The sequence below is a fragment of the Xiphias gladius genome, chromosome 15 (genome assembly GCF_016859285.1).
Source record: "Xiphias gladius isolate SHS-SW01 ecotype Sanya breed wild chromosome 15, ASM1685928v1, whole genome shotgun sequence".
Lineage (NCBI taxonomy): Eukaryota > Metazoa > Chordata > Actinopteri > Istiophoriformes > Xiphiidae > Xiphias > Xiphias gladius.
In genome coordinates, this window is record NC_053414.1 from 31,559,626 (window position 1) to 31,631,714 (window position 72,089).

The window sequence follows — 72,089 nt, forward strand, 5'->3', positions numbered from 1 at the left end:
AACCACAAATGTACTCAATATAAGATGAAATGATGATACCTGCGGTTAATTTGCCTGCAGTGACAGCAGAAGAAGGTATTCCACAAGGTGAAATGTAGAGAATATGATCACTTAACAACAATAGAATAAGAATCTGCAAAACACAAGAAATAATTTCCAAATATTAAATTAAGACTAAGGATGCACTTTAAACATGGACAGGAACAGTAAGGGTCTTTAGTAAAGAGTGGATATTTTTTTTCTTTTTTGTCTGATGACAAAAAAAACATTATGAATATGTTATACACATAAACAAGTTAAAAGTAATGTCAGACTCTTTCTACAGTCTAAATCAGAGAGGAGGAGAAAAGTAGTTCATATCTGATTAGGTCAAATTGACTTACTGGACTTAATACAAGAAGTCATGTTAAATAATAACCAAGTTAATAAAGTTTTCTGATGCTGCTGAAGGTTTATTTCCATCAGTTATGTTATTAAAAAACAGTAAAGCTGATGAAAACTATAGTGAACTGATCATATTTCAAGTTATTATTTAAGAAACACTGTACATGCAAACCATTTATAATCGGATCATATCAGAATCCTCATTTATCGGACCATTATTTAATAACTTTTGAATTACTGTTACTGGACTACACACTATTAGGCAAAAATGTCTTTTCTAAATGTCAATCTGATAGTGCTGTAGCAAAATTTAAGGAACTGATTCCATCAGCACTTAATTCACTGACATATTACAATATAACAGAGGACTCCTAGGCTAACTTTAGTCCCTCCCAAATTGACCATCTTGTTGATAGTGATGCGAGCTCCATGGGAATGACACTCGACTCTATTGACCCTCTAAAAATGAATATAATAAAACAAAGGAGATTAGCTCCATGGTTTAACTCCCAAACCCATATATTAAAGCAAACTACGCAACAACTTGAATGGAAATGGCGTTCTACCCAAATGGAAGAATGCCGCTTAGCCTGGCATGATAGTCTTAAAACATATAGGAACACCCTCTGTAATGCCAAAGCAGCCTATTACTCATCTCTAATAGAGGAAAAAAACAACAACCCTAGATTTCTTTTCAGCACTGTAGCCAAGCTGACAGAGAGTCATAGCTCTATTGATCCATGTATTCCTATAGCTCTCAGTAGCGATGATTTCATGAGCTTCTTTAATGATAAGATTCTAACTATTAGAGACAAAATTCATCTCCTCCTGCCCTTAACCGGCACTGACTTATCTTCAAACACAGGCACCTTAGAAACAGCTGTGCAACCTGATGTATACCTAGACATTTTCTCTCCCATCGACCTTCACCATCTAACTTCAATAATGCCTTCATCTAAACCATCAACTTGTCTCTTAGATCCCATCCCAACTAGGCTGCTTAAGGAAGTTTTACCCTTAGTTAGCACCTCTTAATTAGATATAATCAATATCTCTTTATTAACAGGCTATGTACCACAGTCCTTTAAAACAGTTGTAATTAAACCTATCCTTAAAAATCCTACTCTTGATCCGTATGTCTTAGCCAACTATAGACCCTTCCCTTTCTCTCTAAGATCCTTGAGACAGCACTGGTGAAAGTTAAAAATGATCTTCTAACTGCATCGGATGAAGGACTTGTCTCTGTAATTGTCTTGTTAGACCTTAGTGCTGCATTTGATACCATTGACCATCATATCCTATTACAGAGACTGGAACATTTAATTGGCAAAATGAAAGGAACTGCTCTAAGATGGTTTAGGTCCTATTTATCAGATCGATTTCAGTTAGTGCATGTTAACGATAAATTCTCCATATACTCAAGAGTTAGTCACAGAGTTCCACAAGGTTCTGTGCTTGGACCAATTCTATTCACCTTATATATGCTTCCTTTAGGCAATATTATTAGGAAACACATCATAAACTTCCATTGCTATGCTGATGATACCCAATTGTATTTGTCAATGGGTGAAACCAATCAGTTAGCTAAACTTCAAGCTTACCTTGAGGACATAAAAACCTGGATGACCAGCAACTTTCTGCTGTTAAACTCAGGCAAAACTGAAGTTACTCTCCTTGGCCCCCAACACCTCAGAAGCACCTTATCTAATCATAAAGTTACTCTGGATGGCTTTGCCCTGGCCTCCAGCACTACCGTCAGGAATCTCTGAGTTCTCTTTGATCAGGATATGTCTTTTAATTCTCACATAAAACAAACTTCAAGCACTGCCTTTTTTCACCTACATAACATTGCAAAAATCAGGCACATCCATTCTCAAAAAGACACAGAAAAACTAGTACATACTTTTTTATCTCTAGGCTGGATTATTGTAATTCCTTATTATCAGGCTGTCCCAACAAATCTTTAAATACACTCCAGCTGATCCAGAATGCTGCAGCGCGAGTACTGACAGGAACTAGGAAAAGAGATCACATTTCTCCTGTGTTAGCTTCTCTGCATTGGCTCCCTGTACAATCCAGAATAGAAATTAAAATCCCCTTCCTCACCTATAAAGCCCTTAATAGTCAGGCACCATATCTGAAAGAGCTCATAGTATCCTATTACCCAAGTAGAACACTGCGCTCCCAGAATGCAGGCTTGCTTGTGGTTCCTAGAGTCTCCAAAAGTAGAATGGGAGGCAGAGCGTTCAGTTATTAGGCTCCTCTACAGTGGAACCATCTCCAGTTTGGGTCCGGAAGGCAGACACCCTCTCCACATTTGAGATTAGGTTTAAAACCTTCCTTTTTGATAAAGCTTACAGTTAGGGCTGGCTCAGGCTTGTCTTGAACCATCCCCTAGTTATGCTGCTATAGGCCTGACTGCTGGGTGACTTCCCATGATGCATCAAGCTCTTCTCTCCTCCTCTTCCTCTCCATCTGCACAGATTCATATGGCATCAATGCTCATTACTAACTTGACTTCTTCTCTCCCGTAGTTTTGTGCTTTCTCGTCTCTCTCATCTCTCTCGTCTCTCTTCCTGTTGCTTTCTGCAGGTATTTCTGCCCCTGGTGCTAGAGTCTGGATCTGTGACTGCAAACCACCTACTGCCCCCATGATCCTGCTCAACATGCACTGCTTCAAATATTATGATTATCATCTATTATTATTCACCCTATTATTATAATTACTAGTTTTAATTTTAGTCTCATTATTGTTACACATCTTTATGTTATACGTCTACTGTGCTAACTATAAAGTATGGTCTACACCTGCTCTACAGGAGCTGCAGCTGATCATACATAAATAATGCTGATAACAAAACAATGGTCAGGGGCCTATATTAACAGTTCATCTTAAGTTAATATGAGGTTTAGTAGTCCGAGTTTGTTACTTTTCAAGCTATCCACTTTGATATGTCAGTCTGTTTAATACAAAATCCCTCTTTTTTCTTCTGTCGACAGTCTTTTCCTGTTGAGCTTAAGTGAAGGATACAAAAAGAAAGAGGTAATTTTAGTAACTTTGGAAGATATCCACTTTGATGTGTTTAACTCAGACTGCTGAACCTTATATTAGCTTCAGATATTTTTGTGCATTTGTATGTGGTAGCAGAGAAAGCATTTTTCTTGTCATATTGAATGTGCTTGCGTGTGTGTGTGTATGTGTGTTTATGTGTGCGTAGGGTGTGAAAGCAGCTCCTGGGCTGGATGACTGAGATACTGTCTGCTCAGCTGTTACAGACACTCAGTGTGATGAAGTCTGAAATAACAGCAGTCACACTCTTCATTCACGAATCAGTTTTGTACATTTGTGGAATATTTATTTATGTATCTTTTGTCAGTGTAGCAAAATAGGCTGAGGAAATCTGCTGTTATTAATTATATAACAGCTATACATTTTGCACTTTTATTTGTGGTATAAATTTAGTTTTTTCAATTTTCATTACTGCTTAGGCAAATCAGATTAACACATAATGTACCTCTGTTACTTTGTCCATTGAAGAAAAATAACGTCCCCTCCTGCCATTTTTTTTTTTTTTTTGAAGAGCTGAAAACAAAACAGATTCCAACACAGGAGTCTAGATTTTAGAGAACTTTTTATATGTATGAGATCACAGCAAAGAAATGATGCCCACAGCACAGTCAGGTTCAATGCAAATCTTTTACATGTTTAATGATACCCATACATTTTTAAACACTGGAACAGGTCATAAAAGAATACTAAAAGACAAAATATTTGTTATAGCTGTGGAGGCTACAGCTAGTGCCAATGACATTCAAACACCAACACATACAAACACGACTCTCTGATATATATGATTTTACTTTACATCTTTTTACAGTCCTTTGTTCTTTGATATTTCATCGAGAGCAAAAAATGATTGACATTAAAAGATGGTTACACCTCAGGCTTCAACCTTTGAACACTTGAGAAACATTGCAGGTCTACTTCAAATGGGCTTTGTATCTAAAAAATTAAAAATTCTTGTATCACTGCCGAATTGGAGAAACAAACTTAAAGGTCAATCTTCTGGACAATAGCACATTACATCTTCCCCTCTATGTGAATACATACTGTATACTGATAGTTAGTGTGACACTCATAATCATGAACATAATCATACATGAGAAGGTGCAGGCCTGCATTACAAGATTTATTCAACAAAGTGCCAACATTTACCATTCAAGAGCAGGCTGCTCTGAGAAGGCCACTCATTCATGATACTTTGGCAATATGAGTAACAGAGTGGACTACATGTTATAAATACATCATGAGAAACAAACTGTTTGTCAGCACTCCCTCCAAATTTTGCCCATGGGTTTTCAGAAGAAGTCGGCTTGTTAGCTGGCTCCATTAAAAAACAACTCCCAACAGTGCCAAAGTTGTTAGCTAGCAAGCTGGCTTCAAATACATCTCAAGCTGGGATTCATTGAAAATAGGGGACTAGCAACCCTGTCCCACTGAAGCAGCTAACTTACAGCTAACAGAGCAAATACAACCTGGGCTTGATAAAAGAGGGTGAGTTGGTGCTGTATTTTTAGATTTCTGTAAAGCATTTGACATAGTCAGTCATGACGTTCTCATTTCCAAACCCTCTAAGTTTTCAACTAAAGCAACAGTGTGAATGTCATCATATTTATCTCATAATTTTTTAAGTTAAAGTTAATGATGCACTGTCCAGCAGCATGAAGTTCTCAATGGGTGTACCTCAAGGATCAGTTAGGTCCCCTCTTAACTGAAGAAGCCTTTTGGAGGCGAAACGTCTTCAAAAACTTCAAGCAAGTCCAGTTGCCTTCACATAGCACTTACAGAGTCCCCTCTTGTTTAGCCTATATGCTAATGATCTTTCACTACAGTGTCAGAAGTGAAAATGTATGCAGAAGACACAGTTGTATACATGTATTTAAAAACAGTAGAGTCTTACAGCCCCCTATAGTTAACATTCTCATCAAGGGTGAAAAGATTAATATGAACCTCAAAATATTGGTGTAATGATGGATCCAAATCTTCATTTTAAAAAAACATGTAAAAAAAAATGGTAAAAACCATTAAGTACAACTTAGCAAATTTAAACTAATTTGAAAATGTCTTTCTATGGATGCAGCCAAGACATTTCTACATGCCATGATCCCTTCTCGCATGTTCTGTTTTGTTACATTCTGGGGTCAGGCTGAACAAACATTAATCATTAAACCACTTGAGTCCTTGTACAAACAAAGCTTAAAAATTCTGGATAAAAACCCAATTCAGTATAATTTAGGGCTGCAACTAATCATTATTTACATTACTGATTATTCTGCTGATTTCTTGTTTATTTATCTTTTGGTTAACCAATTAATCATTAATTGTTTGGTCTATTAAATGTCAAAGAATTTTATTACTGTATATGATAAAGAAAAGCTGCAGCATCATCAGAAAAACATCATCTTCTGAGCTTTGAGAATTTCACGTCATATGCAAATGTATGTCTTGTGTATAAAAATTTAAATGGGATTGCCCCTTCTCCATCACGTGACATTGTTTACTTTCATTCAGTGAACTCTAAAATACTCAAGAATATCAGATTATGCTCTAAATGTTCATCGCACTTCATTTGTCAGTATTCTCTGTGACAGACACAACTGAGTGGAACATCCGAACAGATCACATGAGGAGTTTTAGCTCTATTAGATGCTTAAAAGCCCAACTGGAAAATCTACTAAAAGTCACTCCACTCTGACTCTTAATTTTATATGTTTTGTTTACCAAAGAAATATTTGTGCTTTTAATTTTCTCTAACATACCCTTGTTGCTGAAATGTGTGCATGTGTGTGTGCAATTTTGTATTATGTATTCTGTTTATGTTATTTTGTTCGTTATGTTAGTTTAGTACTGTTCTGTCACTGTGCATATGCAGATGTAAATGAGCATTAACCTAACTCTTGCACAACACATCAAATGTAATATTTATGTTTCATATTGTAAATGGTTTCTTACAAATAAAATAAACACATAAATAACAAAAGACAGAAGTTTAGCAACACTGTGTGCTGTCATGTCATTGCTCACTAACAGCTACCAGCTCCTAAAATCACAATTTCATTATTGCTACATATGTTGAAACATAAAATATAAGCAGCTTTGGAGTTGTCGGAATGTGTTATGTTTCAATTTTAACTGAGCCAGGCTAACTTAGCTAACAGGTTCCCCATGCAAAAAAAGAAAAAAAAAAACTTTGATCGCCACTGCGGACGTTTCCTTTAACATGGACACTTTGCAGTGTGAGTATGAAATCCTATGGTGCCAGCAGCTCTAACAAAAAAACAAAACAAAAAAACAACAGAGGCTGGAAGTGTCTGGAAATGTGAAACCAGAGTAGGATAAGGCAAAATTAGATTTTGGTCAATAATGGGTGCTTAAGGTCTAATGATTTTAAATTTATTGTAAGTCAATTTTAAGAGTCAATTCATTACTTAAATACTACAGAGCTGTTGGGTACTCAGAACAAGGTTGTGTCCATCCTGTTTGATCAGCTGGAGAGTGGACACTACACAATACCATCACCGTCAAAATGATCCAAGATAAAACATGACCCTCTGCTCCAGGATCAGCGCCTTTTTTAGCTATGTAAACCAGATAGTCTGTCACAAACAATACCATTCATTACAAATGGATTGATGAAGTTTTATCAACACTGTCTGAGGCACTCTTTTACAATCCACTCTGCAATCCTCTCAGTATGAAACAAAGGGTAAGAAATGGTTGAAAGGGCCTAATGGGGAAATCCACTTTAAAACAGAATTTACATCTAGGACAAATATCAACTCTACATGTAATGACATCACAGGGAAGCCATATAAAGGGTTTTCAATGATTCACCCTTCCGAGTCCAAATTGTATGGGGATCACTTCCAGATCAGCTCCTCCAGTGGTCAGTCTACAGGCCACACTGGGACTGCTGACGGTGTCTGCGAACGCTACACATCTGGCTGAAGGACTGTCCACAGCGCGAGCAGCTGTAGGGCTTCTCCTGCGTGTGGACTGTGCGGTGCCTCTTCAGGTGGCTGGACGAAATGAAACTCTTCCCACACAGTGTGCATCGATAACGCCTCTCCCCGGTGTGGATGAGTAAATGTACTCGCAGGTTGTTGGGCTGGGCGAAGCCTTTTCCACAGTGGGGGCAGGTGTAGGGTCTCTCCCCTGTGTGCACCCGCTGGTGCAGCTCCAGGGCAGCTGCGCTGGGGAAGACACGGCCACACACAGCACACACCACAGGATCTTTAGCAGCAGCAGCAGTGCCGCTCCTGTAAGGCCTCCTTTGGCTGGTCGTGATGGCAGAAGGAGCTGTAGGGGGAGGGGGTGGAGGAGGCGGTGGAGGTGGTGCAGCTACAACAGCAGCAGCAGCGGCTGCGGCAGCAGCCATGTCAAAGGATGCAGCGAAAGCAGCGATTTCATGAGCTCCACCTGTAAAGAGCATGGTTGGAGGGCCATCTAAACTGTCTCCTCCTCCCTGTGAGGGGAAGGAGGCAGAGGGGTGTCCAGTTTCTGTGTTCCCCAAACCCAGCTGTGCTACTGCATACGCTGCACCAAGATGGCTGACCCTCTCCTGCATCCAGGCCAGGTCCAGGCCCAGGCTGTTTAGGCGGTCGGGGCTGGGCTCATCTGATGCTACAGGGGCCGACAACTGAGAGGGATGAAGTTCTTCTTCTGTAGTATCATCTGTATGGATCTCTGGCTTCAGAGCACCACCTGTTACGCTCCCTCCAAGTTCCCTGCCAGCGGACTCAGGGGCCGGGACGCTCCCACTGCTGAGCGTCAAACTGTTGCCCAGAGGCTTGTTTGCTTTACGTTTCGCTCGAGGCCTGCAGGTCAGGTCCATTGTGGTGTCAGTGGGGGAGGAGGAGGGGTGGATGGTGGAGGATGTGATGTTGGTAACACTGGTGTCAAGAACATCACTGGGGGGGGCCTCTTCACTCGGCTCCAGGGCTGAGGAGGGGCAGACAGCCAAAGAGAAACAGAATGAGTGGAGTTAAAGAAAAAGAGAAAAGAAAAGAAACATTATTGCTGTACTTTTTTGCTCTCAACTCAGAGAACTGATGAGGTTTGACAATGAATTTAGGGAAGTCAAATACTATAAATAAATGAGACCCGGGGATGAATCTGGAATAGATCAGATCCACTTGTACATCAGTTTTCCCTGTGTTGTTACGAATAGATTTTAGTTTAAAAAAAAATCCTTTGATTCCTGGAAACTATTTGTATTTTTTGAGGAGGTCATTTTTGCTGTAGCTTCACTCTTTGATTAAACAAATTACCTGATGATCTCCTCTTCTGGAGCGTCTGAAACCTCCCTGATGTGTTGCCACTCTGTGTAACTTCAGAGTTGTCACACTGAGCAGTTTCTCTTTGTCATCGGGGTACCGGCAACACGAGGCCTCTGCTTCGGAAGCAACGTCGCAACAAAGGCAGCAGTGAAGTAGTGATTTTGTTAGCTATTTTTAGATTTAGTCTTAGTCTTAGTCCTGAGATAAAAAGTCCATATTAGTTTTAGTTATATTTAGTTTACCTCACCCTTTTTATTTTTAGTCAATTTTTAGTCGACTAAAACTCTGGACATTTTAGTCTTGGGTTTGTCAAGAAAAACAAACATTTTAGTCTAGTTTTAGTCGACGAAAACACTTGACATTTTAGTCTAGTTTTAGTCAAGATCAAGAATGAGCAATTTTGTCAAACTTCAGGAAAATGCTTTCAAATAAGATTTCATCAAAAAGACTAACAATTAAGTCTGGAAAGATGCAACAACATAAGCAAATCCAATGCAATCTAACTCAGAAATCCATCAGAATGTAACCAGAAGAAAGAAAACCTTCACAATCAAAAAGAACACTGTGTTGTACGTTAGGTTACCTCAGTTTCTGTGTGGTGCGCCTTAAGGTGTCTCTTCAGGTTTGTGGTTTTCTTCCCAGTGATTTTGTGGTCGCAGGGCTTCTCTCTTGACAATACCACACACTCACTTTTTCTCTTGGCTGCATTATATTTGAAGTGGGTCCAAATGTCAACCTGTTTTGTTGCTGTCATGTTCTTTTCACTTCACTGTATGTTATCCAATCTCCTATAGCCATAACTTTTAAGTAAATAGCTAGGTCCAGTTAGCGCTGGAGCGCTGCTGGTGTACAGAATTACCCGAAAGATGACTCGAGCGCACAGAAGGTGAAACATCCACAGCAGCCATTCAATGAAGGACATTTAGATTATGTCATTGTTTGAAAAACCACTCTATATAATTTTTGTCTCCTCTTTTTTTGTCAATGAAAATATTTTGGTAAAGTTTTAAATTTTTAAACTATATTTTAGCCTTGTCTCTTTTTATCAACGATATTGCATGTTGATATAGTCACAGTTTGTGTTTAATGACATTGTTGCCGTCTTGTCATCGTCTCGTCTTAGTCATGGAAAAAAAGGTCTTTGATGAACATATTTAGACAGTTTTTGTTAACGAAATTAACACTGCAGTGAAGAATAGCCAGCGTGCATTACCTAGACCGTGGTTAAGTGAGCCAGCAAGGGAAGCAGTGTAGCTAGCTAGCTAGAGTTAAACAACATAGAATTTGCTAGAGAGTCATGATGTAGCCAAAGTTAGCCAGATAGCATTAGCTAGCGACACAGCCTGAGCAGCCTAGCAGTTAGTGTTAGCAGAAATGCGCAGTATTCTGTCAGTGAGGCAGCGGGAGAGTCCTCTCAGACGTGCTGGTCATCTTCCTTGTCATACTGTTACCATGGCTAGTAGCCCCTGTTGCCTTCCTCCCCAGGAGGGAGCGAGCAGGCTTTAACAAGTAACAAGAAACTTCAACGGAACTTGCTTTCGGGGGTGTGTCACTGACTGGAGGGTTGACGAAAGTTTGCTGAGTGCTATATCTGTACTCCAGGTGGCTGAGGGAAAAAGGTGACGAACAGTGGGTGTGCTGGTGCTTCATAGTGGGTGGATGCCTCCTGATTGGGCAGTCTGTCTCAGGGTGCTGAGACGGAGCCTTGAGGGGATAAACCAATAGCGAAGCCTGTTGGAGGGCGTAGCACGTACGAAACAGGATGTAAAAAGAAAGCAGATCTGTCTGTTATATTTGTTAGTGTGGTTAAAGTGGCAATCTCGAAGATTCCAGTGATGGTTGATTTGGCAGCACCTGTAGTTACTAATAGTAACAGCAAATGCATTTTAATACCACAAGTCACAGAATTCTGGGGGTAACAAAACAAACTATTGTTATTTTAATAAAGAAGTCAGGTAGTAATTGGCCTTTTTCTATCATTCTGTGCGCAAACGTAATCTGAATTTATAAGCAGCATGAGTCTGCGAACAGCATGAGTCTGCGAACAGCAGGGCACAATGAAAGCAGTTGGTTACCTTGCTGAGAAGTGTGTAGCCTGTCCCCTGCAGCCTTTCATCTTGCAGTTCAGTAGGAAATGTTCGGTTTGCATTAGCAGTAGCTGAATACAGCATTTATTCCGGGAATGCCGCCAAGAACATCCAGTTCATAATATTACAAATATATAAATATTGCAAAACTTTCATTAGTGGGCTATAGGCTCAAAAAACATTGTGTTACCTCATTCGGCGATAGATAAGTGACCTAATAGGACATTTATTTCAATAAAAATCTTCAGGATTGCCACTTTAATATCTGAAGTGTATTGAAGTGTAGTTTTCTTAAACTCAGTGAACTTAACTCAGATTGTTTTAGATGTTTAAAACTCATTAGATGACTTTGATCTGATTATTAAACTTAAGTTCAATTAACTCACCTTTGTAACGCAGCAACTTACGTATTTAACCTGAACCGGCTTGAAATGATTTACAGTGCTGATTGAGAAAAACTGACAAACTGACTGATGTTCAGACATGGTGTAAGCTTTACATCAGCTCTAGTTTATCTTCATATCTTTCTTTCTCTGTGTTAAAACCAGAGTAAACATTGTAACCATATGAACAACCAATGCAACCCTGATTGAATCATGCACAGAGCCACACTCACCAGTAGACAGGCCACACTCTGCCATGATGTTGACCTCCACCTTGAGGTCCAGGTTGCAATCATCTCTCTCCACTTTCTCCTGCTTTACTAGAGGCAACACCTTGGTTTCCTCCTGCTGTGATACAGTGATAAGCAGCTGGAACATGACAGGACATATCTGCATTTATCAGCTTCATTTATCATTTTTCACACACACACACACACACACACACACACACACACACACACACACACACACACACACACACACACACACACACACACACACACACACACACACACACACACACACAACATGTACTTAAGTATATTTTTGAAAAAATTTTGCTTGGAGTACTATTACATAAACACTGGTACATACTTTCCACTTTTACTTGATACTTAGAGAAAAATCGTTACTGTTACTCTGTTACATTTGGATACATTTATGGCGCTACTTTCATTTATTTATTATTTTATTCATTTATAAACATTACGTTAAGAGGCTGGTTGTCTATTGATCTCAAGTCTGCTGGCTCTGAGCTATCCTACTGCAGTCCCACCCCTCATGACTCTGTTCATAGCTGAGTAATCACGGAAGCTACAACAGGAGAATCACATGAGACAAAACATCCTTGGCCTCACTGTTTTTCTTTTTCCACTGTTGGAGGCTTTAATAGTTACTATTCACAGACCACAGCACTTAGTGCAGCAAGCTCTGGTTGTGAACGCTGGTCTGAGGTCGGTACATCAGAGAGCTTTGCTTACACTTAACCGAGAGAGAGAGCAGTAAATGTGTCTGTTGTGTTTATGCTAATGAATTTAATACTACAGTATATACAGACAGCATATTATGCTTAAAAACTACTGCTACTCCTCGTGCTGCCTCTGTCCTAATGTGAATATGATAATCTACAGTAAATATTAGAGCTAACAATGTGCATCCTTGCTACTGTATTAACTAAGTAACTTCACGGTCATTCATGTAACCCAATGAAGACACACAGAAAAGAGAGAAATTAGGTGCACTAAAAAAAACAAGACTACTTTTATTTTCTGCTGACATGACTGATATTATGCTCTAATCACAGATGGTCTTTTTTGGGGTTTGAAGGGTCAGAAGTGAACACCTGTATTTAATAGGCAATTCCCATTGTTAACTCCTATGTAGCCTAAATCCATTATCTGATATAAGACATTTTCAGTGAGATTAGAGACTGCCTTGGCACCTTTTGTGATCTTATTGTCTTCATTTTACTAGAGAGACCTGGATGTCTTGGGGTCGCACCTGATCTGTGGCTGTCTGGAATGGGAACTGGGACTTGGGACATTATCAAAGTTTAAGACTGTAACATGTTGACACTTTTTTTATCTACTTTCTTACATAATAAACATGGTCCATGCATATCTGATTTGCCGATTAATTTGCCAAATCATAATATAATATAGGAGATGACAGGCATTTAAAATATTTAATAGAGTATGAATTCATATCGGACGTTTGCGATCACACTTGAGATATACAGACTGGTATATATGTAGCAGGTTATCATGTATGATCAATTCTTCACCTGAGAAGACCATCTGTGGTTGAACGTCAGTCATATCCACATCAAATAAAAGAAGACAGAAAAGACAGTAGTGTGCCAGCATTTTGTCTTTTTTCTTTTCCTTAAGTCACTCTTACTCAATTAGTCATTTGGATTACTACTTTTACTTGTACTTCAGTACAGTCTATAACTACTCTATCTATCTCTGATCAAACAGGTCAGGTCACCGGGGCCCTCATTTATCGATGTATGCTAATGTTGATATGTGTCGAATTTAACAATTTGCATTTGATGTATGATCTGGGACCATGTTCATACACGTGGGCTACCTGAAATGCATGATCTCACAGGAGACATAGGTCCTGTTCACACCTGGCAATAAAATGCATCTTGGGTGATCCAATCACAATAAATAGCTCTAGGAAAAGGTGTGAATGCACCCAAGATGCACTGAGGATGAATTGAGATCCACTTATTTATACGACATTCAAAGATGGTCTGCATATGGCCACATTCTTTTAGCAGTGTGTACGTGAATTTGTCCTGGGCAACACTGAAGGACTTGCTACTCAACAACAACCTGTGAATAAATAGATGTACGTACTCATTCGCAAAAAAAATCCAAGTTGTACAGATCGTGTAAGCTGGCTTTGCTCACATCTGAAAATTTCAAAAAGCCCATAGCGATAAGTGCGTCAGACATCTTGGGTGATTTGGTTTGCCTGGAACATGTCAAGGAATAGACCCAGTCTGTACTGTTTTGATTTCTTCTAGGTTTTTTTGCTTTTAATTTCCGGCATACTAGGCACGAAAAGTGCATTGGTGCTTCTCACCAGTTAAAAACAGTGTCAGATTTGGTCTTTGCTAACAGAAACGATGTACATACTTATTTGCATATAGAGAAGGGAGGTGATATTCTATCATAAGTGGTCACTCGAGACACATGTGGAGACGCATTCTAATGCCAGGTGTGAACTGAAATACTTGGAACTGTCTACTTGTGATCGGATCTCCCAAGACGCATGTTACTTCCAGGTATGAAACCCTCCATTACACATTGTCCTTTGCCAGATTGTGAAGGAGGCAGCAAGAAGCAATTCCAGAACTTTTTAACCGCCAAGTTAGAAAACACCCATCAGCCATCAGCATCTGCAGCTGCAGCTAAATCCCTGCTGGGTAAATCAGGATTGTATTTGATTTTTGTCACATCTCTGACTGATGTTACCTGTCATAATGTTGAGATCAAATCAAATGCTACTTCTTAAACATGGTGTCTTCAGTGTGTTGATGTGGTTTCAGTGGTTTGATCTACTTGAGTGAACACTCCACCTCAGAGGTTAAGTTTCCAGGTCACCTGTGAGTTTGAGTGTGTCATCTCTGCTGCATTCATTTCTATTTGCTCAGAGGGTAGAAGGGATGCCTTCCATACACTAGAACCTTGATGTAGCTGTGAAGTGCTCACAAGACTCAACAGGCTGTACTTAAGAAAAGGATTCTTCTGATTAATCTTTACCTTTGAAATCTGATGGAAGGATTTGTCTTCAGAGGTAACAGGAAGAGGTGGCATCAATGGCTGATGGCCATTAGGTCCTGGAAAATAACACAAGACCCTGAGCAAGTACTGTCCACATTTCCTGTCTTTTCAACTTGTGGTGTTTTAGCTAACAGTGTCATCATTTACCATGTACAATCAATCTCTTCAAAGTAATTTCTTCAATTCTGAGTGAGCTCCTAAGCTTCAGATTTACAGTGCTTCAGTCAAAACGCACTGTCTGATTTCTCATCTTGAATGATCTATTATGTGTAAAGGGAAAATGTAGTGATATAGTAGTATAATACATTCAAATAAATGTAGTCGAATTTTTTAAACCATGATAAACCCCCCTGACATGCATCATCTTGTTTTCAAGGTCTTAAAACAAAAACTCATAAGAACTATCAGGAAACAAAACAATACAAAATACAAGGCATATAAAAGACGACAATCTACCCGATGACAAAAACAAAGAGTTACAACTTTAATACAGACATTATCAAAATATGATCAAACTACAGAGTAACAGTCAGTGATAACATTACTGAAAACACATGCAGTTTGTTTTAAGATAAGAGAATAAAAGGGAACAAACATGTAGGTAAATTCATCCATCAGAATTAACTCAAAACTTAAAAGCTTTTTTTTTTTAAAAACAATTTCCTTAGAGACGAAGGGGACCATAAAGAGAAGCTCATCACAGCATCTTAGTCAGTAATTAGGGGTGTAAGGGACAAATAATTGTTTTAAGTAATAAGAATAGTTAAAATGAGTGCATTTGACATAGTTTGTTAAAAAAGAAATTGTCGTCTTGTATCATTTGAGTGCACTAAACATTTTATGATGGTGCATAAAAAACCGAACACCCCAATAGAAATCTGCTGAGCCTGTTAATATATGTTATATATATTATTATATATTATTGAGAGGAAGAAGATCGGTTTTAGAACATTTTGATAAACAATGTCAGCATAGTCCAGTATCAGTAAAATAAGGTGTGATGGCTATCTCTTTCTGACATTAGATGTAAAACAATGTCTGGAATGGTAAAGAATACTAAAAATGGTTCCTTTACAATGTGCTCAATGTGTGGTTTAAAAGTCTGCTAAGAGTCCATACACCTAAATATTATATTATTTTAATTATTATATATTATATTATATTATAAATATTATTTTATCAAGTTTTCTGAAAGAATGTAAATGGTAAATGGAATGCAGTTATATAGCGAGTTTTTACCTTAGCGCTTTACACAGCACGTTACAATTTTGCCTCTGATTTACCCACTTACACACACACACACACACACACATACACACTTCACACACCAATGGTGATGGAACTGCCATGAAAAGTGCTGGCCTGCACATCGGGAGCAACTTAGGGTTCAGTGTCTTATCTGAGGACACTTCAACATGTGGACATCAAACCGCCAACCACAGCCAACCCATGTACCCTCATTTCAAGGTGAAGGCAGAGAGCTGGCTTTGGAGTTGAGGCTCTATCTTGTACCCACTACCGCTGAATATAGTTCTACTGAGCTGTAATCTGTTAGCTGACATCCAATTGTTTAGAACATTAAAGTCAGATTTCAAAACCTCGAGAATTTGTGATGAAGAAGATTTTGATGAAGTATTCTCTGCAGATAATTGAACAAAACAATCGGATAATTTTAGATCATTAATAAAAATAGAAAACAGATATGGTCCTAAAGCAGACCCCTTGAGGCACAACTTTTTGCTGAGTTAGTCGATTATATCCAAGGTCTTTGGAAATGGAGCGAGTAATTGAATTATCTCACATGTAAACAAAGACAGATGAACAAATCGGCCAGCGGATATATTAGAATATTAGATGCTCATTTAATGAATTTGGTTTCAACCCCATCCAGTCCTGGAATGCTGCCCTCTCCAAATCACAGATGGTATTGCAGACCTCACTAGGAGATATTTTGTTAAAGTATAAAAAACATAACACTCTAGCACACACACAAAGAAAGAACCCATGGCTTGAAAAAGTGCCTGCAAATTGCACCCATCATCTTACTTCTATATTTGTTTTAACCCAGCATGCACTGAATGAAAATACAATCAATGAGAATTATGAAGTGCAGGCCTGAATCCTGGGCTCCCTCCTGACAGCAATTGTTTGTCTGAGTAAAACTGTGAGTTCCTTTGCTCTAACTATATTTATGTCCTTAATGATAGTTAATGAGATAGTTATCTTAAAGTTAGAATGATTATATGATGGTTATGCACTTTGTTAGTTCCTGTTAGAGTTACTTGTTAATGATAGGTGTTTAGTCCCTAAATATTCCATTAAATGTGTAGTTCTGTTTAGATAAAAACCATCACCAGTTGTTGTCAGCATCCACTGGCTAGACCAGCTATTGGCTGTCTAAACCATCCTATACCCTGCCAACCTCCTGCAACAAAGACTTTAAAATAAACTGCAAATGAGTTTAACTGGATTCTTCTGGTGTTTCATTGTGCCTGACTGCACACCCATAGTTTTCATCACATTACCTGGAAATCGGTATACACCTTTTACAGCCATTTAATATTCAAGTATTTCACGATGAGGGATTTACAGGATCAAAATAAGCTGGTTTGTATGTATTTGGACCGTAAAAAGAAAATCAAAACCAGGACCGTGTTGAAGTGGATGACAGTAAACCAACCAGCTGCCACCAAACCATATCTTAATATCTTTAAAAGTTACGGTTAGGTTTTCCATTGAAATTCCACAAAATAAAAGCAGTAGGGAGGAACACATCTGCGGTATGTCAGGTTCAGGCCTTTGGTGTGGGGAGGCAGCTGATATACTGTATAGTATCATGCTTCCTCACCACAGACCTGCCAGAGATTTCAGGAGGTTTTTAAGACCGTGACCTCACTGGATACTCTCTTTTCTGTGTTGCATATGAAGCTAACAAACCATACAAGAGTTTAATATTTTAAAAAGTATCACAGGGCAGGAAACTGCTGCTGCGCTGCTCTTTGTAGCTTAAAACGTGTGCTCAATCACCTGTCAGTGATGTTACAACAGGAGGTCTCCATCAGCATTTGTAAAATCTGTTTTTAGGTACTCTGGCCTTTTTTAGTGCAAGAGAACATGCAATTAGATTCCTCAGGTGGCAAAACATTTGTTGTGACATCATTGATTATGGTGTGTCCTTAGTACATGGGTGGATTAAGAGACAACGGACCCCTGGTCACAGACCTTTAAAGAGCCCCCTACCACTTTATAGGAGCACAGTCAGATTGAAAGAGTCAGTGTGTCTTTGTCGTCATTTTGCGTCAGTGTATTGTCGTTTTGCATCTGTGTGTCATTGTTCTGTCTGTGTTGTTGTTTTGTGTCTCTACATCGTCATTTTGCTTGTGTCATCGTTCTGTGGCTCTGTGTTGTCATTCTGCATCTGTGTGTTGTTGTTTTGAGTCTTTAAAGTAGTTTGTGTCTCTTAATGGTTGCCTTGTGTCTCTTTGTAATCTTCGCAAACAGTTTCTTATTTCCATATCCAGCAGCTCCAGAGCAACAAGATGATTAATTTGGAATTAATTTATTTGTGTCCACCTGATGGTAAATGGACTGCACTTATATAGCGCTTTTCTAGTCCATTCGAACACTCAAAGCACATTACACTACTGCCACATTCACCCATTCACACACACATTCATACAGTGCTCTTTTCTATACATACTGCGCTTTCTACACACACACACACACACACACACACACACACACACACACACACACACACACACACACACACACACACACACACACACACCAATGATGACTGATGAATTTAAGTCCAATATTTACTATCTTTTAGCTCTGTTTTTGGTCTCTACCAGCTCCTGTGGGAATTATCTGGCTATTTAGTTGCTAAATGCCCCACTATGTTCACCAGTTAGTCTCTACCTGTGTCTGTCCACTGTTTGCTGCTGAGCAGGTAGTGGACAGTGGCTTTATCAGAGCGTTATCTAATGATATAGTTACTTTAGATGGCTTTGCCCTGGCCTCCAGCACCACCATTAGGAACTGAATTTTATCTTTGACAAAGATATGTCCTTTAATTCCCACATGAAACAAACTTCAAGGACTGTCTTTTTTCACCTACATAACATTGCAAAAATCAGGCACATCCTATCTCAAAAAGATGCAGAAAAACTAGTACATGCGTTTGTCGCTTCTAGGCTGGATTATTCCATCTCCTTATTATTGGGCTGTCCCAACAAATCTTTAAATACTCTCTAGCTGATCCAGATTGCTGCAATGCAAGTACTGGCAGGAACTAGGAAAAGAGATCATATTTCTCCCGTGTTAGCTTCTCTGCATTGGCTCCCTGTAAAATCCAGAATAGAAATTAAATTCCTCCTCCTCACCTACAAAGCCCTTAATGGTCAGGCACCATCATATCTGAAAGAGCTCATAGTACCCTATTACCCCCAGTACAACACTGCGCTCCCAGAACGCAGGCTTTCTTGTGGTTCCTAAAGTCTCCAGAAGTAGAATGTTATCAGGCTCCTCTACAGTGGAACCATCTTCAAGTTTGTGTCTAGGAGGCATACACACTCTCCACATTTGAGAGTAGGCTTAAAACCTTCCTTTTGATAAAGCTTATAGTTAGGGCTGGCTCAGGCTTGGCTTGAAACACCCCCTAGTTATGCTGCTATAGGCCTAGACTGCCAGGGACTTCCCATGATGCACCAAGCTCCTTTCTCCTCCTCTTCCTCTCCATCTGTACGCATTCATATCGCATCAATGCTCATTACTAACTTGACTTCTTCCCCCTCCCATAGTTGTGTGCTTTCTCATCTCTCTCCTCCTGTCACTTTCTGCAGGTATTTCTGCCTCTGGTACTGCAGAGTCTGGATCTGTAACTGCAAACCTCTTACTGCCCCCATGATCCTGCTCAACACCCACTGCTTCACTAGTTATCATCATCATTACTCTTATTATATTTAGTTTTATTGGTATTATTATTCACCCTATTATTATTATTATTATTATTAATAGTTTTATTATTAGTTTCATTATTGTTATACATCTTTATATTGTACCTGTAGTGTGCTATGTTCTCTTTCCTCCCTCCCTCTTGAAATGAATTTTCTCTGAAAACAGCTGCTACTGCAGGAAACAAGGCTGAGAGTGGTGAGAGCAAACCAACAGTAAAGTTCTCTCTTTGTGCTTCCAGCACAGTGTCTCTTTGTTGAGCTGCGTTGGAGAGAACAGCACAAAGAAGGAATTTGGCGACTTGATATGTCTAACTCAGACTGCTGAAGCGTCACATTATCTTCAGATAAACTTTAGAATTCATACGTACACAGATGGATGACTGTGGATTTTGTCCTCCATCACTTACGCTGGAATTACTATCAGAATGGATCCCTTTTGGCCAGTATGGACAGGCGGAATGATTACAGCAACAGCTGATTTTGAGAGCCTGTCTTAAAAAAAAAGAGTCACCCTGTCATCTAGTTTTCTGACATTCATTTTTTCAGCTATGTGTATATACAGTATATGACATATTCCTAAATGAATATGTTGAGTATGTTAAATTACTACAAGGAAAACTGAGGCCAGGTACTATCCACACTCAACGGTGTGAGGAACAAGGATTGATATGAGCCCAGCAGGAATAGGTCATATGGATATCTACAAACTTGGGTAAAACTATCTTCATGGCTGGAGACCACTGGAGGTCAGTAAGAAAAGCTGACCTTTCAAATAAATCCGTTCTATTTCAACGCAAATGACAGTACCACTCTCTTATAAGCTTCCAGTCATAAAAGATTAATAAGCTCTAATTACCGGCTTTATGAATCGTTAATACATCCCTTACTAATGCTTCATAGATCAGTTGTCGGAAATCAATTAGAACAACTTCTGGGTTGCCAGGTTGTGGCAAATCCTCCTCCAGGAGACACTTTGTCTTTTTATCTCTATTATTCATTAGGGAGACCTCTCCAATTAACTGTTTCCCCCTGATCTTCTGGAAAAGAGCTGCAGGACATCTGGACCAAAATTCATCTAGAAACTGATCATTACAATTTAATTAACTTATCAGAAAGTGGGTGGTTATATGACAGTGTGTATGAGGACATGTATGTGCCCTGCCTCCCTCAGATTGATGTCTCCTAATCAAGGCTGCTGTCAGCAGCAGGCCGGCTGCAGCCTCCATCTCTTTACCTTCGAGTGGCCTAAACTGAACGGCGGTGATCTCCTCCCGCTGACTGCGTCTCCTCATCTTCCTCTCATAACTCCTCATCTTCACGTCCATGTCTCGCAGCTTCTGCCGCAGGACGTCGTTCTCCTTCTCGCTTTTCTCCCGCTCCTGCTCCATCTGGGAGCGCAGTGCCGCGTAGCCATCGTCCACCAGTTTGCAAATCTCCGCCACCGCGGAATTGGCCAGTATCTCTATAATCGAGGCGATCTGCGTTTGGAAGCCGACACAGTCCGCCATCATCACCAGGTCTGTCTGTCTGTTGCTGCACGGACAGATGTGTGCGGCGGTACTCGGGTGTCAACAGATCAACAGACTGGTATGTGACTGGAGACATACAAAAAGCTCAGAGTATGATTTACTCTGTCCTACCGTCCGTATATGTGCTGCACAACAATGTTGTGGCTCTATGAAGTGCGAGAGTCGCCTCCTGATGACGTCACTATGTTGTTCAGCACCACTTAAGTCAGCTGAGCCGAAATCTTTCCTTTCTCCTACAATGTCATTATTTACCAAGCAAGATAGCAATTACATTTTCACATTTCACCAACAAGCCCCTCTCGCATGGAAACTAGCATTAACACTAATGTTACCTTCGTTCATTGTGAATGGAACCAATTTCTTTTCAACTTTCAACTTTTTAAACCTTTAACACAACCTCTATTCCTATAACTCATTCCCAGTTAAAGGTACAGGCAATGAGAACTTACTGTGAGAAAACCTTGACATTTTCAGATAGTCTTAGTCCTTATTAATTAAAGTCAAGTCCATGCATTCCTTTAGCCGCAGAGACATTTTCTGTTACTTTGACCCACAGCATCAAACTCTTTCTCTCATTCCAGGCTAACTCACCCAGAATTCCCCATGGATTATCTTGAAAAAAATAATGTAAAAACTTCTTTTAAATCCATGGCCCCTTGCAAAATCCTATAACTCTACTCTAAATAATGTTTTAGTTATGAATTTTTGAAGTTTGGCACTTGAAGCTAAATTTAATAATTTCTGCGATTCTTTGTGATTCTCACCAATCACTTATTTTTAACTGGATTGGGTTGAAATTTGTATTGAACATTCAAGAAACCTTAATTTGCAACATGTATTCATGCATATAGTTTTTGATGAATGTTTTACAGCAATCAAATTAACTTTTTTACCCAAAGAATCTTTCATTTTCAAAAATACATAGCTCCACTAGTTTTCACTTTCTTTTCACTAGTGTACCATCGATCTTGCTAAATATAGCATTGGAGCTGAAAACCCAACTTTTTAAGAAATTTTGACCATATTATTTCAATTTCCTCGAAACCTTTTTATGGGAAAGTACTCATTGATGATACAGTCCTGGTTGAAGTTATTGGCACCCCTGATTTCTAAGTACAGAATTTTGAATATCTTCAGAAATACATGCAAATTAACCAATTTTGTATAATCAAAATATTTAGTAAGGTGTCCAAAGTTACTGAACAACAAAAAACATGCTTTCATATAGTGAAATAGAGAATAGACATAAAATATACGCTTGACACATTTATTGGCACCCTTTTTATGAATTTAAATTAGCTCCTCAAACAAAATAAAAAACAGATAAGACTCATCTGTGCTTAATTTTCAGTGCTCACATTACCTTAAATAACCAATTAATGATGGTTTTACTGGATAAAAAGGGGCTGACTGTTTCATTTCTTTTTCACAATGGCAAAGACAAGAGAACTGTATGAGAGCATTAGAAATGCTATTATCAAAAAACATAACAGTTCCAAAAGCTACAAGGCAACTGGCAAAGATCTTGCAATCACTGTTTCAATAGTTTGTAATATTATCAAGAAGTTTCACTCATAAAACTGTTAAGAATCTACCAGGACGTGGTGCCAAGAATAAACTCAACGGGATAAGTCTGTGAAGTTTGATGTGAATTTTGGAAAAAACAACAAGGAAGACATCTAAAGCACTTGAAGCTGACCTGGAGCCATCTCGACTGGTGGTTTCAGCCTGTTCCATACACCGCACAATAAACCAAGAAGGGCTCCATGGGCCATGGCCAAGGAGGACACCACTATTGAAAGAAAGGAACAAAAAGACAAGACTAATGTTTGCAAAAACTTTCACACATAAGCCACAGTCTTTCTAAGATAATGTTCTATGGACAGTTCTGTAAGTGCAATGCACTAGTTCTTGGAGATGTTTCACCTGGGGAGTGGGGAGTTCCAGGTATTTATCCTCTGGTGAGATCAGCAACACTTGTGAGTTGTTGAGGTCACATGAGCCATTGACCCTCCCGGTTGTCATGTGAGTTGTTATGACCAAAAGGGTCAACCTGTGGATGGGTACTAACACCTTTAGGGTTTTTAGGGTGAAAAGTAAGTCGTTGACCCAGCCTGCCATCATGTGAATCATTGAGGTCACATGAGTCCTGGTGTGGAGGGGTATTCCGCTTTCTGGGGAGTGAACTTAGAACTGCATTGTGGGTGGCTAACAGGAGGTGTCTCAGACCACCTCCTCTGTTTAGTGACCATTGTTCCAGATTGACAAAGATGTCCTCTTTCGCTCCTCTTTCAAACCATCTGTCTTCTCTGCCCAAAATGTGTACATCACTGTCCTGGAAAGAGTGTGCTTTGTCCTTAAGATGCAGGTAGACTGCTGAGTCCTGACTTAAGGAATTGGCTCACCTGTGTTGTGCCATGCGCTAATGTAGCGGTTGTTTAGTTTCCCAAATGTACAGGTCTGTGCATTCCTCGCTGCATTCGACTGCGTGAACTATGTTGTTCTGCTTGTACCTGGGTATTTTGTCCTTAGGGTGGACAAGTTTTTGCCTCAGAGTGTTACAGGGCTTGAAATGCACAGGGATGTTATGTTTGTAGAAGATCCTCCTGAGTTTTTCAGATAATCCAGCCATGTAGGGATAGATAATGTTATTTCATTTATTGCAGTTTTCTTCTCTGTCTGTTCTGCCTCTTTTTGTGGTTTTGATGAAGGCCCAGTTGGGATAACCACAAGTTCTAAGTGTTTATGTGTTGATGTGTTTATGTTCCTTCTCTTTCCCCTCTGACCTTGTGGGAACATTCTGAGTTCGATGGTGTAGGGTTTTGATGACCCCCAGTTTGTGCTCTGGTGGGTGGAGAGTGTCAAACAGTAGGTATTGTTAGATCTAGCTGTTTTTATTAATCATGTGAATATAAAGAGCATACCAAAGAAATATGCTGTTTGCACACAGAGTTTATTGTATGTACGTAGAAAGGCATTGGCTTATGAAAACAGGCCATTCTGTAGGTGATGTCTTAAGGAGGACAGTTGATGGACACCATGCCACAAACATAAAAGCGATATCTGATTACTCATGTAAGAACTCTTTCTGTTGTGCAAAGAGATAGAAACGGAAAGAACATCATATACAACAATATTTTGCACTACACCCATGGGTCATGTCAGATGGATAAGATTAAAAAAAACATTCAGAATGAGCTACACATGAGGGAGTGCAGGGTTTCTTCCTGTTTAGGGCACTGTCTCTCGTGACTGGTGGAAGCCTGTGGAAGAAAGGCGGGACCAATTTATCCGCCAGCCAAGGAGAGCGCTAAGCTTAAGCCTCGGCGCCTCCCCAACATTCTTGACCAATCAGATAGATGCACATTCCCTTTGAAAAACCTGTGTAGCGCTAAGTCAGACTACTCTTTTCTATGAAGTTGGCTACAGCGAACTGCTTGCAGACTGTGGTTTTCTGAATGGAAAAGATCCATGTACATGTTCAATTTGATTCTCTGGTTTGTAATAAATTGTTAAGCTGAGAAATAACTCATCTCCTGGACTCTCTTCCCAAATCAACAAATGCGCCAACAGTATTGATCTGTGTGTGTCGGTTTCCATTATACTTCAGTGTTAAGGCTTCTGTCGTTCTCAACGTGCATCGCACAATCCAAGGAGTCTAGGCTATTTCCACTGACATCCTCAAGAGATCGGAGTAGATAACCGTCTTTTGCACTTGTTTCATTGACTACTGCAGTGCCCGTTCAAAATGTCCCTGTCGGTAGGGGCTGATTGCTAGGAATCTTTTTCAGGCTGCAGTGTGTGTAGTCAATTGGTCTCATTTGTTATTGCTGCACTTGGCTGCTCCGCTCCACTCTGATAGTGTCTGGGTGACGGCATAGAAAGTGCTGTCACAGTTGAATTCCACCTTTCGTAAAGCCCTGGCATTTGCACGCTCTAAATTGTACGGCTGTTGCACTGCCCTTGTAGTGTAGTTCCGCCTTTTTCGTTTCGTCAAGTAACATGTAGAAAAGCAGTGTTTGGTATGCATTTATGTATTTACGTATGTATTTTTCTTGTACAATGATGCAGTGGATGTGGATTCAGAATGTTCTGTCACTGTTCATTGATGTATTCTGTCACACTGGCAGAATTTGAACACTCATTTGGAGACAGTTTTTTAATGTCTTATTGTAAAATGTATAAAAAACACCAGCACAGGATAATATTCAGTATGTTATAAATATTCTGACAGACATTATAAGTGGCCCTACTGAATTCATATAAACATTTCTAAACATTAAAAACAGTACAGTGTGTGGTTTCCTGTTTCAGGCCCTTCTGGCTGTGTGTGTATTCACTTGCTAGCGTGTACACTGGTGGCGGACTAGGTTTTCCAGCACAGAGAAGCTCCTGCCACACTTGGTACAGCTGTAGGGTCTCTCTCCAGTGCGGACGGCCTGGTGCACCTTGAGGTTGCAGGCTTGTGAGAAGCATTGCCCACACAGGCTACAGCTGTAGCGCTTCTCCCCCGTGTGGACCCCATGTGTCTCTTTATGTGGCTGGACTGAGAGAAGCACTTACCTCACTGAGCACAGCTAAGCGGTATCTCCTCTGTGTACAACTGTTGGTGAGTTTTCAGTTGGTGTGGGTGGACAAAGGGCTCCTTACAGAGGTAGCAATGGTAATTTCTCTCCCCGGCGTGGGAGTGCTGTTGTACCACCAAGTCTCTGGAGCTGGAGAACAGGCAGTCACACAGCTGGCAGCTGAACGCTCGCTCTGTGCTGCTGGGAAAGCTTGTGCTCCTAGAGTCGGAGGAGGTGTTACTGAAGGAGGAGTTGTTTAGACAGTCTGACACGGAAGAGTTCCCAAGGCTGCTCCCACTGCTCACGAAAGGAAAAGAAGAGGATGGCAGTGATTCCTCTGTCCTTGTGACTCCATCTGTGGAATTTTTGTGAGGAGATGTCAGAGACCGGGCCACCTATGGAGACAAGAACAGGTGAAGGAAGGAGGAGAAGGAGGAAAAGTCTCAGCTTTTGGTGTTTGGCTCTGCTGTATCACTCTGTGTGATGAATGGTTGTTAAACTGCTATTACTCACATACTCAATTCTAGTGACAGAAACCGAAGCATTATGAGTCCTGTGTTGTGCCATGCGCTAATGTAGCGGTTGTTTAGTTTCCCAAATGTACAGGTCTGTGCATTCCTCGCTGCATTCGACTGCGTGAACTATGTTGTTCTGCTTGTACCTGGGTATTTTGTCCTTAGGGTGGACAAGTTTTTGCCTCAGAGTGTTACAGGGCTTGAAATGCACAGGGATGTTATGTTTGTAGAAGATCCTCCTGAGTTTTTCAGATAATCCAGCCATGTAGGGATAGATAATGTTATTTCATTTATTGCAGTTTTCTTCTCTGTCTGTTCTGCCTCTTTTTGTGGTTTTGATGAAGGCCCAGTTGGGATAACCACAAGTTCTAAGTGTTTATGTGTTGATGTGTTTATGTTCCTTCTCTTTCCCCTCTGACCTTGTGGGAACATTCTGAGTTCGATGGTGTAGGGTTTTGATGACCCCCAGTTTGTGCTCTGGTGGGTGGAGAGTGTCAAACAGTAGGTATTGTTAGATCTAGCTGTTTTTATTAATCATGTGAATATAAAGAGCATACCAAAGAAATATGCTGTTTGCACACAGAGTTTATTGTATGGACGTAGAAAGGCACTGCCTTATGAAAACAGGCCATTCCGTAGGCGATGTCTTAAGGAGGACAGTTGATGGACACCATGCCACAAACATAAAAGCGATATCTGATTACTCATATAAGAACTCTTTCCGTTGTGCAAAGAGATAGAAACGGAAAGAACATCATATACAACAATATTTTGCACTACACCCATGGGTCATGTCAGATGGATAAGATTAAAAAACATTCAGAATGAGCTACACATGAGGGAGTGCAGGGTTTCTTCCTGTTTAGGGCACTGTCTCTCGTGACTGGTGGAAGCCTGTGGAAGAAAGGCGGGACCAATTTATCCGCCAGCCAAGGAGAGCGCTAAGCTTAAGCCTCGGCGCCTCCCCAACATTCTTGACCAATCAGATAGATGCACATTCCCTTTGAAAAACCTGTGTAGCGCTAAGTCAGACTACTCTTTTCTATGAAGTTGGCTACAGCGAACTGCTTGCAGACTGTGGTTTTCTGAATGGAAAAGATCCATGTACATGTTCAATTTGATTCTCTGGTTTGTAATAAATTGTTAAGCTGAGAAATAACTCATCTCCTGGACTCTCTTCCCAAATCAACAAATGCGCCAACAGTATTGATCTGTGTGTGTCGGTTTCCATTATACTTCAGTGTTAAGGCTTCTGTCGTTCTCAACGTGCATCGCACAATCCAAGGAGTCTAGGCTATTTCCACTGACATCCTCAAGAGATCGGAGTAGATAACCGTCTTTTGCACTTGTTTCATTGACTACTGCAGTGCCCGTTCAAAATGTCCCTGTCGGTAGGGGCTGATTGCTAGGAATCTTTTTCAGGCTGCAGTGTGTGTAGTCAATTGGTCTCATTTGTTATTGCTGCACTTGGCTGCTCCGCTCCACTCTGATAGTGTCTGGGTGACGGCATAGAAAGTGCTGTCACAGTTGAATTCCACCTTTCGTAAAGCCCTGGCATTTGCACGCTCTAAATTGTACGGCTGTTGCACTGCCCTTGTAGTGTAGTTCCGCCTTTTTCGTTTCGTCAAGTAACATGTAGAAAAGCAGTGTTTGGTATGCATTTATGTATTTACGTATGTATTTTTCTTGTACAATGATGCAGTGGATGTGGATTCAGAATGTTCTGTCACTGTTCATTGATGTATTCTGTCACACTGGCAGAATTTGAACACTCATTTGGAGACAGTTTTTTAATGTCTTATTGTAAAATGTATAAAAAACACCAGCACAGGATAATATTCAGTATGTTATAAATATTCTGACAGACATTATAAGTGGCCCTACTGAATTCATATAAACATTTCTAAACATTAAAAACAGTACAGTGTGTGGTTTCCTGTTTCAGGCCCTTCTGGCTGTGTGTGTATTCACTTGCTAGCGTGTACACTGGTGGCGGACTAGGTTTTCCAGCACAGAGAAGCTCCTGCCACACTTGGTACAGCTGTAGGGTCTCTCTCCAGTGCGGACGGCCTGGTGCACCTTGAGGTTGCAGGCTTGTGAGAAGCATTGCCCACACAGGCTACAGCTGTAGCGCTTCTCCCCCGTGTGGACCCCATGTGTCTCTTTATGTGGCTGGACTGAGAGAAGCACTTACCTCACTGAGCACAGCTAAGCGGTATCTCCTCTGTGTACAACTGTTGGTGAGTTTTCAGTTGGTGTGGGTGGACAAAGGGCTCCTTACAGAGGTAGCAATGGTAATTTCTCTCCCCGGCGTGGGAGTGCTGTTGTACCACCAAGTCTCTGGAGCTGGAGAACAGGCAGTCACACAGCTGGCAGCTGAACGCTCGCTCTGTGCTGCTGGGAAAGCTTGTGCTCCTAGAGTCAGAGGAGGTGTTACTGAAGGAGGAGTTGTTTAGACAGTCTGACACGGAAGAGTTCCCAAGGCTGCTCCCACTGCTCACGAAAGGAAAAGAAGAGGATGGCAGTGATTCCTCTGTCCTTGTGACTCCATCTGTGGAATTTTTGTGAGGAGATGTCAGAGACCGGGCCACCTATGGAGACAAGAACAGGTGAAGGAAGGAGGAGAAGGAGGAAAAGTCTCAGCTTTTGGTGTTTGGCTCTGCTGTATCACTCTGTGTGATGAATGGTTGTTAAACTGCTATTACTCACATACTCAATTCTAGTGACAGAAACCGAAGCATTATGAGTCCTAAAAGCGTCAGACAAAGAAGCTTCAGCCTCCAGTTTGACTGGTGTTGACACTGATTCTCCCCTCCAGTCTGCTGCAGCACCACACAAATCCTTCACTCCAGTGTTTGTTAATGACAGCTCTAAATCCAGCGTTTTTATCAGTGGAGTCTCTACATCAGGAACTGTACTTCTACTGGACTCAGCAGACACAGAGCCTCTGGGATCCACAACATGCTTGTCTTCTTCTCTAGTCAAGTCTCTGTTTGGGCCTCTTGGTGCAGCTCTGTTGCTCTGCTCTGCTGGATGAGAGTACTGACCCAGAGTACTGGTCTCCCTCGCTCCCTCTTTCTCTTCCTGCTGTTGAGCTTCAAGTCTGGCAAAGTCCTGTTTTTCAAACCGACCTGACACACTGTCTCTGGGGATTTCTGCTACAACACATAGAGTGCAATTGCTCTCAGCAGCAGGAGAGAAAGACTGAGGTCTAACTAAAGAGTGGACAGAGAGAAAAAGACAAAGATTTCATATATCTTCCATTCTTACTCTCAGACTAATAATAACTGCCTCATCACTGTCAGTTCACCATCGATACCTCCACACCTTCAGATCAAAACATGGATTTAAAACATGAGTTTACATTCGACAAATACACACAGATGTGCTTGGTGTGCTTTAATTTGATTTTTCTATTTTTATGAATCAATATATTTAAATTTTCTGTTTCTAGGAAAAATGTTTCTAAGAAAAATAAAATACACAAATTCATTAAAACAAAAAGGAATTTAATTTTGCTGAATTATATTCCTGACAATATGCAAAGGGCTTTGAATAAGCCTTCAGACCATCATTTGGGGAGATCAAAAATATAATTGTGCATTTAAAGATGAATAAAGAAAAAAATGTAAACAATTTGTTTTACTTGCTTTAAGGGGCTGCACTGATAGAATTCAGACTCATGGGCAGTTTTCAATAAGATAAAGGGGTCCTCTGTTCACCACCACAATGGATTTGGACAAAGCCATCAAGATTTAATTGAAGCGTAGACTTTCAATTTTAATTCAAGGGGTTTAACGAAAATATTGCATTAACCATTTAGGAATTAAAGCTATTTTTATATATAGTCCCTCATTTTTAGAGGCTCAAAAGTAATCGTACAACACATAAGACTGCCTCCACCATGTCTGACAGATAATGTGGCAAGCTTTGGATCATGAGCCGTTCCTTTCCTTCTCCATACTCTTCTCTTCCCATCATTCTGGTACAAATTAATCTTGGTTTCATCTGTCCAAAGAATCCTGTTCCAGAACTGAGAAGGCATTTTTAGATGTTTTCTGGCAAAGTCTAATCTGGTCTTTTTGTCCTTGCGTGTTACCAGGGGTTTGCACCTTTTGGTAAACCCTCTTTATTTACATTCATGAAAGTGTCTCTTGATTGTAGACTTTGACAACGATTAGCCTAGTTCCCCGAGAGGATTTTTGACTAGGCTAGATGTTATGAAGAGGTGTTCTTCAACAAGGAAAGAATTCTGCGATCATCCACTTTAGTTGTCTTCCGTGATCTTCCAGGCCTTTTGGCGTTACTGAGCTTGCCAGTGCATTCCATCTTTTTAAGAGTGTACCAAATTGATGTTTTGGCCTCTCCTAAAGTTTCTGCTATTTGTCTGATAGGTTTGCTTTGTTTTTCCAGCCTAATGATGGCCTCCTCCATTCACATCAACATTTCTTTGGAACGCATATTGAGAATGAACAGCTACCCAATGCAAATTCAACACCAGGAATCAACTCCAAACCTTTTATTTGCTTAATTTTTCATGAAATAATGAGGTAACAGGCAACACCTGGCTATGATTGATTATCAATTAATCATCCAATTATTTCTGAGCCTCTGAAAATGAGGGACTATGAATAAAAATGGCTGTAATTCCTAAACAGTTAATGCAATATTTTTGTTAAACCCCTTGAATTAAAGAAGAAAGTCTGCACTTCCATCACATCTTGATGGCTTTGTCCAAATCCACTGTGGTTATGTACAGAGGGCAATATTCCGAAAATTGTGTCACCATCCAAATACTTGTGGACCTAACTGTATATCTCTGACTGTCAAATAGTTTTGATATAATTTAGAAGTTTCATCTCTATGTACATTGAAAATATTTAAAAATGTGTGTGAATACAAGTGATTGCTACATGTAGAAATGCAAGGCTGGAGCGTATAATGTTCTGCATTATACCGGTGCTCAGCAATGTTTAATATTTAGCCATGACCACCATCCTTCCTTCACAGTAAGTGATTTTCGTTGCCAAACTTTAAGTGTACCTTAACCACACTTAAGTTGTTCCTTAGTGATACATCCAGGGGAATAATAATATTGACAGACAAACCTTTTCAATGTTAATACTAGACCTGCAGGAAGTATTAAGGGACTTCAAGCCCCCTGCACGATCCACACCCAGCGGCCCGTCAAGACAATACAAGTTGGACGTTCAGGCCCACAGGCACAAGGCAAGTCTCTGGTTGAAAGCAGCAGAGATTGGAAAACATTCCACCAAGGTTGGAATGTTTCTTAAGGAATTAAAGTGGGGTATTCCAGGAAGCTTGATTAACCTAGCGTGGCATAAACCCTCACCTTGGGGTTACCCCAAGTTCTGGGGTAAGTGATCTGACCATCATGATGTTCCTTAGATGCTACATGCAATAATTTATGCAGATTGGACTTCAACCTAAAATGAGTTTCAAAATAGATGTAAAACTAGGTGGTGTAAAAACACCGCCTAGTTGCCAAATATGCACCAAATTTTGCAAACAACCTCAGTGTGGCACCGCATTCAACTAGCCCAAGTTTCAAGTTAATCTGAGAGACCTATGTAAAGATAGGACATCAATTCCTTTGTATGAGTACAAGTTTTTCCTTCAAAACTTTTGCATTTTTTTGCATATAAAAATTATTTTAATAACTTGTTTTCATGAGAGTACATAGATGATACGAGCAAATTTTCATGCAGATCGCAGTTAAAACCTAAGATGAGTTTGGAAAAACACTGTTAGCATATTTCATTATTTTACATAAAAAGCACCACCTAGCAGCCGATTGGCGCCAAGTTTTGCACAGAGCCTCAGTGTCTTCATTTATCTGTTGAATAACAGTTTTTAGGCATTCAAATGTATGTTTTTGTTACGTAAATGTTTAATAACATCATTATGGCTACAGTTGCAACTCTTTGGTGATATTTATCACATTTACTCTCTGTATTATGAGAGGCACAGACTTGTAAAAGGCCTTCAACCCTCCTATATTGCACTAGCAAGACACCCACAGAGAAAGAGACACAAAATGATTTTTGTTTCTCTTAGTTTTGTGTCTCTGTTTTTGTTGTGAGCCTTTGTTGTAGTTTTGCATGTATTTTTTGTCGATTTGGCTTTTTGTTGTAGTTTTGCATCTCTTTGTTGTTGTTTTTTGTCTCTCTGTAGTAGTTTTGCATGTATATGTAGTCATTTTGAATCTCATTGTTGTCATTCGAGTCTCTGTAGTAGTTTTGCATCTGTTTGTTCTCTTTTTGAGTCTCTTTGGAGAAATTTAGTGGAGTTTTAACAAATTGCATTTGCATTGTATTTCATTTCGAATTCATTTGAACTTCATTTTTGGAAAAAGTGATAGCCCAACAACACAGAGATCTAAACTGCTACAACGAGACTCAACCTCCCCCACCCAAAATATCCTGACTGTGCCAAATAGCAGGCAGGAAGACAAGGTTGTACACTTGACATTGCTCCTCTCGTTTGTGGTGCCTCCAACTTTGTTAGTTACTTTGCCATCTACAGTGTAGAACCCAAAATACGTCCACACAAGAATATTATCTTTTGCCCACATGTTCGAACAAATTTTCAAATTTTGAATAAAAAGTGGCGCCCCTACAATGTTGTTGTGTTGAGTATCTTTGTGCTGTTTTTGCATTTCTTTGTTGTCATTTTGAGTCTCTTTGTAGTAGTTTAGGATCTCTTTGTTGTCATTTTGAATCTCTTTATAGTAGTTTTATATCTGTTTTATGTCATTGTGAGTCTCATACTAATTTTGCATCTGTCCACTGTTTTTTTGAATTGTCATTTTGCATTTCTTTGTTGTTGTTTTCGTAGTAGTTTTCCATGTTTGTTGTCATTTTGAGTCTCTTTGTAGCAGTTGAGAATCTTTTTTTTTAGGTCTCTTTGTATTAGTTTTACATCTCTTTGTTGTCATTTTGAGTCTGTTTGTAGTAGTATTGTGTCTATTTGTTGTTGTTTTGCTTATCTTTGTATCTCTTTTGTATCTCTTTGATATTGGTTTGAGCCTCTTTGCAGTCGTTTTAGCATCTTTTTGTTGCTGCTTTGAGTCTTTGTAGTCGTTTTACATCTCTTTTTGTAGTATTTTTGCATATTTGCTGTTTTGAGCTGCTTTGTTGTAGTTTTGCATCTCTTTGTAGTTGGTTTGTGTCTCGATGTATTTTTTATTGCATTTCTTGTTAGTCATTTTGAATCTCTTTGCAGTCATTTTGAGAGTCATTTTAGTAGTTTTGCATCTCTTTGTTGCTGAGTTTCATTATGAGTCTCTGTCATTTTGATTCTTTTTGTAGGTTTACATCTCTTTGTAGTTGGTTTGTATCTCTTTGTAGTCTGTTTACCTCTCTTTGTAGTCGGTTTATGTTTCTTTGTAGTCCTTGCTTGCTCCTAAATACAAAGCACATACAGCAGAAAGCACATCTTTTTCTCCGAAAAAATAACAGCATTTTTCCTTTTTTTTTTTTTTTACCTGTCCAGTAAAGGCATAATGAGGAAAAAAGATCTCTTTAATTGTTTTGTTTTTAAAATGTCAAGTAAAAAAATTGCCACAGGTCAAGGTGATGTATTCAAGCGTCTTATTCTGTCTGATCAATAGTCAATTTATTATCATATGTGACAAACAAAAACATCAGATCTCACATTTGAGAAACTGGAAACAGCCAAAATTTCATATATTTGCAATGAAAAAAATACAAAAATAATTGATTAATTTTCTGTGGATCAAATAATCAACTAATCTATTAATTGACTAATCTCAATATCTATTCAGCTCTAAAAGCTCTAGTCATTACAACAAAAAAATGCTCTCCAAACATCAAAAGATGTTTTTAGAAGGAGAAAGGGAGAACGAGAGGACAGCTCGTAATCTTGTGGAGGCGGCAGCACTAAGAACCTTTTAATTTCATGATGTTAAAATGTCTAACTTTTGAGTGGACCCTGGTGTGTAACATAGTCCATGATACTAAATTGTAATATCTTGGGAAAGAGCAGGCTAACCTCTGTCGCAAGTGGCCCCTCAGAGCCAGGTTTTTCCTCTGGCTCCGGGACATCTCCAGCCTCAGGGACGTCAACCAGGTGGCAGATCTCCGCCAGTGCCGCGTTAGCTCACACCTCCATGATTGAAGCCAGCTGAGAGTGCAGGGTCACACAAGTCTCCATCCCGTATAACTGCTTCACCTCGACAGCTCTTCTAGCCAAACTACTGACTAGATGTTGGTTCTACAATAATTGAGCCTCATACGCTCACGCGTTAGAGAGGATACGGTAACAGTAATGGTCAGTCTCCGTGATGTGTACGCCATAAGAGACGGTTCCTATCGAAGAAAATATTTTTTCTGTTTACATTCATGTGCGTACTACGTTTGTTCCTCCCGGAATCGCGACTTTTTCTTCTGTTAGGTTTTATCGGCGGCTGGCATAAAGCTTTCGGATGCATTACCGCCACCGACTGATCTGAGCTCTCTTTAAAATTTTTAGCAAAAAAAAAAAAAAAAGAATTTCCATCAAAGCAAAAAAAAAAAAAAGACAAAGCAATACATAAAAATGAACCAAATAAAATAATATTTTTTCCTCCAGACCCTGCACTCGCAACTAATAGTTTATTTTTAAAAACATATCTTCCTTTACTTTCTTTGTTCCATTCATTCTGCCATTTCTTTTGGATTAGTCCCATAATCACCACTTTAGCTTCTAATTTATTAATATTTAAAATGATGTGACTACTCCCAGTCTTCAAGGACCTTTTTGCGGCTTTATCCGTCTTCTCATTCCCAACAATTCCAATATGAGCAGGGACCCACACAAAACTAATAGACAACTGCATTTGTCTAATTCTGAATAATGATTGCAGTATTTCAAACAAATCCTCTCTACACCTCGAGTTGCAAAATTTTAAAACACTGTAAATACTGTACAAGTATCCGGTGCAATTATGACTCTCTATGGACCGACACCCTCTACCCACTGCAAGGCAATAACCATGGCCATCATCTCACATGCTCAAACAGATATGTCATCGGTAAATTTTCCCACACTCAACATTAAACTCAGGGATTACTACTGCTGCTGCTGTTCTACCTGTCTTTGGGTCTTTACAACCATCTGTATACATCTGTAAGTAACCGTAATTGTTCCTCCTGATGTGAATTAATAATCTTACAATTTGCTCCATGTTCATTTCTTACCCATTCAAGGAGGCTAAGATCCATCTATGGCTGTGGCAGTAACCAAGGAGGTATAGGTGGCATTACAACAGTTGGAGAGTAACTCCTATCCACTATACCCATTTCATTAGCCTTCTTTAACAACCCAACCAAAGCTATTTTGGCCTTTTTCATGTTCCCAGCATGGCTCATTAGCACTTATTGTAGGATATGTTATTATGTCCTTGTAAATTGACCTGATATGTCGTCATAAGTGGCTGTCTTCTTAACTCCATCAGCATTGCTCCCATTTCTACCTGCAATGCTGGCACAGATGTTGTTTTAAAAACCCTACTACATATTGTCAACAGTGTTTTAGACATCAATCCATATGCACACATCCATAATCCGGACCTTATTTTATTAAACCTATATACAGACGGTCGACAAATTAAAGGAAAAACCCACTTAAAGTGTCTTAGTAAGGTGCTCTGCCACCAATAGCCTCCAGATCAACTTCAGTGCACCTTTGTATAGATTCTACAAGTCTCCTGAACTCTACTGGAGGGGTGTAACTAGAACAGAAGATATTCCCTCATACACGTCAGTCCAAAATCTCCCATAGGTGTTCAATTGGGTTGAGATCTGGTGACTGTGAAGCCCATGGCATATGATTCACATAATTTTCATACTCATCAAACCTTTCAGCGACCCCTCTTGTCCTATAGAGAGTGGCATTTCTCCACTCATTTTCAGTTTTTTCCTTTAATTGGTCACCCATCAGCTCCCCACTCTGTTCCCACTAAGCATCTCATCACATTTAAAACTTTCTTACACTTATTTTCAATTTTATAAATACAGTTTGACCTCAGTCTTCTTTTTTTCTCAATAGAAAATTTAAGTCCCCATTGCAAAGACCACTGCGCCACTCTTTTCATCGATTCCTGCAACTGTTTCACAACATTTTCAACATTTCTCCCTCTTATCCATAGTGTACCATTATCTGCCAACAGAGATCTCCATATACCTTGCCCATTATTATCAAACAAATCATCAATCATTATTGAAAACCGCAAAGGACTTATAACACTTCCATGTGGCGTTCCATCATCCACAGAATAGCTAGCTAAGAAAAGTTCTTGGTGCTCTCCCCTCTAGAATGTCTTTACAAAAATTCCTTCACCCATCTAAGCATTTTACCTGATATTCCTTATCTTTTTAATTAAATTAATAACCCCTCTTTCCAAGATAAAAAATAAACTTTTTTCCACATTAAAAAATACTGCTACCACTACCTCCTTATTCACTTTTGCATTCCTCACCTCTGATTCTATGCATATAAACAGATCCATTATTCAGCTTCCTTTTTTAAATCCACTTTGATGTTTTGATCTAAGAATTCTTACTTCCAAATAATAAGTTAGTCTTACTGTGATCATATGTTCCATAATTTTACACATGTCGGATGTCAATGGTCAATTGGTCTATATTTAGATGGATTTTCCTTCCTGCCAAACCTTGTTATATAAATGTAATATGACCTCTAATACTACATCAGACACAAAAACCAGATGAAGGGCAAACTTCAAGAAACCTGGAGCAGGGTGATTAGGAGGAACAGCCTACCTGATCTGAACCCGAGTGGTGTTTTGTTTTTTGACTTCTATGCTAGCCATGGATTGGCCATAACAAACGCCATGTTCGAGCATAAGGTGGTTCATAAGTGTACTTAGTACCAGAAGACCTTAGGCCTAATATCAATGATCAACTTTGTGGTCATATCATCTGATCTACGGCTGTATGTCTTGGAAGATCAGGTAAAAGAGCAGCAGAGCTGTCAACTGATCACCACCTGGTGGTGAGTTGGATCAGATGACGGGGGAGGCAGCCAGACAGACCCAGCAAACCCAAACGTGCAGTGAGGGTGAACTGGGAATGTCTTGCACGAGGGAGGTTGAGAACATGGAATCTGAGTAGGCCATGTTCAAAGCCTCCATTGTGGACACAGCTGTCAGGGGTGGTGGACGGAAGGTCATCGGTCCCTGTCATGGTGGTAACCTGAGAACCCACTGTTGGACACCAGTGGTGAGGGTAGTCATCAAGCTGAAGAAGGAGGCCTTTCAAGCCTGGCTGGCCGAGGGGTCTTCTGAAGCAGCAGACAGGTACTGGCAGGCCAGAGGGGTTGGTTGTGGGAGAAGTTCGGGGAGCCCTCGAGAACGACTTTCAGTTGGCTTCAAGGAAGTTCTGGCAAACCATCCAGCCCCTTCAGAAAGGGAAAGCAGGGCTTTGCCAAGGATGTTTTCGCAGGGGAGAAGAACTTCTGACTTGGACTAGGGATCGTCGTGTTGGGGGGAACGCTTTGAGGAACTCCTGAACCCAACAAACATGTCCTCTGAGGAGGAGGCTGGAGTTTGGACCCTTGGGGGAAGCCTCACTTATATCTCTGGTAGAGGTTTCTAAGGTGGCTAAGAAGCTCCTCAGTGGCAAGGATCCAGGCATGGATAAGATTCACCCTGAGATGCTAAAGGCTCTGGACATTTTTGGACTGTCTTGGCTGACACGCCTCTTCACTGGCAGACCGGGGTGTTGGTTCACTTTTTTTCTGACCCTCACCAATGGTCATGAGCTTTGGGTAATGACCAAAAGAATGAGATTGCAGATACAAGTTGTTGAAATGAGTTTCCTCCGTAGGGGGGCTGGGCTCAGCCTTAAATATAGGGTAAGGAGCTGTGACATCCATAAGGAACTCAGAGTAGAGCCAATGTTCCTTCAAGTTGAAAGGAGACAGTTGAGATGGTTCTGGCTTCTGATTAGGATGCTTCCTGGGAGGTCTTCTGAGCATGTCCAGCTGGTAGGACACACCGGGGTAGACCCAGAACACACTAGAGAAATTATATATCTCATCTGGCCTGGGAACACCTCGGGGAGGAGCTGGAAAACGTTGCTGGGGAGAAGGACGTGGGATGCCTTGCATAACCTGCTGCCCACGCGACCTGACTTTGGTAAGTGGCAGAAAATGGATGGATGGATTGATGCTACACCAGATAGATGGCTCAACAAGGTAGAGCAGATCTGTAGATTCTTATCCTCTCTTTAGACGTATTTCCAAAACAATGAACTTCAACTAATGCCTTAACTAACATACTGTATCTGCTTTTGCTTCATCTTCACTAGCCAGCATGCCACCATTTAACATTTTACACTACTCCCGTCTTATTCCCTCATTTTCTATATCATTCTCCAAACTTGATTAATCAGAGTGTTTCTCCTTATGGCGTTACAAAATGCCGTCCAGTATTTCCTTATTGCTTCTTTAATAGTCTTTCCAACCACTGCTTGCATATTTTTATACTGTATGAAATGTGGGAAATTGAGTGTTTTTTAATACCTTAAAAGCCTTAATGTTTTTTTATTACCTTACTACATTCACCATTCCACCACAGAACCAACTTCTACCTTTTAATACCAGTTTTCCTTATAATTGTCTGATTGGTAGCTCCAGTCAGCCCCAATAGCAGCCCAATAGCATATCTGACCTTTCTCTTAAATATTTCTACACCCTGTTCTCTATCTATATTTTTAAAACTTGTTTAACTTATCTCTAAATTTTTTCCCGCTAAACCTTTCCAAATACCCACCATTCTGTTGTCTCTTCTAAGCCCACCCACCTACTTTACATATAATGGGGTAATGATCACTTCCAACAGTTGTATGATTCATTACTTCCCAATGGCTGTGATGCTAATGTCAAGTCTAAACTTGACTCATTGCCTGTACTACAATAAATCCTCATGAAATTCCCATCATTTAAACACACAAATCCCAAATCCATTGAATTCTACACTATCAAACCATTCCTATCAGTCCTATCCCCTCTCCAAAGAGTACTATGGAAATTAAAATCACCACACAAATAGACCCTTCTTCTATCGAACCCCTTTATTGCCTCCAGCTCTTCCAATTCCAACCTCTGACATGAATTATGGAAATTCACAATAACCAAACTTCCATCCCCTAACCAAACCTTAACAACTATGTACTCCAGATCTTTCCCTTTTTCTATTTCGCTACACAAAACATTCCTTGCCTAATAAAGATAGCACATCCTCCCTCATTATCCCTTTTCTATCCCTTCTTATGCAGACGTACCCATAAATCACAAAATCTAAATCCGGTTTAAGCCATGCCTCTTCTAGAAATATTATATCGGGTTTATATTCTAACCCCTTAAGAAACCCTATAAAATTCTTGGCCATTTGACAGCAGACTCCTTGCATTCCACTGAAGAATTAACGTGAGTAAAACTAATCCTGTAAACAGTATTCTTTGCTTAACTGTTCCTATTTTTTAAGCTCTTCCTGAACGTCCATCCCAAAAATTCCTTGAATAGTAAATATCTTGCTGCATGTTTTACAATTATTTCAATCTTCTCAGATCTCCCGCTTGCTTGGGACGTGCAGTTAAATACTTCAGCCATGAAATACACAAAATTATCCTCATTACCAGCAATTTATTTCTGATAGGAAATTTCTACACCAAACTCAGGAACACCATCTGAAATTCACAAGAGTAGGTTGTTTATTCTTGCGGCAAGGGTTACAGACAGAGCCTGCAGTGCAAATGTTCCAAAAATACAGCGTTCACATGAGACTTTTATAACGCCAGATGGGCAGAGGCTTGCATTCTCGCTGACATATATCACACACATGGTGAAGATAGTTATTTGCTTATCATACAGTAATAGATATGTGAGATGGCCTTGAGGAGAGGAACAAGAGTGCCCTGTTCCTCTCTGGTATTCCCGTCCTCCCCTGGGCGTAGCCTCCATCTTCATGAGATAGTTGCACAGACTCTCACACAAGTAATAATATGAGTTCAATACGAGATGATTACACAGTCATGAGCATGAAGGGTAAGAATTTTTCCAACATTTCCCTCCTGTTTTGTACTTTATGCACAAAATCAAAAACATTGTAAAAAAATGGCAAAAACAATAAAATCAGAGTTTTTTGGTTTTTTTACACAAGTGAGTCAGAGTACATCTGTAGTATCCATACACCACACTTCATTCAGATTTTCAAAGTATACTTCATGGGCCATTCACTCATCAGCACAGGGTACCTTCTTAAGTATAGGCAACGGAATCAGATACATCCTCATAATCATCAGTTTCGTATTTGTTGATACATCATTGTCTTTGTTATGGCAGTATCAATTAGTCTTTGGATAAGTCCCCGTAGGCATGGTATGCAGCAACAACCGCAGACACAGAGGAGGGCTACTACAACTGCAATAGAGACTAGAAAAGAAGAGATTAATCCACTCCATCTCCCAAACCAATTCTCCATTAATCTGGTAAAGGGGTTATCCACGCCTGAATTTTCTGCCAGCTCCTCTGAGAGAGCTGTCAAACCCTGGATGGCTCTAGTAATGCTTCCATCAGGGGTTGTGTTGTTTGGAATAAAGGTACAGCACATATCACCAAACACTTTGCAAACACCACCTTTTTCAGCTAAGAGCATATCTAGGGCCATTCTGTTCTGCCATGCCATTAAGCTAGTTTTCTAGCTCTAGTTTTGCTCCGCTATGCCTTTAAACCCATCTCGTGCGTAGTTCACGAACCGTTGTTGGTTATAATAAATCTAATTTATCCAATCTACATTTTTATTGGTCATAGCCCATCAGAAGAATAATGATTCAAATCCCGCGATAACTTGGTTGCAAGTTTTGTATTCATCAGGTACCCCACGGGGCACACCGATCTCATTGATGTATACATGTGAATCAAACGAACCGAGAGGAGAAGTTGCTGTGCGTTTTGACCTATGTGATTTTAACATTTTTCTTGATGCAACAGGATTAGTCAGAGGCAATAAGTAAAACGGCATGACCAGTTGGATTAGAGCACATTTCCCCCTCCAGTCATGAGGCGACGTGGATCTGAGTGTCCTTCCTCCACAGAACCACCACACCTCAGCGCGAGGAGTGGACTGATTTTTTTAACCAGTCGTCCTGAATGCCTTTGCCGTTAGTTGACAGCGTAACGTTGCACCACAACAGCGCTCCCACATCCTGCCCGGAATCCTTTTCGCTCGATGCAGCTGTAATTTCCTGCATACGGGTTGAAATAGGGTGGCCGGGTTACTGCAGTCATTGTCATCTACTCTGTCAGTCAAGGCCATTACTTCAGTCTTTGTTTCAGTCTTTGTTTCTTTGTCTCTATCTTCTTTACCCTTTTTTATCCCTCCTTGCCTTCTACTTGCTTCTGCTAACCAGTTTCTTGCTTGCATAAGACCTTCATTTTTACTTTTTTTAGGCATTCCCTTCATTTTCTCTTCTATTTCTTTCACCAAATCCTAACAGTCACTTGTTACTAACTTTCCTGAAAACCCGTATTTCTTTTCCCATTTTCTTAAGAATTTTATGTTATCCTGATGCCTGGTGAACATTAATTTTGCATTTCCAGTGAGATTATCACTGTTCTTTTTAGAACAACTACTGCAATTCTCCATTTTCTTACTTGTGGCCAACCAGTTTGTATGGAGTTCGCCCAAGCAACTGGTCCTATTTGATGAGTGCCGCTTCAGTTATCACCGCCAGGTTTCCATGGCCAGAGAGTTTGTTGACAATGGAGGTTTCCCCTCTCTGTTTCTCATACTTTTAGTAAACCTAGTTTACTACTTATAGTTCCCTGAACTATTTTACGCCTTTTTTTTTCTTTCTCCTCTCTATTTTTAACATGCGCACGGAGTTATTTATTCCTGTAGTCTTCTCACATAGACGATGGACTATTGGTCCTGCTCGACCCTTTTACCAGGGGACTCGAACCCCTAGGGAGATCCCTGAGCTCTATTTTTAAGATCTCTGCTCTTATTTTAAAATCCTACCTTATGAATCAGACGTCCTGGTATCACTGTTCGTAGATCTCGTCACCCTTCCATAGTCCAGCAGGACCTGGCCTCTTTTTAAAAGTCAAACTCTGTGCTGGTTGTCTTTTTACTCAGGAGTCCCAGACTCCCCCGTGCAGGGTTCTCAGGTCCTGTTGGTATGGACAGTGGAGAGGCTGTTGACATCCGGCTCGAAGGACCAAGTTGATAGGAAAAGTCCAAAACAAACTCAGGAACACCGTCTGAAATTCACAAGAGTAGGTTGTTTATTCTTGCGGCAAGGGAACAAGTTACATACAGAGAGCCTGCAGTGCAAATGTTCCAAAAATATAGAGTTCACATGAGACTTTTATAACGCCAGATGGGCAGAGGCTTGCATTCTCGCTGACATATATCACACTTGGTGAAGAAATTTCTTTGCTTATCATACAGGAATAGATAAGTGAGATGGCCTTGAGGAGAGGAACAGGAGTGCCCTGTTCCTCTCTGGTATTCACTTCCTCCCCTGGGCGCAGCCTCTTTCTCATGAGATAGTTGCACAGACTCTCACACAAGTAATAATACGAGGTCAATATGAGGTGATTACACAGTCATAAGCATTAAGGGTAGGAATTTTTCCAACAATTTCCATCTCCCATCTGACTCTTTATCACATGTTGTTCAGTTGATTGTTCCTTCTCAGATATTTCTTTTTCTCTCCTCTCCATTCTATGTTCCCTCTGAACCACCTTTCTTGCTTCTGCATAAGATAGATCCATGCTTGCTCTTAGCCTCTTCACATCTACTGCGATCTTTCTCACTTCAAAGTCACTTTATGCCATACTATGTGCAGCTCCGCAAATAACACATTTCAACTCTGGCTTGTCCTCACATTTCCTATATTCATGATCATCTCCACAACTTCCACAAATTTGTTTCCCTTTACACCCTGCCGCAATATGTGCATATTTTTGCATTTGAAACATATCAAGGATGGCGGGACATACACTTGTACATTGTAACTTTACCACCTCTTATGCTTGACTTAAAAATCTCCAACTTTTCCTCCAATGGGATACTATATAACACCTCTCATAAAGGGCCCATCACCTGTCTTCTTGGCTATCTCCACCATTTTGTTACACACTTCAATCATCTTCATTGCTTTCTGTCTCTGCTCCTCACCTTTCCACTTGATTAACAAGCTGCCATCACCCAACACTTTTGCCATCAAAATTTTGCCTATTTTCTCCTTCAACCTGCCACTGGACTAAATTTCGTCATATCATGATTTATAGTGTTTTCTATAATGTTTCCTACAGTGTCCTATAATGTTTTCTAGAGTGTTTCCTACAGTGTTTATGTAGTGTTTTCTAAAATATTGTTTCTTCAAGGAGCAACACCTAACATCCATGTTTTTTTGCGAATCATTTTGGCAGGATCATTTCAGGAGCAAAATTTGTAAAGAGCTAAGTAGCTCCAAAGGCGTGTACACAACACAACGGGATGGATCAGTGTCTGGAGGGACCTGTTTAGAAACAGAGTTAGAGAACTACGTTCCTGAATCCTACATATTTATCAGACAGTGTCTGGACAACACTGTTGCTCATGACGCTCAGAAGGGTACTCTTGATGAACAAAATCTCTACCCCCTTACATCTGAAGAATGGGAAACATGGTTTACTACCTTTTTTTTTAGTCCAGTGGAGTGACTGTCAGAGAAAGCTTCATTTTTTTCTTACGCATTGATACCTTATTCAGATAGTATAAGATCTACAAGCACTAAAAATATCTCAAAATGAAGATTTTTTATAAAGATGATAAAGAAAATAGATGCCCTGTGACTCAATCCCTGTTTTAAAATTTGGCCGCGTGCACTTTGTCTGTTCTAATATGTAGCCTATGTTTGTACAGGTGTGCGGCCTTATGCATGGTGTGATGCATGCTGTTTTGCAGAATTGGCTGACTAAACCATTTCTCACTAAAAAAAACTATAACAGATAACTAGTGGAAACGAAAGACTGAACACTGTAGTTCAAGAATCTCTGAACATTTGGAGTGGGAAAAGAAACACTTAAGAGTAATGGGAAACATATCTAGTCTGCTAAATTATGTCAAAAAATGATATGTATGAGATGAGAAATCTGTGGTGTGATGCTTTTGATAATGTAATACATGACATTAACAGAACACATTGTTGCCCTAGATTTTAAAATCAGACAAAATGGGTTAGACAAGTGGCAGAGGATTTCTATGCTATGGTACAAATGGTTGCTGATAAATATACAGATGTGAAATCTGCTTTTGTCGATGTTGTAAGTCCTTCCTTTGAAGGATAATGAATTCCACAAGGATCATGTGGTTTGTTTTTGTGCCTTTAGTATAGATTTGTGTGTTTTGATGTCAAGCAGAAAACAACATGTGAGTGTGAATAATGTAATGCGTTGTCTAGTAGAATCACTATTTAGAAAAAAATCCAAATGCATGTTTTGATTTTTTGAAATGTGTAACCCTGTAAAACATATTTGTCTGTTTTCCACACAATGTTATTTCCTGTAAGACAAGACTATTAATGATGTATGCATGTGTCAGAAATAAAATCCCTTAATACAAACAGTGAGTTTGTTACTAACTTGGCTTCTTCTCTCTCACATAGTTTTGTGCTTTCTCTTCCCTCTCCACCTGTCACTTTCTGAAGCTATTTCTGCACCTGGAGCTGCAGAGTCTGGATCTGTACCTACAAAGCACCTACTGCCCCCATGATCCTGCTCAATGTATATTTCTTCTATTATTATTATTATTATTATTATTATTATTATTATTATTATTATTATTATTATTATTATTATTATTATTATTATTATTATATTTGGTCTGATTATTATTAGTAGTAATATTATTAATTGTATTATTAGTATTATTATTATTATAAATCTTTATGTGGAAGCTGCTTTGTGCTATGCCCCTGCCACACACAAACGTTATGAATTGAACTGAATTGAATTAAGTGTTCATCTTTATGACAGTAACTATGGAGGAGGTTATAAAAAAGATATACTATGCACCAGAAAATACAGGGGGGTATGGGGGCATACAAAATCTAAAACAGACAGTGTTTGAAAATACCAGTACTCGTTTAGCAGATTCTGACATAAAAATGGCTCTTAAAATAGGATGTTTACAAAAAAAGTAACTTGTACATTTTAAGAGAAACAGGGTTTTAGTAAATAAAATAGATTGGCAGATCCAGGTAGATCTAATGGACATGTCAGATTACCATAAAGAAAACAATGTGGTACGTTATCTATTAACATGTATAGACTTGTTTTCAGTGGAAAACGTCACTATGGCATTTAAAGACAGTTTAGCTGAAGGAATTCTTAAACAGGGAGTTTGACAGATTAATCAGAAAAAATAACATTATTCACTTCACAACATCGAATAAGACAAAGGCTAGCATTATTGAGCGTTTCAACAGGACTTAAAACTAAAATGTGGAGATATTTATCAAACGATATTTCTAAATGTTATTTGGATGTTTTGCAAGATTTAATAAGTGCCTACAATCGCAGTTATCTTCGTAGCATTAAGATGAAACCATCTGAGGCAACAAAATATAATGAACACATTGCTTTAAGCAATCTGTTTAAAACAGAAGATGAAGGATTTATTAATATTAAATATGAATTTGGTGATACAGTGGAAAAAAAAGGCTTATGTACAAAATTATACAGATGAATATTTTGTGTGCCTCTTAGACTGTTTGTCTACAGATTAAAAGATTACGATCAGGAAATATTACAGAGATCTTTTTTAAGAGCCAGAATTACAGAAAGTTATTTGTGGATAAGCAAAAAACTTTCAAATTAGGAAAGATCTTATCCAGAAAGAGAAGACGGGTGCAAAATATGGTATTAATCAAAGGGATCGGATGGCCGGGTAAATTTAATTCCTGAATTTCAGTGAAACAGTTTATTCAGCTACTGTAGGGGTTCAAGCGTGCTGCACTACTGAGACGTTTTGCATGACACAGATAGGGAAGTATTCTTTGTTACACTGCTTAGCAATTTTTCAGCAACATTTTACCCTAACAAAATGTTAGCAAATTTTAGAACAAAGCTGGCCAAACCAACAACAGGAGACATAGGATTAACATTTCATGGAAAACTCATTCAACTGTTAGGATTTAAACCTGGTGTATCCTTTTAAACTCCTGGAGATACTATTTTAAGTGAAGAGGAAATATCATCCAAAATATATCAGGCATCATACCGAGCAGATATCAATGCGGGCATATACAATATGTTTGTCTGTACTGACATCATAGAGCAGTAAAATGTGGATGACAGCTATGTACCTCTTTTAACAGGGCCAAACAATCACACAATCACAAGGACGTACAACAGGTCACATTACCTTAGGCTCTGTAAAACGCAAATTGACCGCATCAAGATATTTCTCAAGTCAGATCAGAAAAAACATAGTCCTTTAAAATGCAGAAACGTCATAATATAAGTCAAATATAACTTTTAGAAAGGAGCAGCCATATATCAACCGTGCCTACATAGTATGGACAAATACATCACGTACAATATGGCAAAAGCGGGTGGAGATTTACCAAGACTGGCGCCATACTGGTTTGTTTGGAGGAATTTTTTGTGGCTTGAAGCATTTTCCTTGTTGAAGAGAGGAATTACGGTCGCTGCACCACATTTGAAGACAGCTGCTAAAGACACTGTTTCTGATGTTATCACCAAAATCATGAGCCATAGTAACAGACAACAAGAGGGGTCAGGAAAAATGGCAGTGTCGATTGACCAATAAAACACCTGCCAGGACAAGGGAGGAGTTCCCAACTGAAGAGGCACTAGCGAATTTCAATTAAGAGTATTAGTAAGACAAGAAAAAAAACACAAGTGAGGAAAAGGAAGTTGGCAAAACATCTTAAGAGAAGAACTAAGGATATATTCTAGTAGGAATGGCATTGTTATAGAATATGTCAAAAAGAATATGTAAAATCGGAATTAGATCTTTTTCTGGTGCCTCTAAAACAAACAAGTATAGAGAAAAGCGTCTTCATTGAAATACCCCCGCTTACATCAATTTTGGATTCTGCTCTGCTTGATTTTTTTATTTCAGCAAGCAGAAAGACTATCTGTACCTGTACAACACTCATCTTTATAGGCGTGTTAAGATCACCAAGGCTAACGTTGGAAATTTGGCTCAAGGAGACAAAATGGGATTTATTAACTACGTGGGTTGTACAATATTTTCACAAGTTGACATTTCGCGGGGGGATAGACTCATAACAGAATCATCAAACACCTATCCTTATCGATGTATTATAGAGTGTCTTTTGAATTATGGAAAGGATACTCTGCAGACACAGTTTGGATCTGGTTCGTTTTGCATGGATACTGCAGGACCTAAGGACAATGTAATGGCAGGATGGGATAATGAAGGACTTATCAAGAGAATGGGGTATTTCGAAGGAGGCTGTGTGGTAGAACTGATTGCCCCAATACACCTTTTTTCTTCAACACAAACTGCTGATAAATGTTATTGATCTTAAGATCAATTTTATAAGAGCTATCAATGAATTTTGTTTAAGGTGCAATACAGTAGAGGAAATTCAGGTCAATATTATGTCAGCTAGTCTCCTTGTAAAAAAGGTTACAGTATCTCCTGCTGTTAAATTAGGACATGCTAAAGCTCTAATATATATGAATGCAAAATACCCTATCGACAGAGTGTGTCTCAAGAATTTTAATATTCCTGCAGGCATAAAAGTTTGTAATCAAGAAAATATATTCGTGGAGCAGGATTTGTAGATCATGAAGCTTTTACAGGTTATGCCAATAACACATTTGCATTTAACCATCATGATACAGAGTCTTTATGTTTTAATGCCAATGGAGAGTCCTACCCCTCGAAACCTTTTCAACCTAAATTTGCAAGAGGTAATAAGAGAATATCATCAGCTGTATTCGGTGTCAGATTAGAGGATAATTTTAGAAACCTCCTTCAACGCATGATGAATTTAATTTGTAATTCGTTTTACGCATCATTTCTGGGAATTTCTGCATGCAGACAAGTTTTAATGGACTTCCTCTAATTGTTAAATAAGTCACAATATCAATACAATTGAACTCACAGAAATTCTTGATAAATTGGAAAAACAAAGTCTCTCTGTCAAGGTGTTTTCATGCTCCCTAAAGCAATTGTTAAAGAGTGTGTCCTAAATACAGACCTGTCTTACATGATTGGCTCACTGTATACATTAATAAGTAAGGTGTGGGGTTAATCTTTGATAGTTTTGGGAACCCTCTACACATTCACATTTTTCATTATCAGTTGCTATATTTCTCAAGAGAAATTATTCAGCTATTTAACACTTAGTGAAACAAATACAGGATATGTGCACAGCTGTTTGAAGACAAAACTGTATGTACTATCGTATGAGGAATTGATGTGAAAATACAGTGACAGCCTGTTTATAAATGACTTTATGGTTTTTAAATCCGCGAAAAAGAATTTTTTTCCTTAAACTCTGTAATTTTTTTCCTGACGGGGTGATTTGGTAAGACTAATAAAGGTATATTCAACATAGCTAAGGGTTTAACGTAATCCTTCCAACCTACAGGGCGTCAACCATCAGGTACACTGTGAGATTAACATTTTTTAGCAAGTCATACACCTGAGACTGCGAGAGAAAACCTTCACCAGGGCCAGATGGGTTCCGATTCTCTTCTACACAATTCGTAGTCTTCAATAATACGCTATGCTATATATTTTTACTGTCTCGTGACATGTTTCTAAAAAATTTCATCAATCACTGAATCTTCTCTTTCTTCATTGACTGTGTTAGCATGTTCTGAACCATCCTCACCAATCAGGAAAGATAAAAGTTAACCTATGCTGTTCCCTTTCCCCTTGCTTTACCATTCTAAGAAATCTCTGCAATGCCAAAGAATACTTTTTAGCCTTTTCATGATTATCATCACTTTTCTGCACAAAAATGTCTTTAATGGCACAATCAAGCTCATTTTCTACAATTTCTTGAATAGACTCATGTAGGTTGTCTTCTTAAAAGATCAAGTTGTTGTTGAGGTACAAGAAACATTTTCTGAGCATGCTCCATATTTTCTCTTATTGTCTTGAGGCAATGAAACTCAATGTAAAGGGTACTACTCAAGATAGGTAAGAGAAATCCACTGGACTAATTGATAAACCTCTTTTTCTTTGACACGCACACCTTTTAATCAACTATTAGTCTAATCTCCGCCATCTTCTTTTTAAACTTTTGATACTGTGTTTTGTTTAAAAGTACCTTGCCTTTTAGAATATTCAAGGCTATTCCACAAAATGTCAAAATAAAGTCTTTGGAAGCAGATTGAATAACGTGAAAAATCTGAGTATTAGATGCATTTTGTAGGAGTTTCAATAGAGATAAGTTTCTTTTCGTGTTCAGACAGGATTTTATTTGTTCTTAGGTACATACACAACAGGCAGGCCAGAAAGCGAGCCAGTTTCAAGACGGAGGTGGTCACGTGTCCTGGCTTTACAATCAACCAGTAAATATCCATTAGGAGCAATCGTAGCATTCTCATAACATTCCATAAAAAAATTACTTTTCACTGGAAACATCTGTCTAGCCATTAGCATGATTTGGTATTTGTCACTGTGGTCTTTAAACAAAAAAAGATAATTTGTGTTTAGATTAATTGTCTTGCTGACTTTGCCTTGAAAAAACTGATTTTGAACTAGATAAAAACATCTTAAATTTCTATGTTGCACATACAGGTAACAATTAATCGTCATATAAAGAGCATGGTTTTGATTCTGTCATTATATTATGTGATGTATTGACTTGGCTCACAAGCTTGTACCCAAGATCCACTAGGCTTTCATGTGAGAAAACGGCTGTGTTGCGTACATTCAGGGTGATCCTCTTGCATTTTAACTGTGATATCCAATGTGATGTCCAATAAATTTAGCATCTTGGATAACCTGACACAAATTACACAGTGTAATTCATTACCTCCTGTGGGGCCTGTGTCAGGGACCCAGTCTCCATCACTTGCCACAAAAACAACACCGAATAGAATAGAGGAATAGAGGCATCTTTCCCCTAGCTTGTCCATTAAGCAGCCTGTGCCAATCTGTCTCCACTGAAAAAGTGCAACATGATTGGGTAAAAATAAACACTGCCTGACATCGTACTGGTTGCGAAACATGTAGAACAGAACTGTTCAGGGTCTGTTACTAGCTCAGTGTAGTGTCCTATAGTTTTTTCGATAGTGTTTCCTAGAGTGTTCTATTTCCTACAATGTCTTGTAGTGTTTTCTGTAGTTTCCCCAGCAGTGTCCTATAATGATTTCTATAATGTTTTCTATAGTGTTTCCTACATTGTCCTATAGTATTGTTTTTCTATATTGTTCTTTACAGTGTCCCATAGTGTTTTCTATAGTGTTTCCTAAGGTGTCCTGTGCGGTTTTCTATACTGTTACCTCCAGTGTCCTATAGTGTTTCTTATAATGTTTCCTATAATGTCCTACAGTTTTTTCTATAGTGTTTATTACAGTGTCCTATACTGTCTTCTATAGCATTGCCTACAGTGTCCTATACTGTTTTCTTTGTTGTTTCCTATAGTATCCTGTAGTGTTCTATATTGTTTGCAACAATGTCCTGTTTCATAGATCAGCCTGCAGCATTTTCTGGAGTCTTCTATTGTGTTCCCCTACATTGTGCCCCTAACTCCCACTTCACTTAGAATTCCCCCAACTGCCAAATCCCACTTTAACCCCTGCCTACAGTGTCCTGTATCCTACTGAGTCTTATAGTGCCTTCTACAGTGTTTCCTAGTGTCCTACAGTTTTTCCTACAGTGTCTCCTATAGTGTCCTATAGTGTTTCCTGTTGTGTTTTCAAAAGTATCCTGTCATGTTTTCTATGGTGTTTTCCTACAGTGTCCTATAGTGTTTTCTATAGTGTTTCTTAAAGTGTCCTTTAGTGTTTTCTAAATTTTTTCTACAGTATCCTATAGTGTTTTTTATAGTGTCACTTAAAGTGTCCTATTGTTTTCTATAGCGTTTTCTAGAGTGATTTTGATAGCAGTCCTTCCAGGAGCAAACATAGCTGATTCCTGATAATCAAAATACTTAGATTTGCTGCCTGGCTGGTGGAAAGGCTGGTGGTATGGCACCCAGCCTAGTCTGATGGAACAAATTTTGCATCTAAACCATGGGATTGAAGAGCTGCTTGTCACTGAGCTTCTGACCATGGCGGTTATATAGCTGCATATGTGTTTGGTGGGAAGGGACAGGTTCAGCAGGGGGTAAGTCATGTTCATCAATGGAGCCTGTTAGGTTTACACCACCTAACATATCAAACAACACACACAAAAGAGAGAAGATATGTGAATGTATTTCTTACTCGCGAGGAGAACGGACAGAGACTTGCTTAGTTACAATCTCAAACCCGCTCTAAGTTCGTCTCTACCCGCTCTAAGTTCATCTCTGCCGTTGCCTTGCTTTTTATTAAGATCAGGGCGTGCACAGTCTGCAGTGCTAAAACATAAATCACATTGTATATGTTAACAAAGTGTTTCTTTATATGGTGATATGTTATCTTCTCCGGACGTCTGGTTCCAGACAGTGGTGTCAAGGACAGGACGAGGAGCTGTTCTCTCGTGTCCGCTGATGTTTCCTGTAGAAGAGAACATCTCTGCACAGCACTTCTATTCTCACAATCTAAGGCATGAGGGGCCTTTTACGTTATAGTTTAATCATAGATGGATAATACAAATGTGTGATAACTATATACAATTTTACTCTATCAGAGCCCATCTGTGCCATCAGTTCTGAGTAGTAGTCAGCTTCTCAGGGGAGGCCAGGTTTCTCGTCTTTCAGGTCTATATATCCCTGATTCTGGGGCAGGATCCACTGAGCTGCTGCCTTGTTCTCTTCCTCCTTACCCTCTGGTGGCACTGGCCAGGGGACCGGTGTGCACTTGTGGAACACCAATTTCCACTCAGGGAGTGAGGCTAGTGCTGGGAGAGTTTTGGGGACTGTCAGGATTAGGTCAGTTCTCTTCACTGATGTTGGTCTAGGGACAAGGCAGTATATTAGTGACCTATGTCCTGGACAGAACCCAAACCAAGCTGGCCCTCTGCAGGGTGTTTAGATAGGAAAGCATACCTTAGTCCCAAATGGAACCTGTGCTTAAGCTCTGGTCGAAGCTCAGAGGGGACTATGAATTCTCCCCAAATATATTAAAAAGTCTAGGGCTCTTTGGAGGATGGGAGTCGAATGATCCCAATTTTCATATGATTTGATAGTAAATATTTTACAACAAACACTGATTGACATTGTTCCATCTTTGCCTACTAGAATCGGTTCAATGGCAATGGAGAAAAATAAGCATTTCCCACAAAGGAGTCCACATTTGCAGCTAGAGAACAAGAACAGGATTTTTTTTCACTCCACAGGAGTAACAGGATTTGTTCCCTGATATATCCCCACCATTTGTGTTTACCATCAGCCTCCCTAGGGCCAAACCAGGTCTACCTGATCAATGAAACATAAGCCATCCACACAAGCCATATTAGCACTGCACTGAACCCTAGTGTTGCTAAGTCTACTTCTTCCAGGATAATGTCTAAACATAAAATGATTGAAAAAATACTATGTGGTAGAGGGTCTTGGTCTTTCTCTTTATCTTTTAAGTACATAGTTGGAATCTCAAAGTATTCTTAAGGGGCGAAGGATTGAACAGAAATTTGTTATTCCCCTCTACTATATCACATATAACATAATAAGTATGTGCAAACTTCCATGTAACAAAGCATCTAACGAACTAACTGACAGAAGGGGTTACGTACCCTTCCCCCATCAGCTTGCTAATGCTTTTGAATCTACTAGGTTCTCTTTTGAGGCTGGAAATGGGGAAAAAATGTAGATTTGTTGGTTTTGTACAAGTTCTTTTAGGGCTCCGTAAAACTGATATATTCCAACTAGGGTTTGTTCCTGTGGGGTATGTTTTGCTCGTGGGGTTTAAAAGGTACATGACAATTAGAGGCATGGTAGTTTGGATCGTAGATTTTTAGATATTAGATAGATCCCTTTTCTCTTCTAGGTCTGTTTCTACTACTAGTGGCTTGTCCTTGTCTCTCTGTTCTAGGTCTACAGCATGTAAAAGAGCTTCTCTGAGTCTTCTCCACTGAGTGATGTGTTCTCCTGTTCTAAGCGTTCCTTTTATTTCATGGAGTGACCTGCTATCTGTGAGTATCCTCTCACATGATTTGCAATGTACTCTCCTCTTCCCAGGAACCTTTCCAGATCTTTTAAGGTCTCTGCGGGGGGTTAGTGCTTTGATGGCTTCCTTGTATTTGGGGGTGATCTTTTTTCCTGTTGATGTCATTCCGAAGCCTAGGATTTTTAACTCGTGGACAGCAAATTTGCATTTTTTAAGGCCTACTTTGAAATCCTGCTCATGTGGTTCTCATCATGACTTCCTCCAAAAGGTCGAGATGTTCCTTCTCATTATCCCTGGTCAGATAGATATCATTGATATGCAATTTGCACAGGAAGGTCTTTTAGGATCTCTTCGAGTAGGGGTCGGAATACATTTGGAGAACTCTTTAATCCCATAATGAGGTGCCGTAAACCATGTGATTCCCTTCCAAATGAAACCTGTTTTTTTGAGTGGAGAGGGGGCAATTTGTTACTGACCAGAATACATTGGATACGTCTATGGATGATTTCCATCTCTTGTTTTCAAGATTCCTCCCTGCTCTTGAGGTATTCATCAGTGACCTAGAGTCTGAAGCTTACCTTTCATTGAGGGCCTTAAGTTAGGGACCATCCTCAATGTTTTATCCAGTTTTATCACTCCCATGATAGGGTTATTTGTGGTAGTTTTCCAGTTTCTTCCAATTTAATTGTTCCAGTTTATTGATCGTCTTCCCCAGTTCTCCCAAACTTCCCGGGTTAACGGGATGTTGGGGTGTTTTTCGGGGCACAGCACCTTTAATATATGTGTATTTTGCATTCATCAGGCCACTATTTTAGACAATCTATCTTTGTATTTGGTGTCTGAGTTGTCAGGGTGGTTTCTTTTACTACTCCTACATTTACTTTTCATCTAATTCAGTTTGTTGGGTGGAACCTGGATACCCGTATCTAGGTCATTTATAGTCACTAAATTTTGTTCAGCTCTGACTCCAGTGAGTTCCTGGTCTATGACCCCTCTCATAGTTGTTATCTAATTGTTGTTTCCTACTTGTATTGTCTGTGTTTTACCAGTTAGCTGTCCTTTTTTTGACCAATTTACTTCTGCTCCTGTGTCTTGTTGATTCATTTGAGTTTTTAATTCTCCTTTGTCCTCATACGTGTGTTTGGTAATCTTGTACAGGAGAGGCCTTTCAGCTTAAGGGATGCTCAGTGTCTGGTGTTTTTTGCCAGCTGGCTTTGGCCTTGTTCCTGACTGTCTAAATGAGTTTTGAAGCTAAGTTTTTTTTCCTCCTGGGAGGTCTAGGCAAATTATTTCTATCATTTTTACTTGGCACTCTATCAGTACTTTCGTTTGGATCACCTGCCACGTTAATGCCAGGGTGGTTAATCCTACTTTCAGGGGGTTTTCTTGGGCCTGTTCTATGATTCTGTCCCTCATAAAATCATATCCTGCCGCAAGCCACGCTTCTTTTGTGGGGTGAAATATGTTGGTTATAGCCATGATTTCCACAGGGGGTAAGACAGCTATAAATCCAGCTTCTCCAAACAGCTCTTCAAAGCTCGGAATTGGGCTTTCCTCCATTTCTGGGGGTACTCCTAATGTGTCGTGTTGGGGGAACGCCGCAGTCGGCGCTTTCTAGGGCAACCCTTGGGATGTGTAGACAGTTCTACCGTCACGTTTAAAGTCGTTTTTTCTGGGTCTATTATTCTGGTTTGTTGCTTCCCTGCTCTTGGGCATCTTGCTCGGTTGGCCTTTGCATCTTTCTGATTTCAATTCCTCCATGAGGTCGAGTTGCTTAATGGGGGTAGAGGTCTGCAGTTTAGGAGGAGTAAGGGTAATGAGGGGTTTAATTTTAAAGGTGACTCTCTTCCCAGGAATCTGAGGAGGTTGACTGTGTGTACTGGGGGGGTCTCAATATCGTCTCATAGTCCGTGAATATGGTGTTAGGGGAAAAAGGGATATTGTTTGAGCAACCCCAGGAAGGGGTGCTAGAGAAGAGGCCTTCCTCCAGTGCCGTTTGGCTGCACGCATCTGAGGTTGTATTTAGGGTGTGGGCGCTTCCAGTGAGCTCATTAGCGGTGTGGTACGGGCTCTGTCTCGCTGTTTCTCAGCTTTGCCTCACTAGGTCTTCTACAAGAGCTTTCCCGTGCTGGTCTGACACTAATATATTTACTGTTATTTCTTCTGTCAGTTGGCTGTCCAGTAATGTGGTCACTAGGGCCCTGATAGATGTTATGGGGAAATTAAATTCATATTATAATCCCAACAAGGGTGTTGTTGTAATCATTGGTATTGATCTTAGTGAATTTCCCACTGAAGCAGTTTTAAAGCCTCTAAGTAATGTTCCACCAGGGCGGTTTTCTAAGCTTTTCTCCATGGGGATTTCAAGTGGACGCCTGTCCGCCAAGTGCACAATAGTTTCATAATTGGGCATGAGCCCTCCTGCAGGCAGGACAGTGGTTGCAGCGATGTTTCTGCACATTTCTGCCTACTGTAGAAATGTGATCCTGCCCGGCTCGCTTCACCTGCCCTTGCCCTTAGACCTGTTATTTTCACTTAATGGGGTTTTGTTCTGGTCATCCCGGGTCTAATTGTGGTGAGAAGTATTCCTCTATACAATGAGCAGCTAAAACTACTCTTGGTGGGCTCCTTGACATTGACCTGGTATTTTCCTACCCCATAACTGTCCTTTGGGGTTGGATTTCTGCTAAAGGGGGGTGAAGGAGGATCATTTGGTATTCCTGGATTTGTAGGCATTGGTCTAGCTATCTGTTCATTTTGGTAGTATTGTTCCTGACAGGAATGTCTGGCCAGGGGTCTTGGGGGATTTATAAAATTGATTCATTGATATCTCAAGTTGGCTCTGCTATGCCTCTCTTGCCCTTTGGAGGATTTCACACAGTGTCTTGAGTTCTGTGTAGTTGGGCATGAGAAGGTTGATCATTAAAGGCACTGAGTCCATGACTTGGTGACTTTACATTCAATTCATTGGTTCAAAGTCAAATTTAAACTCATATAGAATGTCATTGGTTATATGACACATACATGAGTGGATGACACACATTCTTCTAACACATGCACTATTCATGTGAGTTTGCATAAGCAAACTGTTTTTTTCTGAGGACTAACACAGATGCTACTATTCTTAGAATGGGGCCTCACGGCTGGAAAGTACCAATTCAGCTACAACTGAGAGGCAGTATCTGCAAGCAGTATGTGTTAACTATTATTAGCAGACTTCAACAGTACAACACAAATATGCAACAATTTAAAACCAGTTGTCAAAGGCCTTTTCAGTCTGTGGATTAAAGCAGTTATTTTCTTTTGCTTCCTTTCTTTTTCTCCCCTGGTCACTTAACAGGGGAACTCTGGCAGAATGCACTTGTGATTTGTGCTCCGTCCTAACATATTGTTTTAATGGAACATAAGTAACCTGGTTATTTATACATGATTCTTACACAATGGTGTGAGCATAAAAAACAGATATGGGTGATTACATAATCACCTTAGTGGAAGTAAAGGAAGTATTAATCAGCAGAACACCCTAAAAATTACCTTTACACAACACTGATTTGTCATTTCAATATCCAGTTTTCCTTTTCCTTTTAGTACAATTGTAATTTATTCAATGTTTTTTCAAGTTTTATTTTAATTTCTGGATAAAAAGATTCTCCATATTTAGGCACTGTAAGCACTGTGCTACTTGTGCAAAGAGTTGCTCTGTTTGACTTTCTTAAGATGTCTACACACCATCAGCTCTCATTTCTGACTCTCTAAAGCGTAAAAACGATCAAGTATATCACTCATTTGTCATCCAATCTTTTCTGAACTAAGCCTGATTCAGTAATTACAGGGAGACTGATGTAAACTGTAATATCCTTTTAATGAGCAGGAATTTTAGAAACATTTTCCAAAGTGAATCCAAAGAAGAAACAGAGTGACATGGAGGAATTATTATTAGTCAGTGAAAGCATACATGACACTGAATGTAAGATGTTACAGCACATGATGAAAAATTCTGTTGAAAAGAAGACCTGTCAGATCTCATCTGTCCTGATGTGCACGTCATAAAACAGCCTTGGGTTGTTGTGGTTTTGTCCTGGTTGCATCCTGTTGTAAAATGTTCATGTTATTTTGTCCCTTCAAGTAACTTACTCTAGCTGGCGGTGTGCAGAGCCTGATGCCTGATCAGGTTGCTGAGGAAGGAGAAGTTCTTGCCACACTTGGAGCAGTGGAACCTCTTTTCCCCAGTGTGGACGCTCTGGTGTACCTTCAGGTTTGTCGAAGTGGAGAACTGCTTCCCGCAGTGGGGGCAGGGAAACGGCCTCTCCCCCGTGTGGACCATCTGGTGGCGCTTGAGGCTGCAGAACTGGCCGAAGCTCTTCCCGCACTGGGTGCACTGGTACGGCTTCTCCCCCGTGTGGACGCGTTCGTGGATGCGCAGTTGGCACTGGTGAGCGTAGCGGCGTGAGCAGAAGGTGCAGGCATAGGGGAGGCAGGGCAGCTGCTTGGTCCGTACTGACCCAGACTCATTAAGGTGGTCTGTACTGGAAAAATGGGAACTGCCCATCCCAATCCTAGACCACAAATGTAGGGTTTGCTGGTGCTGGGAGTCCACTGTTCCCTTGGACACAGGGGGGCTGGTAAAGGTTGTGATGTGATTTCCTTCATTCATCACATCACTGGGGGGCTCGCTGATCTGAATACATAGCAGCGGCTGATACTGGGACCTCACACTGCCAAGAGGTGTCACTTTATCACCTTCGCCCCCTGCACCTCGTCCAGATGACAGTGCCCTCTCAGAGCTGTCCTCCACTGCTCGTGGATGTGAGTTGATAACAATGATGTCCCGTTTAGACACATAGCTCACCTGGTCCAAGTCGCACTGGGGCACTCTGGGAACAGTGGGGAAACTGGAGGCAGGGTTTGTCCTTGTTTGGTTGAAGTTTCCTGCTATAGTTTCTAGTGTGTATGTGGAACAAGATGGCCGCTCCATATCTTCAGTCTCATTGCTCTCCTGCCAGTCCAGCAGGGTTTGGGAGGGTCTGTGTTTCTCTCGGGTGTCACCTGATGAGCCCAAAGCAAAGAAACAGAATTTTTTTTTTTAATTTCCTGTATTTTTTTTTTTTTTTATGTAAAGTACATTACATAAAGTTTGTATAAGTCAGCTTAAAGGAATGTGCTTAATAATTACAACTGTGTTCTTGACATTCCTGCTGAACAGCTGTGAGCAGCTACTAGAGCTGTAATTATTTTCATTATCGATCAATCTGCCCATTATTTTCTCAATGAATCAATTAATGGTGTTTCTCTCTAAATTGTCAGAAAATTGTGAAAAGTCTCTGTCCCTGTTTTTCAGACTGCAAGGAGATGACTTCAGTTCAACAGCCAAAACCCAAATATATTAAGTTGACAAACATAGAAACAAAGAAAAACAGAATATTTTCATATTTTAGAGGCTAGGAACAGCATTTTTTTTTTAAATTTTGCCAGGAAATTTGATTTTAAAGATACAGAATAAAAATAAAAAAGAATAGTTGCTGATCAGTTTTCTGACAATCACCCAATCAATTAATCAATTAATCATTGCAGCTCTTGCTATTACTGTTACATTTTCTCAACTAAAAAAATGCTGGGAAATGGTGTCATAAAATAAAAACTACACATTCTAAATACATTTTGAACAAATGATAATTTGGTGAATCCCTGCATGCTGTTTGGCAGATGTTTTCACAGCAGTTCTTTATTACCAGATACCGATGACATTTTAAAAATGTTTATGGAGATGATAATCTGTAGTATAAACAGTAAAGCTGAAGCTAGAGTAAAAAAAAAAAAAAATCACTGAAAACTTATGTATTTAGGTCTTGTGCCATTTGTAGTTAATGGGCTGCAACATATAAAACTACACACTGCTGTGCTCTTAAACAGCACATACAGGACGTCAACATAGAGCAAACCCTTTCCCTTTAAAATGGGGTAGATTTATTCAATTTTCTAAAATGAAATTCTATTGTTCATATGGTCTCTCTTTTGAAATCTTACCAGAAGTGATGAAACATAAAGTATCAGTCTGGTGATATTCTATATTAATCTAATTCTATATCAAATCCCAACAGTCACTGTCTCTTGTTAACAAGTATTATCTGTGTATCAATGCCTGATACATCTTATTCATCTGTGCCATAGAACTCCGCAAAAACTATTAAAAACACATTCATGAGGTGCACTGTTTGCACTGGGAGCCATATTCCCTCATTACCATTAACACACACTATAGTATATTTTGACTCAGTCCCACACACACCATCCTGCTGCACCAAATACTCACTACAGCACCAAATGTGAATTAATCCATCGCTGCAAATAGTCCACAAAAATACACTATTTCCTCCCGTTTGTTTGATTAAAAACTACAGTATGCATGTTTCTTAGGAAATTACTTTTTTTTTAAATGACACTATACATTTGTGAAGTGTTTTTAAAGATTTACATCTTCATCTTCTACAAAAGGGCTAGGAGCTCAGAGGCAAAGACAAGTAGGAAAGTCAGGGAGTACCGAGTATTAGCACATTGTTGGTTTGGGTGTTTTACTCAGATTTGCTGACAATAAAAAAATCTTTACATGTAAAAGATGTTTTCCTAAACAATTTTGAAGCATCACAGAACAGCTCAGGAGGTAAACACGGAGGTGCTCTGGAGTTTGACGATGATTTAAGGGAGCTTCACTACTGTTTGGGCACCCAGCACATTACATTGCTTGGTGCAGGTTGATTCATTTCAATGGTATTTCCAGAACAGGAAACGATTTGACAGAAAAACGGATTGATACCTTGCACTTCATCCATCTTTTCCTCCTGGCTCTGAGGGCTGCTTGTGTTTTTCAGACGTCCCTGGCCCTGGAAAAAGGAGGGAGGTGTTTAGCTGATACAAAGAACCCACAAGGCTCTGACGCAGTAATAATTATTATTTTAGACAGGAGTCATTGGGTTGATGTGTGAGATATATGTGCTTGATATAATCAAATCATTTCATGGAGATCAGTTATTCACTTTGTGTAATTCTTCTTTACAACATCCTGCTAATGCCTCCACTGTGACTACAACAGTAATTCAAACATGCAATGAAACCATACAATCAAACTCTTTGAAAATATGATTTATTGGCAAATTTACAATTCGCTGTATGTATACATGTACGAGTACAGACTTATGAGTAAATTTCCCTCTATTCTTTGGAGAGCTCATAGTTCTTATTACAAGAATACATTTGAATTGTTAAATGATGCAATGAATCTGAGAGGACGAGTGACAGGAGGTCTAAAGTGTAAAAGCTCAGTGATGATTCTGTGCTACAACAAAGGGAAACTTGTTGTTCAGTTTTTTTGCACAATACTAAGCTGAGAGCACACTCCAATGGATCAAATACTGTGTATTTTTAGAAATGTATCATACAGTTATCATCATAGCTTTGATCGTATTTGGTTAATATGAGCAAAAGAGAAAGACAAACTCAAATGAGAAACCAAAATGTGATGATATGATCAGAAAACCCATTCAAATCATTATTAATTAGATGTAAAATAGAACACTATGACCCTTTGATAAATATATAATAAAAGTCTGCTTCCACAGTAACACTCATCTAAAGCCACTAATATACTGTGTTCATAACTCTGCTACGGCGAGTTAAGTATGCTGGTTCTGAGCTGGGATTAAAGGTAGTGATATTCCATTTATACTGATCTTCTTTTGTTGCCTTTTATCTGGTATATGGACTACATACATCCCAATGTAAAGACACCGACCAAGGAAATGAAACCATAGGAAAACATCTCTTTACAGGCTTTTTCAGACATGGATTACGCTGTCAAAACGAACCACTGCTAACTTCAGTTATTTGTTCAAGGGATGGCTCCTTGTCAATCTGGCGTACAGGCGTGACATGATGATACAGAAAGTGTCTAAATGCTCTGTGACATTTGGCACCTGTTGCTCAGAGGGAGCAGTGTCACAGCAGTGCTGAGTTTAAAAGTAATAATATGAAGGAAGAGGAGTTTTCTCACTCTCACCGGCTGCAGCACTGATGGACTTTAAACTTGCTTCGCTGCAGAAGCTTTATTTAATCACACACAGAGTGTCAGTCAATTTCCTAATACATTTTCTCAATAATTTCATCATTTATGGTGGTCCAGAAGATGAGATTATTAACAGTGCACAAGCAGAGTAGCTAGGACTCTTGTTTGATTTTTTTGCTGGATATAATTCATGGATGCAGTTGGTATGAAAGAAAAGTTGAGGGTGACAGCTGCTCTCCTTATCATCATGGCTGTAGGAGTGCTTTTTCCCCCTCATTTTTCTCACACCACGAGGGGGCAAAAAAAATAATTTTGCAGATCTCACATGAAAAGAGAAATGGGCTAATTCACAGTATTTCATGGTCTTGTCTTTTTTACATCATCGTCATCTTTATACAGAATGTATGTATCTCATACTCCCTTATACTGCTAAATAAAGCACCAGGCCGCAGACCAAACTCTTTAGTTAAAACCCTAATTTCCATCCCAGTTTTAAAAACAATTTATGGACAAAATTTTTACTGCAACAGCCATTCAATTCTAACACTGGATTTAGATTGTCATTCAAATAAAATTATGAATGTTTGGATGGGAAAGCAGATTTGAGAAGCAGACTGGTGAAACTACAGATATGCTGCTAAATTCTTCATTTTCCTTTCATCCTGCATTTTCCGTTTAGTCTGTTCTGCATTTCTTCCATATCTTAAACTGTTTCTACAAAAAGCTCTGAGAAGTCTTGAAAAATAAACTTCAGGATTGAAATTGAAACAGAAAAGCCTTCTCTAGTCCTCTTCAGGGGAACTTTGGTGTAGCATTATTGTGGAAGGTCTGGTCTTGGTGCTCAGTGCTGGATCTTCTGATGCCTCTTGAGGTTGCTGGGGTGGGAGAAGCGTCGGTTGCAGACAGAGCAGCTGAAGGGCCTCTCCCCGGTGTGGACATTGTGGTGGATGTCAAGCTGGCTCTGGCACACAAAGCTCTTGCCACAGAGCAGGCAGATGTAGGGCTTCTCCCTGGTGTGCCTGGCCATGTGCTTCTGCAGGTCAGACTCAAGGAAAAAGCGCTTGGTGCAGCTGGTGCAGCCGTACGGACGCTGCATAGTGACAGCGTGGTAGAAAGCCAGGTGGAAATTGCTGGAGAAAGGTTTGTGGCGGCTGTTGTTGGGGGGGGGCACAGAGCGATGCAGACCCGGGGTGGTTGCATCACTAGAAGAGTTGATGCTGGAGGTTGTTCCACCACCAGATGCTCCTGGAGGGTCATCACAAGGTAGAACAGACCCTGCCTGCACTGACCTGTGTCCTGCTGGTTCAAGCCCAGCGCATTGAATCATAGATAATATAGTTTGGTCATCTCTGTCTCTTGCTTGGCCAGCTTTTCTGTTTGTCTGGTCTACATGTAACCACTCACACTCCTCTCCCTCCTTGTCTGATGCCCCCCCTCCATCAATGACTATCACCTCTGGCAGAGAGGAATTGGAGGTGTCTAACGCGCCCTCATTAGCATTCCCGCCATCTGTTACACAGGAAGTTTGCACAGTGTCCCTGTGTGCCATCCCGTCAGTCTCTGAGCTCAGAGACTGACTGTCCCCTGCTCTGACATCACTTCCTGTCAGCTGGGAGCTGTGGGTGGTGTCACTGCTGCTGTCAGTTTCAGCTGTCCTGCCGTCAACAAAGGTGACGATGTCAGATCCACTGACCTCCGTTTCATTGCTGCATCTAATCAGCCGTCCGTCCGCGGTGTCCTCCAAGGCAGCAGTGATAGAAGTGGTGGTGTTGGCATCTCCTCTGGTGCTGATACAGGCTTCTAGTGGAGCTTCGTGGTTGGTGACGCCGGTCTCCATAGATCCCTCTACCTTGATGATCAGCAGCTCCCCCTCCTCAGGCTCTGCTGACTGAGAGGACAAACTGATTCAAAAGGAATTCTATTGGACGTAATATGAGGATTAATTGTTCCTGTCTACGGTAATCCCATTAGAGCTGAAACAATTAGTCAATAAATCCATTAGTCAATTGAGAGAAAAATAATAAGCAATTCTTTTGATAATCAATTAGTTGTTTCAGTCATATTTCAAGCAAAAATAGTGAAACCATGCCAAACATTCAGTGATTCCAGCCTCTCAGATGAGAGGATTTCCCACTACTAAACTGATTATATTTGAGTTTTGGACTTATGGTCGAACAAGTAATTTGAAGATGCTACGTTCAGCGCAGCAGAGTGGTGATGGGGATTTTAGACAATTTCATCTTAAACTAAACAGTTAATCGATAAAATAATCAGCAGAGTAATAGTTACTGAAAATTATCTTTACTTGCAGCCCTAAATCCCATTATAAAACAATTACAAGAATAAACCTATATACATATTCATTCATATCAATCTAATATTAGGAACATCATTGTCATCATTAGGATCATGACACTGTTGACAACGATGATGACAACTGCTAGTATTAATACAGTTCACAAGTCTTAATATTATTGCAAAGACTATTCTATAAATAAGATGAATATTGTTATAATAATTATTATTATTTTCATTATTATTATCTTGTATTAGATAATAATATTAATTTTAAACACATATGAGTTTATTCCCAATTATATCTCATTGAAAACATGGTGTTACAGACATCTTCATGTTCACACCATAAAACCATACATATATACAACCAAAAACATACAACTTTTATACAGATCCCACTTAATTATTTATCCATCTTCCATTTTATATTATTCAACTCTTCATCCCTTCTATATCCAGGGATTTAACCAGAATGGGACAACACCTCTGGCCAGGCCCTGGCAGCTGATGGGGTTCTGGGGAATTGATTAGAATGGGGCAGCATGGTAAGAGAGGGCTTGATCACTGCTAAATCACCTTTAAAGCAGAAAGATGTTCCTAAGACCCAAATGAACAGGCCCCCTCCTGTAGGACTGGGAGCTGCTCTAGGGGAGATCTGACCTGCAGTTATACTGACATTTAAATGTCATTTACCAGAACCCACCGAAAAAAAGAGAAAGACAGATAGGAATAGAAAGCACACACTTGGGCAATAAAGGGAGTGATCGTACATACAGTCAAGATCCGAAGTATTTGGACAGGTACACATTTTTTGTTCTTCAGGTTCTGCGCTTCAGCAGATTCAGTTTGAATTAAAATAATGGATACTACATTAAAGTGCCAAGTCTGAGCTTGAATTTGAGAAGGTTAACATCAATATAGTAAGAACTGTGTGGAAGAGCCTTTTGGACACATAGTGCCCAAATTTGGGAGGTTCAAAAGAAATTAAACACTTGGCTACCAAATGTTTCTTGGGAAGTTGTATGTCTGAAACGACATACAGCTGCACAAAAGAACTCACACATGGCTCAAAGTTGACTGAGAGTTGAGAATTGCCATTTAGATTCAGGTGGAGATTGAAGAATGAAGAGGTGACCATGCAAGTGAAGGGGATACTAATGAGAATGCCAAAATCAGCATTTGGGTACACTCTAAAAAGGCAGGTGTGTACAAAAATTATAAAAATTATTTGCATGGTGAAGAAAAACCCCTTTATGACTGCACAGCAAGTCAAGAATGCTCTCCAGGATGTAGGCATACATGTTTGAAAAGGTTCAAAGATCAAGAGAAGACTTCATGACTATAACCGCAGAGGATACACCACAAAACTGCCGGTAAACCTCAAAAACAGAAAGGTCAGGCTGCAGTTCACAATAACACACAAAAAAAGTGGTAGAGTTCTGGATCAAAGTTTTATGGACTGATGAAACAAAAATCAACCCCAGTCAAAATTATGCAAAAAGGATATTGTTTGAGAAAAAAAGCCACCCAAAGCCACCACCTCATCTGTCAAACATGATGGTGGTTCTGTTGTGGCTCTGGCACGTATGGCTGCCAATTGAACTGGCTCACTGGCATTTATTGATTTCACTGCTGACGGAAACAACAGGATGAATGCAGCTGTACTGTATATATGGACAGACAGACGGGTGAAACGAAACTTTACATTGATCTGATTATTCAGAATTCATAAAGTATTCCGTATTCAACAAAACTGTGGGACTTCTCAGCAACATTAAGGCTACAAACACTTTTACCCCCTCCATTCAAAATCAACATTTAATTGTCTCGTTCTTAAATCTAAAACAACCACCAAGTTTTACACCTAATTTCCAGAAAAAAAATACTTTCTTATATTTAGTACGCTATCCTTTCTCTTCATAGCAATGTAGAACTTTCAGCATAGTTTCTTCCATTCATTCGGCTTAGGCAGGGAATGGTAGGGAAAACCCTGAAAAGAATTAAAGTCACTGTCTGTGCTGCACAGACAGACATCCAAACTTTTAGTGCAGTGACTGTATTGCAATCCAAGTGTTGTTTGATTGCAACACTGGGTAGAGGGTCAGCACTCTGTCAGTAATGCTAGTGTTTAATTTAGAAATGGTTTAGTTGTGGTTAAACCTGTCTAGGAGCCTACTGCTGGTTTTTACATTTTTTCAATTCACTGCGATACAGAGCACTGTTGGCAGTGAGCAGAGTGTGTGCAGCTGAATGTGTGATGTGTTGGTTGTGTGTTAATGACATGGAAATGACTACTGATTCTTTCTTCAACCTGCTTATGTTGTCTTCACTCTCAACTATCTCTACCAGCATCAGAAAAACAAGCAGCCCACACTCACCAATCACAGTTCATGTGGTCTCCACCTGGTCTCTCTACAGCCTATGGCTTAGCTATGGAGCCATTGCACGTAGTCGCCATGTCTAATGCTGTAACCCCCTTAACTTAGAACTATGATTCCAGCTTAAAATATGAAAGCTGATGCTGTTTGATTGATAACATTAGGGCAGCAACTAATGATTAGTCATTATCAATTCATCTTTTGATTATTTTTTCCACTCATCGATTAATCATATAGTCCCTAACACACAGCGGGAAATGCTGGTCACAGTTTCTCAGAGACGTCTTCAAATGTCTTTTTTTGTCCAACCAACAGTCCAAACCCCTAAGATATTCAGTTTACTGTAGAAAAAAAATACACAGAAAATCTGAAACGCTGGAGAAACTGAACCAGAGAGTGTGTAAATGATTGAAATTTTCTTTTCTTTTGTGACTTAGATGATAAATCAGGTATCAGTATTGTTGCTGAAATGAGAACTCATGGAATTGGTTGGTAATTACTATCTCCTACGTCCTTGTTAGCACGTTTATTATATGAAATAAACTGAAAACATGGTTGCGGAAAAAGTGGTGTCTTGTGGGCAGTGTTGTTCTCTACAAGCTACAGTGGAAGCCAAATGGAAAGAATGAGGACCACTGCTGCTCAGAGATTAAGGCTGCAGTTTGTGTTGTTTGCATGCATCTAAGTGAGAGTATTGTGTTAATCATCATTTTTAGTGTAAGATTTAAGATGCGAATTAAGTTTAAGATGCGACTGACCAGGTTATTCAGATAACAAAGGTGTTTGTAGTTACCTGGTTAATGGGAGTCACCAGTGCGACTTCTTCCTAAATTGATTATGAAGGTCTGCACTTTTTCCTTGCTGTGTGATACAGTCTTTATGCAAAGTTTGATAAATATTTTTGGCTCGACTGCAACAGTGGGGCCAGCCCTATAAACGCAAAAGTTTGTGACTACCCGACTGACCGAGTGATAAAGATACACCATTTGTCAGCCAAATGCCGCATCACTTGAGTGCTGATGTTACAAAATTCGTTAGCTGTCTGAGATTTGAAGTTTCCCCACTCACCGTTGCTCTTTCAAAATGAATTGCCGCAAATAGTTTCTATTACCTCATCATGTTTACAGCCAATGTTACCGTTTGCAGGCAGTGTTGCCAATTTAGCGCCTTTGTCAATAGATGTACTGACTTTTCACACCCCTTTAATGAGTTTTCCTCACAAAAGTAGCTACCGACAAATCTAGCAACTTTTTGGGCAAACCTTAGCTACTTTCCACAGAAGAGTTACCAGTATTGCCTCACGAGCGCAAGGTTGGGCGTTCCCTTAGCAGGCACACCTCTCTATGCGTCTCCTTCAATTGACCGTGCAGCTGCTGCACAGACATGAAAGAGCATCAAACTTTCTCTCTGAGTAATCATTTTACAAATAAATAAGTAACAGCTGTTGCCTTTAACTTATATGTAGGATGATTTTGTCAGACAATGTCACGGTTACAAAAATCAGGATTTTAGCAGGGCAGAGCAGTTTAGAAATGGCTTGGAAATGACCGCTGGGTAACATGTAGTCTTAATGGGCCATGTTTCCGTCACTATTTCATACTTGTTTTGTTATCCAACAACAGAAACAGAAAAACATGTAAATGAGAACAGATTTGTTCAGAATTTGGCAGTATTAAAATATTATATATGTGAGCACAGAAAGTAGGAGAGAAGCAGCTGACATTGGGTTAGAAGCGCGGTACACTCTGTACAGGTTTCTGGTCTATCACAGGGTCGACATATAGACACAATCAACCAGTCACGCTCAGATTCACACCTATGGGCAATTAAAGTCACCAATTAACCTGCATATCTTTAGACTGTGGGAGAAAGCCGGAAAAACCCGAAGGTAACCCACGCAGGCACAGGGTGCACTTGCAAATTCCATACAGAAAGGCCCTGGTCGAACAGGGTTTGAACCCAGAACCTTCTTGCTATGAGGTGACAGTGCTAAACACTGCACCATTGTGTAACCCCAGTGACAGTAATACACAATGTAAATGTATTCCCCTATTTTTTCTGGTATGTGCTATAGAACCACTTAAAACAGGAGTGTATACTGATTGTCATTTAATCAATAAATCCACCAACTATAATGGTGGTAATAATAATACTTAAGTCACATCTCTGACTGGATACCTGTGGTGTTTCACCTTTTCCCACTCTGACAACCCCACAGAGTAGAATAATTTATATTGTCATGTCTACATAGACCTGTTAAATTATTAAAAACTAAAGGCGGGGAATCTCCGTGGCTTACTGGTTAAGACTTTATCCATAAATCGCAATGTCCTGGATTCAAGTCTGGCTGGAAACGCTTTTTACCCAAATCCCCCCTTTTAACCTTTTAAAAAAAATTAAACTTGCTTTGGTGAGCCCTAGTGGCAGTATTAAAAGAGACAGTTTGGATGGATGCAGTCTGCTACTATGTCAAAATCTGACATTTTAGGATCCTGCATACAGGGACTTACAGAAGATGGTTTTCTGGTGTTACTGCATTGTGAAATAGCTACCTCAGTTTTGGTGGTGGTGACAACCTCCTGATCAGGATCCTGGTCCAGGTTGATAGGCTGGCTCTTCTGTACACACTGCTGAGCCCCCGGACCTCGGTTAAGGAACCTGGTCTTGCCCTGCAGAGAGGGGCCTGGTGGAATATAAGGAGCAGAATAATTAGCTCCTAATTACTACAACTAAACACAGTATACCATCCTCTGTAATCAGAACAGATATCAGAGATAGTATCTCTGCACAGTGTTAAAAACAACAAAACTGTACATCTTAGTGGGACAGGCCACAGATTTAACACTTATTCTAACTCTTGTATTGGCAGGAAGTTTCTGTTGTTATGGCACTGGTCAACCAGCTGAGTGTTGGAGTTTCCCCATTGGCCGTTGCTCTTTACAAATGAATTGGCGTGAACAGTTTCTTATATGTCATCAGGGGGGCGTTTACAGGTAGTGTTTCCAACTTAGTGTCTTGTTGCTAGATTTACCAAGTTTTCAGACCCCCTCAGAAACTTTTTTTCAAAAAAGCACCTAATAACAAATCTAGCGACTTTTTGGACAAACCTTGGCTATTTTTCTGTAGAATAGGGTCTGCAGCATTGCACCATGAGGGAAAGGTCTGGCTTCCCCTCTGCAGGCACTACTTTCTCTAGTCGCATTCAGCTGACTGCACAGCGGCTGACAAAGATATGAATGCGCTTCGAACGTTCTTTCTGAGTGATCATTTTACAATTGAATATAGCAAAAATCACAGCACAGCCGTCTTTAACCTATGTGTAGGGTGATTTTGTCAGATGATGTCACGGTTATGAAATTAGGATTTTGGCATTGCAGAGCAGCAGCTTGGAAATAGTTGGAAGTGACTGCTGGTCAACATGTAGTCAGAATAAGAGAGAAGCAAACAGATAAAGGGCGGTCCAGCCATATACTAGATTTTTACCCAGTCTTGTTTTAGCATACAATTGTCGCTACAAATTGCCTGGTATTGTTTGGCGGAAACATCTTATCTGATAGACACTCCTGATTTGTCCATATTGAATTTACTTATCGAAATCTTGAAATATTCCATTATTTGCTCATGCTATGAGTGGCTGATATATCGATTACTCGCTATGGCTTTGTTTGGATTTTGAGAATGGTAATATTGGTGTTAGTGTACTACATCGTAACATATTACATACTTACGCCTGTTTTAGACCTTGTGTACTTTAATTCCATGTATTACAAACTGTCCCGAATCTACTGATTAAGCACCCCTATTTTTCTTCAAATATGAATTTCTCTACTAAAAGGGGCTCATTTAGCAGATTACTCGTGAAAAATCATTAATCTGGCTGCTAATAAATGTATGGGTTTTACAATCCATTGTGTTCAATTTTGTTGCAATGAGGCCAAAAATAGCAAGTTTTCAGAGGGACAACCGATCTGTCTTGCAATCTCGTCGCCAATAAACCGTTTGCTTGCACCTCCAGCACAATGCTGGACTTTGTCACCACGTCTAATTGCCCGTGTGTGTGTGAAGGATTACTGTGGCTAATTCACACAACGAACTGACAACTACACATTATCCACAGTAGCTGAAACAGTGTTTCTGAAAAGACATATGCTGCTGAACTGTATAAAGCTGAGAGTAGAATTATATGAAGACCCATTCACCTCGATTGAACTGGGGTGAAGACTGGAATCTCGCCACTGCAGGTTTGTCACCTGTAGTGCACTTTACGGCCCTTTAAATTGGGGTCTAGTTATATTATGGCACTTTTGGATTTATACATAACGTGGGCTTCACCGGAGTGCGCTTGCGTACCTGGAAACAAGTTGTGAAAAGATTTCTTGGCGGAGTTTGTACTGTACGTACTATAACGTTGGAGGTGTCAGTTTAACATACCGGCCAGTGAGTCCTTGTTCTGCCGGTTGAGGAGGCGGACCCCGGGGAAGCGACTGCTAACGGAGCCCTCCGCTCCCTTCACCCTCTCCGCTCGGTACCGGGAGATCTGCAGCTCCAGCAGTTTGATTTTCCTCCGCAGGAACTCGTTCTCTTTCTGGTTCCGGGACATTTCCAGATGAATCACGGCGTATCCGTCGTCCACAATCTTACAAATTTCAGCGACGGCCGCGTTAGCCAGCACCTCCATGATGGAGGCGATCTGTGAATGGAAGTCCACTGCCGCCGACATGGTCGCAACGAACGTACAACACTCGGCCTTTTATATGGAAAAAATGGACTATGTCCTAAAGATGATACTGACATGAAGAAAACGGTTGCAGCAGAAATACATCACTAGGTGGTTCTACTTTATCAAAATAACGGAGAAAGACGTGGACAAACAGGCAAGCGGAGTCTTTGTTGACGTGATGGCTTAACGGAAGCTCTAGTTTTGACAGTGTTTTTGAGTAGGAACGATGAATACAGGAACACATCGCCCCCTGTGTTCTGGAGCGGACATGCAGTACATACAGCACGGGTAACTTCACGTTGAGACTTTCTACATCCGGACTCTCCCTACTCCTACTCCGTCACTGTTTGTAGTCGCACTCACAGCTGAATGAACTACCCTTCACTAAAGTATATTGTATAAATACAGCGGGAAGCTTCTGGACGAACTTACCTCTCCCCGGCGGAAACAGGAACTGTCATAACTTTTCGTAAACATAGTTTCGTATCACTCATTACATTCACTCCACAGTAGGCCTAAATCTATGAAGAAAAAATAAACTTACACTCAGGCTTCTTTGGTGGCATTTCTTTTTTTCTTTCTAAACACCATTTTAACTCTAACATTTTAACTAACTTTTTTAACTAACTAAGTCCCTGTAAATATGCAACACTTCACAATCAAATGAACACATCTGCCATTTTTTAGACTTTAGAGTGGTATATTTGATCCTAGATACAACGTAACATTAACGTCAGTATTACAATATTAAATGTCTATCTTAGTAGATTTTTTATGGGTAGTTGCACGGAACAAATATTTGTAAGGAGCGGTTCCATCCCGAACACAATACAGGCGTTGCACGTCAGTAAATCAGCATCGAGGTAGACTCACTGTTGGAAGGTTTTCTAATTTTGGGGTTCGTAATGTGGCGGATCCTCCACGTGATTGCACAAATGGAGTGGAAGTGGGTAGGGAGAGGGTGTTCGGGGTGGTTTGAGGAAGGGCCGGTCACTGCCTGATCGCCCGATATGTACCGGAAACCCGATTTGTTCTACTCATGTGGAATGGTTAGGGTAGCGGTGTCATGAAAAGAACCGCAGTTACACACACGTGTAGAACCTATCAGGTTCCCGACACAGATCGGGCATTCACTGTGACAAAACACATGGAACTTTACTGATGTATGTCAGATTCCAGTACCTGAGAACATGGAATGAGTAATGACTGGAGCTGACTCATTGGTGCATCGTTTGCTCCTGCATATTGCTGTTTCTTCTATTTCACAGGAGATGGTG

At 39.9% G+C, this 72,089-nt stretch overlaps 3 protein-coding genes across 10 annotated transcripts in view; all 3 read right to left on the reverse strand.

Annotated features, from left to right (window-relative positions):
- Positions 1-4,031: 4,031 nt before the first annotated feature.
- LOC120799829 (zinc finger protein 358-like) lies at positions 4,032-42,497 on the reverse strand. Of its 6 annotated transcripts, none has more exons than XM_040145238.1 (5): positions 42,127-42,497; positions 22,680-22,772; positions 14,470-14,546; positions 11,428-11,563; positions 4,032-8,386 (listed from the first exon to the last, which is right to left on the reverse strand). In XM_040145238.1, the coding sequence occupies exons 2-5, from the start codon at positions 22,753-22,755 to the stop codon at positions 7,338-7,340; spliced, it is 1,338 nt and encodes a 445-aa protein (XP_040001172.1). In that variant the 5' UTR covers positions 22,756-22,772; positions 42,127-42,497; the 3' UTR covers positions 4,032-7,337. The 6 variants fall into 6 exon arrangements, with proteins under 6 accessions (XP_040001172.1, XP_040001171.1, XP_040001169.1 ...); XM_040145237.1 differs by lacking the exon at positions 42,127-42,497 and adding an exon at positions 25,544-25,749; XM_040145235.1 differs by lacking the exons at positions 22,680-22,772; positions 42,127-42,497 and adding exons at positions 20,686-20,984; positions 21,092-21,198.
- Positions 25,324-36,938, reverse strand: LOC120799637 (zinc finger protein 184-like). The gene is made up of 8 exons (XM_040144858.1): positions 36,934-36,938; positions 34,095-34,226; positions 29,380-29,387; positions 28,770-29,275; positions 28,342-28,651; positions 28,059-28,237; positions 25,631-25,940; positions 25,324-25,526 (listed from the first exon to the last, which is right to left on the reverse strand). The coding sequence occupies exons 1-8, from the start codon at positions 36,936-36,938 to the stop codon at positions 25,324-25,326; spliced, it is 1,653 nt and encodes a 550-aa protein (XP_040000792.1).
- A 14,706-nt stretch (positions 42,498-57,203) lies between the features above and the next one.
- LOC120799828 (zinc finger protein 287-like) overlaps positions 57,204-72,089 on the reverse strand; it is a 14,917-nt gene continuing 31 nt past the window's right edge. The window contains exons 1-6 of one of the 3 annotated variants that reach the window (XM_040145231.1): positions 71,995-72,089; positions 70,524-70,839; positions 68,645-68,775; positions 63,110-63,304; positions 60,172-60,238; positions 57,204-58,406 (exon numbers count right to left, since the gene is read on the reverse strand). The exon at positions 71,995-72,089 is cut by the window's right edge and continues 31 nt beyond it. In XM_040145231.1, the coding sequence (XP_040001165.1) occupies positions 57,496-58,406; positions 60,172-60,238; positions 63,110-63,304; positions 68,645-68,775; positions 70,524-70,839; positions 71,995-72,033 (1,659 nt within the window). In that variant the 5' untranslated portion in view covers positions 72,034-72,089 and the 3' untranslated portion in view covers positions 57,204-57,495. Of the gene's footprint in view, positions 58,407-60,171; positions 60,239-63,109; positions 63,305-68,644; positions 68,776-70,523; positions 70,840-71,685; positions 71,698-71,994 lie in introns of those variants that run through there. The other 2 variants (XM_040145232.1, XM_040145233.1) reach the window with 2 other exon arrangements.

Bases quoted from the DNA above. Each gene is read 5' to 3' on its own strand.
- LOC120799829 (XM_040145235.1), bottom strand. From the start codon at position 20,962: ATGATGGCGGACTGTGTCGGCTTCCAAACGCAGATCGCCTCGATTATA. The intron at 11,564-14,469 runs GTAAAGATTAAT...GTCATGTTCCAG, and splicing joins CCTTCCATCAGATTTCAAAG to CTGCTTATCACTGTATCACA. The intron at 8,387-11,427 runs GTGAGTGTGGCT...GCCCCTCCTCAG, and splicing joins AGAGTGTGGCCTGTCTACTG to CCCTGGAGCCGAGTGAAGAG.
- LOC120799637 (XM_040144858.1), bottom strand. The intron at 28,238-28,341 runs GTAAGGAGCCCT...TGCTTCTCTCAG, and splicing joins AAATTACCATTGCTACCTCT to TCCAGCCACATAAAGAGACA. The intron at 25,527-25,630 runs GTAAGGAGCCCT...TGCTTCTCTCAG, and splicing joins AAATTACCATTGCTACCTCT to TCCAGCCACATAAAGAGACA.